Source organism: Hordeum vulgare, chromosome 5H (genome assembly GCF_904849725.1).
Source record: "Hordeum vulgare subsp. vulgare chromosome 5H, MorexV3_pseudomolecules_assembly, whole genome shotgun sequence".
NCBI lineage: Eukaryota > Viridiplantae > Streptophyta > Magnoliopsida > Poales > Poaceae > Hordeum > Hordeum vulgare.
In genome coordinates, this window is record NC_058522.1 from 527,760,695 (window position 1) to 527,831,865 (window position 71,171).

The window sequence follows — 71,171 nt, forward strand, 5'->3', positions numbered from 1 at the left end:
TCCATGTTGATCATATCAACTATATGATTCATGCTCGACCTTTCGGTCTCTTGTGTTCCGAGGCCATGTTTCTACATGCTAGACTCGTCAAGTTTAACATGAGTGTTCCACGCATACAACTGCTTTGCACTTGTTGTATGTTAACATTGAGTCTATCACACCCGATCATCATGTGGTGTCTCGAAACGACGAACTATCACAACGGTGCACAGTCGGGGAGAACACAAGTTTATCTTAAAATTTTAGTGAGGGATTACCTTATAATGCTACCGTCGTCCTAAGCAAAATAAGGTGCATAAAAGGATTAACATCACATGCAAATCAAAAGTGACATGATATGACCATGAACTTGTGCTTCTTGATCTCCATCACCAAAGCACCAACATGATCTCCATCGTCACCGACGCCACACCATGATCTCCATCATTGTGCTGCCATCGAGGTTGTCGTGCCAACTATGATGTTACTACTGAAGCTACTACTAGCGATAAAGTAAAGCATCACCAAGTGAAAAAAAATTAAAGACAACCTTATGGATCCCGCCGGTTGTTGTAACATCGACGTGCAAGTCGATATTTAACTATTACAACATGATCATCTCATACATCCAATATATCATATCATGTCTTTGGCCATATCACATCACATGCATACCCTGCAAAAGCAAGTTGGACGTCCTCTAATTTGTTGTTGCATGTTTTACCTGGCTGCTATGGGTATCTAATATGATCGCATCTTACTTACGCAAAGCCACAACGGTGATATGCAAATTGCTATTTAACCTTCTCCAAGGACTGCCTCGGTTAAATCCGTTCAACTAAAGTTGAAGAAATAGACAACCGCCAGTCATCTTTATGCAACAAGTTGCATGTTAGTCGATAAAACCGGTCTCTTGTAAGCGCACGAGTAATGTTGGTCTGGGCCGCTTCAATCCAACAATACCACCGAATCAAGAAAAGACTAAGGAGGGCAGCAAATTGAACATCAACGCCCACAAACTCTTTTGTGTTATACTCGAGATATCATCTACGCATGAACCTGGCTCATGATGCCACTATAGGGGAACGTTGCAAGGGAAACAAAAACAATTCCTACGCACACGAAAGACCTATCATGGTGATGATCATCTACGAGAGGGGAGATCGGATCCACATACCCTTGTAGATCGCTAAGCGGGAAGCGTTAAGAAACGTGGTTGATGTAGTCGAACGTCTTCGCGATACGATCATGATCCGTCCCACGAACTCCGTCCCGATTTAGTATCAAACGGATGACACATCCACGTTCAACACACGTACAGCTTGGTGAAGATCTCCGCCTTCTTGATCCAGCAATAGGGGCGAAGAGGTAGCTGAATTCTTCGGCAGCTCGACGGCGTGATGGTGATGTGGTGGAGCTTACTCCAGTAGGGCTTCGTCGTGCTGGACGAATCTAGCTATGGAGTGTCGAAGTTATCGAGGGGAGGAGGGATGCACTTTGGTTTGAGTGCCAAAAGCCTCCCTCCCCTCCACTATATATAGGAGAGAGGGAGGGGGCGACGCCCTAGGGAAACCCAAGGGTTTCGGCCGGTGCAAGAGGGAGGAGGGAGGAGTCCTCCTCCAATTCCACTTGGAAGGAGGAGTCCTTCCTTCCCCAATTCGGATTGGCTCCTCTCCTTGCCTATTCTTCCACTTCGGCCGACCTAGGCCTTCTTGGGCTGGCCACCAGCCCACTAGGGGCTGGTGCGCCACCCTTGGGCCCCTTTTGGTCTTCTTCCGGGTGAGTGGCCCCTCCCGGTAGAACTCCGGAACCCATTCGTCATCCCCGGTACTTTACCGCTAATGCTCTAAAACCTTCCGAAAGCCAAATGGATACTTCCTATATATCAATATTCGTCTCTAGACCATTCCAGAAACCCTCGTGACATAAGGGATCTCATCCGAGACTCCGAACAACATTAGGTTACCAACATTAGTAATTCAACTATACCGAAAACATCACTGAACCTTAAGTGTGCAGACCCCGCGGGTTCGAGAACTATGTAGACATGACCGAGACCACCGAACCTTAAGTGTGCAGACCCTCCAGTCAATATCCAATAGCGGGATCTGGATGCCCATATTGGATCCTACATATTATACGAAGATCTTATCGGTTGAATCTCTATGTCAAGGATTCACACAATCCCGTATATCATTCCTTTGTCCTTCGGTGTGTTACTTGCCCGAGATTCAATCGTCGGTATCCCCATACCTATTTCAATCTCGTCACCAGAAAGTCTCTTAACTCGTTCCATAATACAAGATTCCGTGGCTAATCTTTAGTTACATTGCTTGCAAGGCTTGTTTGTGATGTTGTATTACCGAGTGGGTCCCGAGATACCTCTCCGTCACACGAAGTGACAAATCCTAGTCTTGATCCATGCCAATTCAACGGACACTGTTGGGGAACGTCGCATGGGAAACAAAAAATTTCCTACGCGCACGAAGACCTATCATGGTGATGTCCATCTACGGGAGGGGATGAGTGATCTACGTACCCTTGTAGACCGTACAGCAGAAGCGTTAGTGAACGCGGTTGATGTAGTGGAACGTGCTCACATCCCTCGATCCGCCCCGCGAACAATCCCGCGATCAGTCCCACGATCTAGTACCGAACGGACGGCACCTTCGCGTTCAGCACACGTACAGCTCGATGATGATCTCGGCCTTCTTGATCCAGCAAGAGAGACGGAGAGGTAGAAGAGTTCTCCGGCAGCGTGACGGCGCTTCGGAGGTTGGTGATGACCTTGTCTCAGCAGGGCTCCGCCCGAGCTCCGCAGAAACGCGATCTAGAGGAAAAACCGTGGAGGTATGTGGTCGGGCTGCCGTGGAAAAGTCGTCTCAAATCAGCCCTAAAACCCCACTATATATAGGAGGGAGGGAGGGGAGGAGGCAGCCTCAAAACCTAAAGGTTTGGCCGAAATTGGAGGTGGAGGAGTCCTACTCCAATCCTACTTGGAGTAGGATTCCACCTTCCCACTTGGAAACTCTTTCCACCTTCCCATTCTGGAGCTCCTTGTGGCGTCCTGGATCTCATCCGGGACTCCGAACAACATTCGGTAACCAACCATATAACTCAAATACGCATAAAACAACGTCGAACCTTAAGTGTGCAGACCCTGCGGGTTCGAGAACTATGTAGACATGACCCGAGAGACTCCTCGGTCAATATCCAATAGCGGGACCTGGATGCCCATATTGGATCCTACATATTCTACGAAGATCTTATCGTTTGAACCTCAGTGCCAAGGATTCAAATAATCCCGTATGTCATTCCCTTTGTCCTTCGGTATGTTACTTGCCCGAGATTCGATCGTCAGTATCCGCATACCTATTTCAATCTCGTTTACCGGCAAGTCTCTTTACTCGTTCCGTAATACAAGATCCCGTAACTTACACTAAGTCACATTGCTTGCAAGGCTTGTGTGTGATGTTGTATTACCGAGTGGGCCCCGAGATACCTCTCCGTCATACGGAGTGACAAATCCCAGTCTCGATCCATACTAACTCAACGAACACCTTCGGAGATACCTGTAGAGCATCTTTATAGTCACCCAGTTACGTTGCGACGTTTGATACACACAAAGCATTCCTCCGGTGTCCGTGAGTTATATGATCTCATGGTTATAGGAACAAATACTTGACACGCAGAAAAACAGTAGCAACAAAATGACACGATCAACATGCTACGCCTATTAGTTTGGGTCTAGTCCATCACATGATTCTCCTAATGATGTGATCCCGTTATCAAGTGACAACACTTGCCTATGGCCAGGAAACCTTGACCATCTTTGATCAACGAGCTAGTCAACTAGAGGCTTACTAGGGACAGTGTTTTGTCTATGTATCCACACAAGTATTGTGTTTCCAATCAATACAATTATAGCATGGATAATAAATGATTATCATGAACAAAGAAATATAATAATAACTAATTTATTATTGCCTCTAGGGCATATTTCCAACAGTCTCCCACTTGCACTAGAGTCAATAATCTAGTTCACATCACCATGTGATTCCAACGAATCCAACACCCATATAGTTCTGGGGTCTGATCACCTCTTGCTCGTGAGAGAGGTTTTAGTCAACGGTTCTGAAACTTTCAGATCTGTGTGTTCTTTACAAATCTTTATGTCATCTTATAGATGCTGCTACTATGTGCTATTCGGAAATACTCCAAATATCTACTCTACTATACGAATCTGTTTCACTACTCATAGTTATTCGGATTAGTGTCAAAGCTTGCATCGACGTAACTCTTTACGACGAACTCTTTAACCACCTCCATAATCGAGAAAAATTCCTCAGTCCATTAGTTACTAAGGATAAATTTTGACCGATGATCAGTGATTCAATCCTGGATCACTCTGCGTACCTCTTAACAGACTTGCTGTAAGGCACACATCAGGTGCGGTACTCAGCATGGCATACTTTAGAGTCTACGGCTAAGGCATAGAAGACGACCTTCGTCCATTTTCTTTATTCTGCCGTGGTCGGGTTTTGAGTCTTACTCAAATTCACACCTTACAACGCAACCAAGAACTCCTTCTTTGCTGATCTATTTTGAACTCCTTCAAAAACTTGTCAAGGCATGCATCTTGTTGAAACTTCCATTAAGCGCTTTCGATCTATCTCCATAGATCTTTGATGCTCAACGTTCAAGTAGCTCAATCCAGGTATTCCTTTGAAAACTCCTTTCAAACAACCTTGTATGCTTTACAGAAATTCTACATTACTTCTGATCCACAATATGTCAACCACATATACTAATCAGAAATTCTATAGTGCTCCCAATCACTTCTTTGGAAATACAAGTTTCTCATAAACCTTGTACAAACCCAAAATCTTTGATCATCTCATCAAAGTGTATATTCCAACTCAGAGATGCTTGCACCAGTCCATTGAAGGATCACTGGAACTTGCATACTTGCTAGTATCTTTAGGATCGACAAAACCTCCTGGTTGTATCACATACAATGTTTCCTCAAGGAAACCGTCGAGGAAACAATGTTTTGACATCCTATGTGCAATATTTCATAAATAATGCAGCAACTACTAACATAATTCTAAAAAACTTTTAGCATCGCTACGAGTGAGAAAGTCTCATCATAGTCAACTGTTTGATCTTGTCGGAAACATCTTTGCGACAAGTCGAGCTTTTCTTAATAGTGACTTGTCACCATCATCGTCTGTCTTCCTTTCAAAGATCCATCTTTACTCAATAGTCATCTGACCATCAAGTAGTTCTTCCAAAGTCTACACTTTGTTTTCATACATGGATCCTCTCTCGGATTTCATGGCTTCCAGCCATTTGTCGGAATCTGGGCCCACCATTGCTTTCTCCATAACTCATAGGTTCACTGTTGCTCAACAACATGACCTCCAAGACAGGGTTACCGTACCACTCTGTAGTAGTACGCGACCTTGCCAACCTACGAGGCTTGTAGTAACTTGATCTGATGCTCGATGATCACCATCATCAGCTTTCACTTCAATTGGTGTAGGCGCCACAGGAACAACTTCCTGCGCCCTACTACACACTGGTCGAAGTGATGGTTCAGTAACCTCATCAAGTTCTACCACCCTCCCACTCAATTCTTTCGAGAGAAACCTTTCCTCGAGAAAGGATCTGTTTCTAGAAACAAACACTTTGCTTTCGGATCGGAGATAGGAGATGTACCCAACTGTTTTGGATATCCTATGAAGATGCATTTATCCGCTTTGGATTTGAGCTTATCAGACTGAAACTTTTTCACATAAGTGTCGAAACCCCAAACTTTCAAGAAACGACAGTTTAGATTTCTCTAAACCTCAGTCTATACTGTGTCATCTCAATGGAAATACGTGGTGCCCTATTTAAAGTTCATGCGGTTGTCTCTAATGCTTAACCCCTAAACGATAGTGGTAATTCGATAAGAGACATCATAGCATGCACCATACCAAATAGTGTGTGGCTATGACGTTTAGACACATCATCACACTATGATGTTCTAGGTGGCATGAACTGCGAAACAATTTCCACATTGTCTTAACTGCGTACCAAAACTCGTAACTCAGATATTCATTTCTATGATCATATCATAGACAGTTTATCCTCTTGTTACGACGAACTTCATTCCGAAACAGAATTGAACTTTTCAATATTTCAGACTTGTGATTCATTAAGCAAATACTCTAGTATCTACTCAAATCGTCATTGAAGTAAGAACATAATGATATCCACTGCGTGCCTCAGCACCCATTGGACTGCATACATCAAAATGTATCACTTCCAACAAGTTACTATCTTATTTCATCTCAATGAAAACAAGGCCTTGCTCATGTGGTATGATTTGCATGTCACTAGTGATTCAAAATCAAGTGAGTATAAAGATCCATCAGCATGGAGCCTCTTCATGCAATTTATACCAACATGACTCAAGCGGCAGTGCCACAAGTAAGTGGTACTATCATCATTACCTCGTATCTTTTGGCACCAATATCATGAACATGTGTAACACTACGATCGAGATTCAATAAACCATTGAAGGTGATTATTCAAGAAAATAGAGTAACCATTATTCTCTTTAAATGAATAATCATATTGCAATAAACATGATCCAATCATGTTCATGCTTAACGCAAGCACCAAATAACAATTATTTAGGTTTAACACCAATCCCGATGGTAGAGGGAGCGTGCGACGTTTGATCATATCAACCTTGGAAACACTTCCAACACGTATCGTCACCTCGCCTTTAGCTAGTCTCCGTTTATTCCGTAGCTTACATTTCGTGTTACTAATCACTTAGCAACCGAACCGGTATCCAATACCCACATGCTACTAGGAGTACTAGTAAAGTACACATCAACATCATGTATATCAAATACACTTCTTTCGACTTTTGCCAGCCTTCTTATCTACCAAGTATCTAGAGTTGCTCCGCCTCAGTGACTGTTCCCCTCATTACAGAAGCACTTAGTCTCGGGTTTGGGTTTAATCTTGGGTCTCTTCATTAGTGCAGCAACTGTTTTGCCGTTTCACGAAGTATCCCTACTAGCCCTTGCCCTTCTTGAAACTTAGTGGTTTTACAAACCATCAACTATTGATGCTCCTTCTTGATTTCTACTTTCACAGTGTCAAACATCGCGGATCGCTCAAGGATCATTGTATGTATCCTTGATATGTTATAGTTCATCACGAAGCTCTCACAGCTTGGTGGCAGTGACTTTGGAGAACTATCACTATCTCATCTGGAAGATTAACTCCCACTTGATTCAAGCGATTGTCGTACTCAGACAATCTGAGCACACGCTCAACGATTGAGCTTTTCTCCTTTACTTTGTGGACAAAGAATCTTGTCGGAGGTCTCGTACCTCTCAACAAGAGCACGAGCATGAAATCACAATTTCATCTCTTTAGAACATCACTTATGTTCCGTGACGTTTCAAAACGTCTTCGGTGCCTTGCTTCTAAGCCATTAAGTATTTTGCACTGAACTATCGTGTAGTCATCAGAAAACGTGTATGTCGGATGTTCACAGCATCCACAGACGACGCTCGAGGTGCAGCACACCGAGTGGTGCATTAAGGACATAAGCCTTCTGCGCAGCAACGAGGACAATCCTCTTCAAAGTTTGCTACTATCAACTTTCAACTAAATTTTCTCTAGGAACATATAAAAACAGTAGAGCTATAGCGCAAGCTACATCGTAATTCGCAAAGACCATTAGACTATGTTCATGACAATTAGTTCAATTAATCATATTACTTAAGAACTCCCACTCAAAAAGTACATCTCTCTAGTCATTTGAGTGGTACATGATCCAAATCCACTATCTCAAGTCTGATCATCACGTGAGTCGAGAATAGTTTCAGTGGTAAGCATCTCTATGCTAATCATATCAACTATACGATTCATGCTCGACCTTTCGGTCTCATGTGTTCCGAGGCCATGTCTGCACATGCTAGGCTCGTCAAGCTTAACCCGAGTGTTCTGCGTGTGCAACTGTTTTGCACCCGTTGTATGTGAACGTTGAGTCTATCACACCCGATCATCACGTGGTGTCTCGAAACGAAGAACTGTCGCAACGGTGCACAGTCGGGGAGAACCCAATTTCGTCTTGAAATTTTAGTGAGAGATCACCTCATAATGCTACCGTCGTTCTAAGCAAGATAAGGTGCATAAAGGATTAACATCACATGCAATTCATAAGTGACATGATATGGCCATCATCCTGTGCTTCTTGATCTCCATCACCAAAGCACCGGCACGATCTTCTTGTCACCGGCGTCACACCATGATCTCCATCATCATGATCTCCATAAACGTGTCGCCATCGGGGTTGTCGTGCTACTCATGCAATTACTACTAAAGCTACGTCCTAGCAATATAGTAAACGCATCTGCAAGCACAAACGTTAGTTTAAAGACAACCCTATGGCTCCTGCCGGTTGCCGTACCATCGATGTGCAAGTCGATATTAACTATTACAACATGATCATCTCATACATCCAATATATCACATCACATCGTTGGCCATATCACATCACAAGCATACCCTGCAAAAACAAGTTAGACGTCCTCTAATTTTGTTGTTGCATGTTTTACGTGGTGACCATGGGTATCTAGTAGGATCGCATCTTACTTACGCAAACACCACAACGGAGATACATGAATTGCTATTTAACCTTATACAAGGACCTCCTCGGTCAAATCCGATTCAACTAAAGTTGGAGAAACCGACACTTGCCAGTCATCTTTGAGCAAGGGGGTTACTCGTAGCGATGAAACCAGTCTCTCGTAAGTGTACGAGTAATGTCGGTCCAAGCCGCTTCAATCCAACAATACTGAGGAATCAAGACAAGACTAAGGAGGGCAGCAAAACATACATCACCGCGCACAAAAACTTTTGTGTTCTTCTCGAGAAGACATCAACGCATGAACCTAGCTCATGATGCCACTGTTGGGGAACGTCGCATGGGAAACAAAAAATTTCCTACGCGCACGAAGACCTATCATGGTGATGTCCATCTACGAGAGGGGATGAGTGATCTACGTACCCTTGTAGACCGTACAGCAGAAGCGTTAGTGAACGCGGTTGATGTAGTGGAACGTCCTCACGTCCCTCGATCCGCCCCGCGAACAATCCCGCGATCAGTCCCACGATCTAGTACCGAACGGACGACACCTCCGCGTTCAGCACACGTACAGCTCGACGATGATCTCGGCCTTCTTGATCCAGCAAGAGAGACGAAGAGGTAGAAGAGTTCTCCGGCAGCGTGACGGCGCTCCGGAGGTTGGTGATGACCTTGTCTCAGCAGGGCTCCGCCCGAGCTCCGCAGAAACGCGATCTAGAGGAAAAACCGTGGAGGTATGTGGTCGGGCTGCCGTGGAAAAGTCGTCTCAAATCAGCCCTAAAACCCCACTATATATAGGAGGGAGGGAGGGGAGGAGGCAGCCTCAAAACCTAAAGGTTTGGCCGAAATTGGAGGTGGAGGAGTCCTACTCCAATCCTACTTGGAGTAGGATTCCACCTTCCCACTTGGAAACTCTTTCCACCTTGTGTTTTTTCCTTCTCAAACCTTATGGGCCTTAGTGGGAACTTATTCCAGCCCACTAGGGGCTGGTTTATCTCTTTCCATAGCCCATGAGACCCCTTGGGGCGTGACACCCCTCCCGATGGTCCCCGGCACCCCTCCCGGCACTCCCGGTACACTACCGATGAGCCCGAAACTTTTCCGGTGACCAAAACAGGACTTCCTATATATCAATCTTTACCTCCGGACCATTCTGGAGCTCCTTGTGGCGTCCTGGATCTCATCCGGGACTCCGAACAACATTCGGTAACCAACCATATAACTCAAATACGCATAAAACAACGTCGAACCTTAAGTGTGCAGACCCTGCGGGTTCGAGAACTATGTAGACATGACCCGAGAGACTCCTCGGTCAATATCCAATAGCGGGACCTGGATGCCCATATTAGATCCTACATATTCTACGAAGATCTTATCGTTTGAACCTCAGTGCCAAGGATTCAGATAATCCCGTATGTCATTCCCTTTGTCCTTCGGTATGTTACTTGCCCGAGATTCGATCGTCAGTATCCGCATACCTATTTCAATCTCGTTTACCGGCAAGTCTCTTTACTCGTCCCGTAATACAAGATCCCGTAACTTACACTAACTCACATTGCTTGCAAGGCTTCTGTGTGATGTTGTATTACCGAGTGGGCCCCGAGATACCTCTCCGTCATACGGAGTGACAAATCCCAGTCTCGATCCATACTAACTCAACGAACACCTTCGGAAATACCTGTAGAGCATCTTTATAGTCACCCAGTTATGTTGCGATGTTTGATACACACAAAGCATTCCTCCGGTGTCCGTGAGTTATATGATCTCATGGTTATAGGAACAAATACTTGACACGCAGAAAAACAGTAGCAACAAAATGACACGATCAACATGCTACGTCTATTAGTTTGGGTCTAGTCCATCACATGATTCTCCTAATGATGTGATCCCGTTATCAAGTGACAACACTTGCCTATGGCCAGGAAACCTTGACCATCTTTGATCAACGAGCTAGTCAACTAGAGGCTTACTAGGGACAGTGTTTTGTCTATGTATCCACACAAGTATTGTGTTTCCAATCAATACAATTATAGCATGGATAATAAACGATTATCATGAACAAAGAAATATAATAATAACTAATTTATTATTGCCTCTAGGGCATATTTCCAACAGACACACCTTTGGAGATACCTGTAGAGCACCTTTATAGTCACTCAGTAACGTTGCGACGTTTGATACACACAAGGCATTCCTTTGTTGTGAGTGAGTTACATGATGTCATGGTCATAGGAATGTATACTTGACACACAAAAAACAATAGCAATAAAATAACACGATCACATGCTACGTTTATAGTTTGGGTCTTGTCCATCACATCATTCTCCTAATGATATGATCCCATTATCAAGCGACAACACTTGTCTATGGCTAGGAAACCTTTAACCATCTTTGATCAACGAGCTAGTCAACTAGAGGCTTACTAGGGACAGTATTTTGTCTATGTATCCACACATGTATTTATGTTTCCATTCAATACAATTATAGCACGGATAATAAACGATTATCTTGAAACAGGAAATCTAATAATAACTATTTTATTATTGTCTTTAGGACATATTTTCAACACACCTATCGGAACTACGCTAAACATCGCCGTGTCAACCTTTGAATTTGATCTTCCTTTCCCCACCCTCTACTTACATTTACATGTCATTACTTTCTGCTACTATACTCTTACATATGCATGTGAATGGTGTACTTGACTAGTCACAAATTGCTAAAACTAGCCCACAACTAAAATTAGAAAAGCTAAGTTTTTATTTGGTCAAGTAATCTAATTCCCCCTCTAGACATATTTCGGATCCTACACGGTGCGTCCAACGAAAACCAGACCCAAATTTGTGTGCGTGAAATAAAAATAAAAATAATAAACACGTGACCACATAAAAACGTAATTAAAACATAATTAAACATAAAGTGGCCGGTCAATCGCAGGCCAAAGTTCACTTAAATATAATGAAACACTAATTGAAACAAAAAAGTTTCACGTCCACACGCTACCCTAGCCACCCACCCTACCCCTTCCTTTGCCATCTTCATCGCTGACGGTGAGGCCGAGAGGCGGCCCAACCCACCTAGATGACGCTTCGTAGGCTGTCAGGACAGCCGACCTCCTCCGTATTTACTGCGGCGGCAACAGTGTGGCAAGCCGGACATGCTCCTCCTCCTGCTTCTTGAGGCACAACGCCTCGTCTTCCCATTCCCACAACATCCGTCGCTGGCCCTCCGCCTCCTCCTCGGCCAGCCAACACTGCCTTCATTGCTCGAGGTGGGCCGCCTCCTCCTCCGACGTGGGATCAAAGTGGACAGGTGGGACGCCCACCCACTCGCAAACCACGCCCACCCACTCGTATTTCTCCTCCGGCCAAGATGGCACAGGCGACGAGCACTTTCACGACAGCGTGGGCTCCTCCTTGGGCTCGACGATGGGCGGCGACGACGGGGGAGGCTTTGGGACGAAGAGCGGGGCGTGGACGGAGTCCCCCGCAGCCGACAAGGTGAGGGCGCGGTTCATGCCGTCCCACTTGGCGTCCTCCTCGATCCGGCTGGCCTCTAGCGCGTGCTGAAGGGCCAGCTTGAGAGTGGCTTAGCACACCTCCTCGTCCTGCTCCTTCGGCAGAACCTCGGGCACAAGGAGGGTCAAAGTGGTCGACGTGGACGCCCAGGCGGCTCTCCTCCTCGTGCTCTAGCACGAACCAGTGCTCCTAGTTGATGGAGTCTAGCGCGTAGGCACGAAAGCCCTCTGCTCCGGCGTGAAGTTCTCGCGGGGCCAGCGAACCTCCTCCGCATGCACCCGCGCCGATCGGGGCACTGCAGGAATGGGGATCCGTTGTAGATCCAGATGCTAACCATGGGGTAGGTTGGATCTGGATAATGTAGCGGCTGGCGGTACTGCGAGAGCCATCGCACCTGGTGGACTGGTATGTACAACCGTTCCCGCGGAGCAGGCAGCGACGACAGCTGCGGCGAGCGCCCGCAGGGAAAGCTCGCGCCGGCGTTGAGCTTGCCTTCCCCTTCCCCTTTCCCATTGAAGAAGCCCATGGCTAGCTAGGGTCTCTCGTCGCCGGCGAGGGAGCACGTGTGGCCAGATGTGGATGGATGTTTGGAAGTGAATGAGGCCGGCCCCGCCGCACGCATCCATTAAAAAGGACGACGACACAAACCTTTCATCCATTGTCAGGCGGGCCCTGAGGTGGTTGAGCAGTCGACAGGTGGACCCGAGAAGGACGCGGAGAGGACACGGGCGTGTTTGGTTCGTGTCCGCGAAGGTGTCCGGTTCGTGAGGACGCATATTCGACCTAAATTTAATTCTGAAATGGATCAATGCGAATATATGGTGGACATCATTTTTGCGTGAGTCGATCAGTTGGAATCGCTCTAACAAACCCCGATCCAGGATGACGATCCTTTCTTTATAGTAGAAGGCAGTTTAGGGCGACATCATTTTTGCATGAGTCGATCAGTTGGAATCGCTCTAACAAACCCCGATCCAGGATGACGATCCTTTTTTTTATAGTAGAAGGCAGTTTAGGGCGATCATGACTTGAAGCATCGTCCACCACACAGTTTAGGGAAAGGCGACGGGGAACTCCGCGGACGATCTGAGCCGCAAGCGTACCCATCCACCGGCCAGAGACGGGTTGCCGGCAGATCGCAGCTGGCGTCACGGCCCCGACAAGCTAGCCATTCTTGAATGAATTATTCCCGATCAAGTGGCGCCACCCAATATTATAGCCGAGTCCGTAGGTCATCGCTGCACCAGTTTATCGCCCGGAACAGTCTAAATTGCTTTACCAGGAGTAGCGTCGGGAATGGACAAGCTGCTATAGATGGAAAGGGGCCGTCAGCTCTTCTTGCGAGGAAGACGAGCCCAACCGCCCCAACGGGGGTGACGTCGTACGCGGCTTTCCACTCTCGGTTTCCCGACGCCTCTCTTCGCTCGCCCGCCCGACGCCGAGCGCCGGCAGTCCGGCACCGGCGGATCGAGCTGGCGGTTGGTTAGTTGCGCATCGCTGTTGCTGGCTTCTCGTCTACCGTTTGGCGCGGGGAGGAGTGTGGGGGAGGGATACTATCGCTGTCCCACTCCCACCCGGGCTCTGCCCCCCTCCTGTTCCCTTCTCCCTCTCACTGCGTGTGCGTGTGGTGTGCTTATCCGCGGCGGGCGAATCCAATCCCCCACTCCCCCCCGTCCTTCTCCACAAAAGGCGCAGCTTTCCCCCCGCCCCCTCATGATTCCCGCCGATTCCACCTCCGCCCATTTGCCCCTCCGCGTCGCAGAATCCCCCGCGCCACCGCCGCTGGCCGTCGCGCGGTAGGGCCGTAGGAGCGAGGAGCGCAGAGCAGCGAGGGGGTGGCGGCGGGATGTCGTCGTCGCGGTCCAACAGCCGGTCGGCCTGCTCGCGGGGGAGCTCGGCGCGGTCCAGGCACAGCGAGCGGGTGGTGGCGCAGACGCCCGTGGACGCGCAGCTGCACGCCGAGTTCGAGAGCTCGCACCGCCACTTCGACTACTCCTCCTCGGTAAGCGCGCTCAACCGCTCCGGCGCCAGCACCAGCTCCGCCGTCTCCGCCTTTCTCCAGAACATGCAGCGGGGCCGCTACATCCAGCCCTTCGGCTGCCTGCTCGCCATCCACCCGGAGTCCTTCGCGCTGCTCGCCTACAGCGAGAACGCCGCCGAGATGCTCGACCTCACGCCGCACGCCGTGCCCACCATCGACCAGCGCGACGCGCTCGCCGTCGGCGCCGACGTGCGCACGCTCTTCCGCTCCCAGAGCGCCGTCGCGCTGCACAAGGCCGCCGTCTTCGGGGAGGTCAACCTGCTCAACCCAATCCTCGTCCACGCCAGGACCTCCGGGAAGCCCTTCTACGCCATCTTGCACCGCATCGACGTTGGCCTCGTCATCGATCTCGAGCCGGTCAACCCCGCGGACGTGCCCGTCACCGCCGCCGGCGCGCTCAAGTCGTACAAGCTCGCCGCCAAGGCCATCTCCAGGCTGCAGTCCCTGCCCAGTGGCAACCTCTCCCTGCTCTGCGATGTGCTGGTCCGGGAGGTAAGCGAGCTCACCGGCTATGACAGGGTGATGGCATACAAGTTCCATGAGGATGAGCATGGTGAGGTCATTGCCGAGTGCAGGAGGTCTGATTTGGAGCCGTATCTTGGCCTGCACTACCCGGCAACTGACATCCCACAAGCATCCAGGTTTCTGTTCATGAAGAATAAAGTGCGGATGATATGTGATTGTGCTGCTTCACCTGTGAAGCTCATTCAGGATGGCAACCTGTCACAGCCTATCAGCCTCTGTGGCTCAACCATGAGGGCACCCCATGGCTGCCATGCCCAGTACATGGCCAACATGGGCTCCATCGCGTCGCTAGTGATGTCGGTCACTGTAAACGAGGATGACGATGAGGATGGAGACACTGGGAGTGACCAGCAGCCCAAAGGCAGGAAGCTCTGGGGGCTGGTGGTTTGCCATCACACGAGCCCGAGGTTCGTCCCTTTCCCGCTCAGGTATGCTTGCGAATTCCTCTTGCAAGTGTTCGGCATACAGCTCAACAAGGAGGTGGAACTTGCTTCTCAGGCAAAGGAGAGGCACATCCTCCGCACGCAGACCCTTCTCTGTGATATGCTCCTCCGGGATGCTCCTGTTGGGATATTTACCCAGTCGCCAAATGTAATGGATCTAGTGAAGTGCGATGGTGCGGCATTGTGTTACCAAAACCAGATTATGGTGCTGGGATCAGCACCCTCTGAAGGAGAGATAAAGAAGATTGCCGCGTGGCTGCTGGAGTGCCATGATGGCTCTACTGGACTAAGTACGGACAGCTTACTGGAAGCAGGCTATCCGGGCGCGTCTGCTCTGGGTGAGGTTGTCTGTGGCATGGCAGCAATAAAGATCTCTTCAAAAGGTTTTATCTTCTGGTTCCGATCGCACACGGCAAAGGAGATCAAGTGGAGTGGAGCTAAGCATGAACCAGGTGATGCAGATGACAATGGCAGGAGGATGCATCCACGTTCTTCGTTCAGGGCCTTTTTGGAGGTAGTTAAATGGAGAAGTGTTCCTTGGGAGGATGTTGAGATGGACGCAATCCATTCTCTCCAGTTAATATTGCGTGGCTCCCTGCAAGATGAAGATGCTAACGACAACAATGTAAGGTCAATTGTTGAAGCTCCATCCGATGACGTCAGGAAGATACAGGGGCTACTTGAATTAAGAATTGTGACAAACGAGATGGTGCGCCTAATTGAGACAGCAACTGCTCCTATATTGGCTGTCGACATCGTTGGTAGCATAAATGGATGGAATGGCAAAGTTGCAGAAATTACCGGATTACCCACCACGGAAGCCATAGGGATGCTTCTGGTAGATCTCGTGGAGGGTGATTCTGTTGAAGTGATTAAGCAAATGTTGAACTCAGCTATGCAAGGTTGTCACTATGTCTTGAATCTGGTCCTTTTATGTTTTCCAGCTTAGCTATAATATGGACATCATTTTTTGGTGACACACCTGTGTTTCATTTCTCCTTTTGTATTTCAGGAACCGAAGAGCAAAATTTTGAAATCAAGCTTAAAACATTCCATCAACAGGAAAGTAATGGCCCTGTAGTCTTGATGGTTAACGCCTGTTGTAGTCGTGACCTTTCAGACAAAGTTGTTGGGGTTTGTTTCGTAGCACAAGATTTGACAGGGCACAAGATGGTTATGGATAAGTATACGCAGATACAGGGCGACTATGTTGCAATAGTAAAGAACCCCAATGAGCTCATACCCCCTATATTTATGATCAATGATCTTGGTTCTTGCTTAGAATGGAATGAAGCTATGCAAAAGATTACTGGTATAAAGAGGGAAGATGCAATAGATAAGTTGCTGATCGGGGAGGTTTTCACTCTTCATGATTATGGATGTAGGGTAAAGGATCAAGCTACTATAACCAAACTTAGCATACTGATGAACACAGTGATCTCCGGTCAAGAACCCGAGAAGCTTGCTTTTGGTTTCTTCAGCACAGATGGCAAGTACATGGAATCACTGCTGACAGCAAACAAGAGGACAGATGCTGAGGGTAAGATCACCGGCGCTCTTTGCTTTTTGCATGTGCCCAGCCCGGAGCTTCAGCATGCTCTTCAGGTGCAGAAAATGTCTGAACAAGCTGCTGCACGCAGCTTTAAGGAATTGACATATATTCGTCAAGAATTGAAGAACCCACTCAATGGCATGCAATTTACCCGTAAGTTGTTGGAACCGTCTGACTTGACAGAGGAGCAGAGGCAACTTTTTGCATCAAATGTTCTCTGTCAAGAACAGTTGAAAAAGATTTTACATGACAATGATCTAGAAGGCATCGAACAGTGGTAAGTGCTGTTTTTCAGCATCGCGTAAAAGCTCATAGGGTGTATATTCTTCGATTATTCTTGAGATCATGTTTTCACTAACCCCAGTATTTTTGTCTGTATTGATGCAGAACTGAAACTACTACCATCTCATGCTTTTTCTTTCTTCTCAATTGCATTTAATCTGTGGGGTACACATGCTATGCGCTACTGGTTCCAAATCCTTAGACATGAAAACTTCCACCATTAACGCAATACTAACAGTGCTAGAAAATCAATGCACACAACACTCTAGCATTTCCATGTACTTTTACATATATAGAAAAATGAATAGATTAAATATTACTTACTATTTATTTATTTATACAGCTACATGGAGATGAACACTGTGGAATTCAACCTTGAAGAAGCTTTGAATACGGTCCTAATGCAAGGCATGTCTCTGAGCAAGGAAAAACAAATTTCTCTTGATCGTGATTGGCCAGTAGAAGTATCATCAATGTACCTATATGGGGATAACTTAAGGCTTCAGCAAGTCCTAGCAGACTACTTGGCATGCACACTTCAATTTACTCGGCCAGCTGAAGGGCCTATTGTACTCCAGGTCATTCCCAAGAAGGAACACATTGGTTCTGGCATGCAGATTGCTCATCTAGAATTCAGGTTAGCCCCACACCCCCCCTTCTCTCTCTCCGCGCATGCCACAAACTGAACTAATAGTACTATATATAGTACATCAGAAGAACACATAGGGAACCTGAGACACTTATTTTACGTGTAAATTATACTCCCTCCGTCCCAAAATAACTAAATAAGTGTCTCAATTTTGTACTAGCTCTATTACAAAATTGTACTCAGCTTGAGACACTTATTTTGGGACGGAGGGAGTACTATAGTGGGCAGCTTGTAGGTCACAGGAGTGAAAAGAGGTTGCCCTTTTTTTTTTCTTGATAGCTGGGTGATTTAGATTGCAGGATGAGTTTTCTGGGATGCAATTCCACTTAACTGAAAGCAATCTGAAAACGGTTTGCTAGGTAGCCCGAATCACCTTGAAAATAACAGCTGTATTTAACCCATGGATCCTATGCAGAGTTGTCCACCCAGCGCCAGGCGTCCCGGAGGCGCTGATACAGGAGATGTTCCGTCACGGCCCAGGGGTATCCCGAGAAGGCCTCGGCCTGCACATAAGCCAGAAGCTCGTGAAGACGATGAGCGGCACGGTACAGTACCTCCGGGAAGCAGAGAGCTCCTCGTTCATCGTTCTGGTGGAGTTCCCGGTGGCACAGCTCAACAGCAAGAGGTCGAAGCCTTCGACGAGCAAGTGGTCGAAGCCTTCGACGAGCAAGAGCAACTTCTGAATCCAACCAGGGTCATTGGTTGGGTTGCTAGAAGAGCTTAGCTGATGTATGTATCATATGTGTAGCTGGGAACATGGATTGTTCCCATGTTGATGGTTGAGGAGGAGCTTAGCTAGCTGAGCTGTTAGGTTTTTAGTGTAATTTTAATACGCAACTCTTCGAGTGAGTGAGCGATGAATAAGATTAAAATGTGCGCTTGTGTTTTCTGATCGATTCTCAGGTGGTTGCAGATTCATACGTTCAGCCTGATTTGAGACTTTCATGCTCTTCTCTCTTCACAGATCCTGCAGAGTGCGCTGAGCATGCTACGCTTGCGAAAGAAAAGAAAAGACATGCGTTTTAAACGGGCCTTGTAGCAGAGGAAGCTTTCAGAAAGCCCATTAGGCACTAGCCGTTACTGGACCAGTCGTGACGGCGCTCTCCTAGCGACTGACCATGGCGGGGAGGGGGAAGAGGAGGCGCGCGACGGTGCTCGACGACGACGAGCGGCGGGGGCGGCGGAGGCTGGAGGAGTCGGCCCTGCTCCTCCACAAGATCAAAGGTGCAGATCCCCTCCCCTCTCCTCTATCGACTGTAAACCCTCGTAATCCCCTTCGAGTTTGGGGTACCAATCGGAGCTAACACGGGTTTTCGCGGCCGCGCGCGTGGGCTGTCGGAGCAGGGCTGGTGGGCTGGGTGGTCGCGGAGCTCAGCGCCGGCCGATCCCCTTCCCTGGCGCTCCACCGCTACCAGAACTACTGCGCCTCCGCCGCCGCCGCCGCGTCCCCGTCCACCTGGTTTGGCTGCCCCCCTCTCTCTCGCCTTCAAATCTCTGCCGACCAAATCCGTCAGATTCTTACCGGTGCGCGGGCGGGCGTGCAGCGCCTGCAGCTACGACGCCCCCGTCGGCACGGACGTCCTCTCCCTCCTCCGCAAGGAATTCCACGCCTCCCGCCTCAGTACGGATTCGCGTACCCCAGGCTTACTCGATTCTCATCAATCTCTCCTTGTTTCTGATCATGCTAATCAGTTTGGGATGCGTCGTTGATGTGCAGATGTGCTTCTCAGGGTCCTGCTCGTGGTGCAGCAGCTCCTGCAGGAGAACAAGCACTGCTCCAAGAGGGACATCTACTACATGTACCCCTCCATGTTTGTAGGTCTGTGCTTGTCTGCTGCTGCCATGTCCGATCCACCTCTGTGTAGCGTGAGTTTCAGGTGTTCTGCCTTTTCGCTGTGTGTTTGACAATTAGAGGTCTCACTGCAGAACAAGCAATTGTTGACCGTGCGATCAACGATATCTGCATACTCTTCAAGTGCAGCCGGCATAATCTCAACGTGGTATGTGCTGGATTATTTGCTTAATCTGTCTCTTGTGATGCACTATTCCTTGAGGTCCCCATTTCTTCATGAATTGTCAGGAGATGTTTTCATGAGTTCTCTCAGTGATTTCTTCTGCATTTATTTCATCGCCTTTTTTGCTTATCTTTCAATAACCATCTTCAATTTCTGCTCACCTGGCTGCTTGCAGGTTCCTGTGGCAAAAGGGTATGGATTTTTATTGAGTTGTGAGTATTTGATTTTGATAGCATTTTTATCCTTCCATCTTGTTCCATGCCGTCACTTAACTAATCAGCATTTCTGTTCCTCCATCCTCCTTACCACTTGTCTTGCTTTACTTAAAACATGATCTAGGTGTAAACAGTGGGATGCTGCTCTTTTGGCAGAGATTTAAAGCATCATAATCTCCTATGTCCATACAATGGTCTTAGTTATTTCTGAATATTTTCCCGCTGTGTACTCGTCATGTCTTTATTGTTCCAGTTTGGTGATGGGCTGGATAAGATTTGTGGAGGGTGAAAAGAAAGTGTACTGTATAACAAACGTCAATACTGTAAGCTTCTATGATTCCATCTAATCACACAGTACGATCTGTTTCTAGTATGCATTAATTTGGCTAGCCTTTTCCTTCTTCAATTGCAGGCTTTCCCCATTCCAGTTAGCATCGAAGCAATCAAAGGTTGTTTAACAATTTGAAAATTCATAATAATCTTTGCCATTCATAGTTTATTATTATTTCATATCTGTTTCCTTAGGAAATTCAGTTTTATAAATTGTGATGTACACAATTAGCTTATATCTCTTAGCAAGTCAATGTTCAGTTTAAATTTGTATAGATAGTGATTGATGTATTACAAAGTGGGATTTTGACAAACCACCAAATTTTGGACACCATGTGAAAGAGTAATGAGGATTCATATTTATTTTTTGTCTCAAACAAATATGGAGAGGAGTATCCTTGTTATTCCACAAACTATATGGCATAGGTTTGCTATCTTCCTATATGTACACTATATTTCTTTCATATTCTCAATTACAATGCAGTAAACTTAAGCTGTCTTGGTTTTTTCTTGCAGATGTTGTTAGTGTTGCTCACTACATACTTGTTGTTGAGAAGGAGGCAGGTGTGATGATTAAAGCCCCCCTATCTGCATGTGATACTTCTATTCTTTGCAGTCTTCCTACAGTTTGCTTCTGTATGCCATTTGCAGTGTTCCAGCGTTTGGCCAATGACAAGTTCTGCAAAAAGAATCGCTGCATTGTTATTACAGTAACTGCTAACGCTGGATCTAGTGTTATAGTGACATTATTTCTCGCATGGCTTTTATCTTGTTTGATGATTTTCTTCTGTTTTTGTTGATGTTGTTGTTGTTGTTGTTGTTGATGATGATTTTCTTCTGTTTGCTCAGGGAAGAGGCTACCCAGATATTCCAACAAGAAGGCATGTGCTCTTTCATATCTTTGTTTCTCTTGTATATTATAACTGAATTGCTATTCTAAATGTATATTCCTTGTACTGTTGCAGATTCTTACGCTACCTTGTCGAACAGCTGCGCTTGCCCGCTTATTGCTTAGTGGACTCAGATCCTTATGGTTTTGATATTCTGGCCACCTATAAATTTGGTTCCATGGTAGGGCAAAAAAACTATCTAATATCTAGTTATTTGTTATTATTAACATTCATGGTCATGCTGGCTTTGCTCTTATGCATATTTGCATTTTATTGAAGCCCTAATAGCATCAAAGTGTAAATCAATCAGTACAATTTCAAAAAAGGAAATGGTAGGCCAAATGAAATGTCATTTTGTACATACATTCGGAATTTCAGTCCCGTTTTTGTTGGTATGTTTGAGTATTAACTGACCAGCTCTTCTTACTCCCTTGTACAACTCTATTCTTTTTAAGCAAATGGCATACGATGCAAATGTTCTGCGTGTGCCTGAGATACGTTGGCTCGGGGTCTTCACATCCGACTTTGAGGAGTATTGTCTTCCAGACTGCTGTCAACTTCCATTGTCATCTGAAGGTCACTAAATTGGAGGGATATAAATTTCATTTCTACCCCTTTTCTCGGAACTTGATTTGTTGTTGAATATCAAATGCCATGTATCCTGTTCCAGATACAAGGAAGCTTGAAGGAATTCTCACCAGATGTTACTTACACAGGGAAGCCCCAGAATGGAGGTAAAGGAACAGGAAGTTGTACTTCCTATTGCTCTTATATTATTCCAAGAACTTCATGATTGTGATGTGGGTTGCAAGAATAGTTCAAGTACAACTAGAATTACATAGATGTCTTCATAATATATTCCTTACAAAATGCCAATGCAACAGTTAAACTCAGTGATCCAAGTGAAATCTTCTTCCAAGCACAATGAATCCTATTATTTAGCCCCTGTACTCCAAGCACTTCAGGGATATGATGTGGGTTGCAAATAATAATAGTTCAAGTCCAACTACTAGAATTTGTTATTTGATATTTTTTGTTCAACTAGTACTGTAGTTAAATAGAGCTTTTCATCTTTTGTTCTTAGAAAATGCTAAATGGAACAACCAAACTCACTGATATGAGTGAAATCTTCTTCTGATATGAGTGAAATCTTCTTCCAGTACAATTATCAGTTCTATGCTTTTATCCCCTGTACGTAATCTGTAACTGCTTTCAGCATCAGTTCCTTAGCTTCAAAAACTCCATATCTGCGTCACCTTGTCGACTCTAACAGTAGTAGGTGCTCCATTGTTTGAAAATATCTATGACTGCATTCACTTGGCCAGTTATAATGGCAATGGGTTTGTGTTTAAAATTAGAATCATTTGCATTGTTAAGACTCGGTTCTTTTCCCTGACCATTTTTCTTCCTAAGATACTCATGATTTTATCATCCTTGGCAGGTTGAAGTTGGAAGAGATGCTGGAAAAGGGTGTCAAGTTTGAGATTGAAGCATTGTCATCAAGTTCCATTTCTTTCCTGTCGCAAGAGTACATCCCCCAAAAGATCAAACTGGGTAGGTATATATAGTATTGCATATACCTGTATCTATACAGAATTGTGCTTAGCTAAGAGTCTTGTTTTGTTTTGGTTACAACACTTGTAGTTGCTTGTCTGATCATACATCAAAACAATCCCCTTGGTATTCACAACAAGATTTTGGCTGCAATTATTGCATACCTTTCGACACTGCATGGTTAATCATGACTGCTACTTGGATTAGTTCTGATTTATTATGTTCATGTGTAAAGCGAAACCTGTTAGAAGTGAATGCCTGAATAGAAACTCTGGGTGTTCACTTAGTTCTCCCAGGTCATCATCTCATGGAAGCAAACTCCTATTTGCCTGAGACCTCATTAGATAGATTGCCGCTTGCCTTGCAATTCTGGACCCAGGAGCAACAAATCCAAGAAAAAAATACATCTACACAGGCTACCATATTGGAAGCTGGAAATATTTCATGACTGGAAAGCAATAGCTTAACAAATTTCATTTACACAGGTACACAAGCTTATCAAAGCATCACCAAATACCTCTTTCTTACACATGTCCGGGTGCATATGAGCAGATCCATTGTGTTAAATACATGTAGGAGCTCAACAAGGTCGTATCTTTTGACACTTTACAAGATTACAGAACTAATTAACAGCATTAACCGACCATTCAACTATAGTATTTAAGCTGTAGAATTAAGTACAAGCCCATATGTTCATCACTGACCGGATTGTGCCTGAGTAAGGTCATAGGTGGAGAGTGTGCCGGACTGGTCAACATCGAGTTTCTCAAACTCCTCCAGGAAACAAGATATGTCTTCTTGGCTGATCTTCCCCAGTTCTTTGAGCTTGTACACGACAAATTCAGCAGCACTGCACATATCAAGTTCACAAATCAACATGGATGCTCATTACCTGCAAAATCTTAAGGGATATGATGGAGGGGAAGAATACTAAAAATGCATTATGTGCTTACCCCACTTTTCGATCATTATCCAGATCAGCTGCTTCAAGATCCATGTTTGTTATTCTCCGTGTGAGAACCCATTTGGCCAGCATTTTCTGCCGTCGCTCGGTGTAGATCTCAGCAAGGTACATGAAGAACAGCGCCAGGATTATGGTGCTCGTAATTATCCAAAATACCGCGAAAGTGCGCCCCAATTTGGACGAGAAGCTTTTATCCCCATAGCCCAGGGTAGTTATTGTGGCACAGACACAATAAAAGGAATCGACAAGGCTCAGCTTTTCAACCTTCCAGAGAAAAACAGTCCCTACAACAATGGTTGTCATAAGAAGCAGGGCAGCCGTGTAGAATTTGTACTTTGTCTTGTTTGTCTCAATTTGCCTGAGCATTTTGGCCTCGCTACACTTCATGTTCATGTGCAGTGCCTTGAAGAACAGGACCTCCTGCTTCTCCACGAGATAATCCGCCGACTTGCTCACAAAGAGAGCAATAATCGCCATGCCTGTGAAGACGAACACACAAGCGAGCAGCTTTGCCGTGTCGCTGTTAGGGACAAGGTCTCCGTAACCAACCGATGTCATCGTGACAATGCAGAAGTACAGGGCGTCAAGCACCCTGTTGGTTCTCTTGCCAGATAACTGATCCATGACAAGATAAAAGACGACGACGCCCGCTAGCAGGTAGAGAAATAGGAGGAGCCCTGCTAGTCTAAAGCTCGGCCGTATCACGCTGAGCAACTCCTTGGCTGGAGGCGACGAGCCGTTTTCTTCTGGTTTCTGATCGGTCTCTGATCTGGGAGCCGACCTGCTTCTTCGGAACCGTTTAGCTCCTTCTAACGGCTTCCTTTGGAGCACGTCGGCGTTGTGGTTATCAGGTACCAATGCTCGTTGAATACTGTTGTCAGACATTGGTTTAGGTTGCGAATTGCCGTCAGAATCAAAAACCTATTATTCAGAGAATGTCACACGTTACAGATAAGCGAGAAGGAAGTTTAGAAGCTCATCAAATATCAGGTAAAAATTAAGGCAAGACGGTGGATATGCACTGAATTGCATGGACAACTGAGAGACATTTTTTTTCCTATCACCATCATTCTAAGCATTGAATTTTTTAACTGCAGGTCAAAGAGAGGCAGACAAAGTAAGAACATCTTAGCAGACTATGTACAAATCGACCCTTAAAAACGCGTATAAGGGGCATTGTTGACCATTTTTACGGTACGAAATTGTCCCGGACAGAACAGACCCTGTAAATGGAACTGTATTCCACTATAGTTTTTCTTTTTCTTTTTTCCTTACGTCCCGGCGAGCCGTCTCCTGCCACGGCGTGCCTCGCCCGCCTCGCCTCCGTCTCATCTTGGCGCCGCCCGTTCCTGGTCATGCATGCAGTGAAGGAGGCCTGCGTCGTCTGCCCCCGATTGAGCTCGGCACTGCCCGCCGCCGCGCGTACGTTTCCCCGTCGTGGCCGTGCGAGCTCCCCCACCCTGCTCCGCCCTTCTTCGGTGCCGCCCACCCTGATTCAGGCCGCCGGTAGCCTGCTTCATCCTGCCCGTGGACGGCCGCGTCTTGGCAGTGAAGGTCGAGCTGGCCGTAATTCGGATCGACGGCGACAAATTTCGGCGTGCGGCGGCTTCTTTTGACATGCAGTGACGGATTCCGGTGAGTTTCAGATAGATTCCGGCCAGTTCCGCGGCGACGCGTTTGCTCCGACGAGGTTTGACCAGTTTACGGGTTGAACTGTATACTGCTTTCAAAAGTGCACATATAAGGTTTTCACCGATGGATTTAGCGTGGCCTTTAAAAAGTTTACAGGTCGAACAAGTTTTACGGGGTCTGATCCACGCCGTTTTTCCGATCGAAACTGTAAACATTTCATTTTTTTACGGGTTTAACCAGTTTATGGGGTCTGCTAGAAGGCCAATACTTACTAGTAGATGTTATCTTGAATTCCTGATGTTGACTTTCTGGGCCTTTAGGCACAGAATTCTCCTCTTATCCAGTATAAAAATAAGGGCCGATTCCTATTTACCTATTCTGTCGCTTTCTCTCTGGACAAAGTCGCACTGCTACTGGCTCAGATCGGATCTCTACAGCTAGCTTAATCTGCAACCCAAGGAACTGAGAAGCTAAGTGCTGGAAAGTTAACCTTGATGAGAGACGAAAAGGGGAAGCGAGACGAGCAGGGGAAGCATTTCCCACTCTGCTATACAACAGTAGCATCTACTCGTGTTGAAGCTACATACAGAATCAAAGCCATTCGCACGAAGCAAGCAGAGCACAGTTCAGAAGGCAGAGAGATTATCATCCCTTACCTCCCTCCGGCCGACGGAAGCTGGGCGACGCTTTGGGGTGTCGAGGCGCCTTTCTTACTCCTTTTCTTCTTCTTCTTCTTCCCTCGAGCTCTACTGCTTTGCTCAGCTGATCGATCTCCTCCCGCTCCGCGTTGGCTCGCTTTTTGTCGACCCGAGCTGCGACCTGAGGCCTGGGCTGAGAGGCACGGAGATGGGGACGCACGCACGCGCCACGACGGCCGCGCCGGATCTCTCTACGTGTTGGCGCCGCGTGGGTTGAGCTGTAGAGGTCCCGCCGCTTTGACGTGGCCGGCCCCACCGTGCCGGCGCAAGTTGGAACCCTTCGCCTCGCCGTTTTGTTGACCTTCCTGACCCGGAGGGGGCGCGGCGCGAACCGATCTGGCGGGTCCAGGTCGGTTGGCCGCAGGCAAAATTCAGCAGGACTGCTGCTCCGTTTCTCAGATCAAGATCCAACTGAGATCGGATCCGAGCTCGGCATGTTTAGCTGAACGAAATGCAACCGTGCAAGGAGGTGGGGTGCGGGCGTCCAGCGAATCGGGATAAGAAAGGGCCTACATGTCACTCTCTCCCCTCGTGCCTCGTGCCCTTCATGAAAGCTCCACCCACCGGCCACCGCCCCCATCACTCTCTGGTATCGTTGCTCATTCAAGAACGATGTTTCTAGCTTGCTTTGCGACGCGGTAGGAACATTTAATAAAGATGTCAATCAGCCAATGGGTTGGTTTTTGCACGGGTTGACCAATCCCATTGTTAGATTCTGGAGGCCTCTCAGGGCGCTTGCAATTTCGGCCGTCGGATTGCGTTTTCAAACGAATTCGGTCCGTCGGATCTTCCTGGCCATAATGTGTGTGCTCTTCTCTAATTACTAGCAAAATGACCCGTGCGTTGCAACGGAAGAAAAAAAACATAATCTTCAATGATGATGACCACATTATGTTCACACATAATCGCTTGATTTCGAAATTTTGTGCACAAATGCAAGAAAATGTTTCTTCTTTTAAATTTATTCACAAGTTGAAGCAATCTTTGCATTTTCAAAAAAAATATATATATCATGGTTGTCAAAAATCTTGGTAACTCAAAGAATTATTCTTAATTTCAAGATTTTTTTTTAGAAACACATACAATAATAATTCGATCCATCCAACAATTAATTCTTCAAAAATCACACGGGTATATTTTCACAAAGACTTAGAAGCATTAATGTTTAACTACATACATTAGATCTTTCATGAACAATTTTACAAATATGAGAACAATTTTAAAATTAAGAACTTTTTTTACAATTTACAAACATTTACTAAAAATTGTGAATATTTTTTATATTTCAAACGGGTTTAAATATTTTCTTTTGAATTGGCGACCAATTCTAGAAAAGACGAACATAAGTTTTTATGTTGCAGGATTTTACTTTAAATTCACAAACATTTTTGAAACGCATGAAGTTTTGCTGAATAAACAAACATTTTTATAAGTCAGTAATATATTTATTAAATTCATGACATTGTTTTTGAATTTGCAAAATTTTTTATAAAAATCCGGCGCCTTTTTTGAATCCACAAACATTTTATGTTTTCGTCAACATTTAATTCGAAATTCCTATTTTTTAATATGCAAATGCTTTTGTAATTCTAAATTATTTAAATTAGAAGTAAACAAAAATGGAACGGACAAAATTAAATAAAAAAGAAACTATCAAAACAGGCATTAGCTATTTTTAAATGCATTAACATATTTTGAATTAGAAAGCATTTTGTTAAATGCTTTTAATAATTTTTAATACATGGAATTTGATTTGAAATCATGGACTTTTCTTATTGTATAAACATTTTTTCAAACTTGCAAACATTTTATTGTATATGCGAGCATTTTTTATAAAGACTCCGAGCAGTTTTTGAAGTCACAAACATTTTATTTTTTAAAATATGTTGATTTAAAATTTTAAGTTTATTAAAAGTTTAAAGGTTATTTGAAGTTCTAAATTATTTAAAATAGAAAAATAAAATGGAACTGAAGATAAATAAATAATTGGAACTAAAAAAACTGATGCCTGTGCATGGGCCGGCCAATACGGTGTGCTGGATATTCTCTCGGGGTGCAGAGCGGAGGTTTTTACATGGGCCGGCCCAGTCTGAGATTTTTCGTTTTGTGAAACGTTTTCTATTACATACCGGTGACATGGTGGGTAATTTATGCAAACTTTATGGGCAATTTTCATGACGTACCACATAAGCAATAGGTGCTTTATTAATATCTCTAATCTCTAACTAGACCATGATGGCGCGTGTTGCCGCGCCCGTCCATTTGGTAAATGGTAGAAATTTAGTGAAATAAATTAAGACGTGAAACATGGAAATCAAATTTTCATCACGAACAATGATGCACTAAAGGTCATGCCAAGATGAAAAATATGAAAATAATCTATTGGTGTAGTGGGCTTACAATATGTGTTCGTGGCCATGCAAATGTATGAAATAAAGAGTACATGTCGAGGGCTACACTTGGCATCACAAATTCAAATACAAGGAATGATATCCAGAAGGTACCTTTATAGCACATCAATAACACACCATCCTCTATTTTTGTACGTCCGTGTGTGTTCCTTCCATCAAGCAGTTGAAGAAAATTATGTGCGGAAATTGTGCTACCGCAAGAAAAATAATTGTAATGCTCGGTGCACATATTCTGCAATAACTTGGCTTGTGCTAAGCAATTAGTTAACTATTCATGTCCCTTTCTATACCGAACCACCGTCTATCTATCATGCCATCATTTTTGTTTGTCGTCATAAACGATATGGATTCATATGAAACAATAGATATAGTCTAATAAATTGCACTTGAAACCAGTTACCTCTTGCCTGATGTCCTCGTGACCACCATAATAATTTCTTAAATCACCCTTCAGCCTTCCATTCATTTGAAGCTACAAAAAGAACACACTGGAAGAAAAAAATACTAAGAGATGATCAAGGTAAACACACACATAATGGGATCCAACCATGGAAAAAATGGTGCGGGATTCAATAAAGAAGAAAAAAGAGGAGGATCCATTGCTCCAGCCCGATCTCATGAATGAGAAGATCATGAAGACAGGAAGCCTCAAAGAAATAGGAGGTGCAAGGATCATGCTCGTCATTAATTTGCCCATAATCCCAGTGTTTATTCTGTCATCAGTCAACATAAACAATGAAATAATTTTGGAAAAAATCACATTTTTTATGTAGAAGCAGCAATTAGATTATTAACAATTGATAAATATGGTATTGCATTTAACTGAATGTAAAATGGAGTACCGGGCTAATCTTGCAAAGACACACCCCTGCAGTAGTAAAGTTTCATCTGCTGCGCCTTCGGTGAGAGATTCTAATGTCTGTATCAAGGGTTCAGAGAAAGGTAGTCAGCCATGAGAAAATCAAACACGAACTAATCAATCTTACAACTTGTCATGACGTCCATGTAGTTCTCAGTAGGAAGAAGGTCACACCAACGAGGATCAGGTGTGCTTGTTCGTCGGCCCCATCATGCTTTTCTCCACCATCTGTTTGCTTTCTATCTCTCTAACCAATCGATCAAGAACCATCGTGATAGATTGGAGATCGGAGTGAAAATATTATACTTGTTCTTGATTCAGTCACAGCATACTTTGTCGAGTACGTGAGGTCCATCCACAAAATCATTTAGGAGAGCACAAACACAACACCCAGAATTCAAAACCGAGAGAGATCAGGTGAGGAGTAGAGGAGGAAATCCGCGAACTTACGAAGTGGCCCAGGAACGGTGGCGGCAGCTCCATCCCAATCGTCCATGTTGCTACACGAGGAGGCTGGGGCGAAGGGGGTCGTCGTGGGGTTCCGATTGTTTGTGCCGCCGTCGCCGTAGATGGGGAGAATAGGGGAGTTGCTCTAGAACCGTCGCCTTCGCACCTGCACGGAATCGCACAAACGCTCGTCATCCGTCGGTGCTTAATGGGCTGGTCGCTTGGGCCTAATCAACGAGGATACTGCGTTTCGGCCACGAGAGTAGCCTCCCCTTAGGACAGCCAGCCCACGAAACACAAACATGACACACAGATCAGACCGAACGGCTAGAAATGGTTTGATCAGAAAAATTAACGGTCCAAACATCTCATGGCGTGAGAAGATAGGGATTAGGCTCAGTTTTACTGTCCTAAATTTGTTAACCCCAGTTCACTTTGGGTCCATAAGGTGTGTGTTCTTCTCCAATCCATACTCTTGATGCTTCGTGTGATTACTTTTGCAGCAGTTTCAGTTTGTTGTAATGAGATTGCTCATATTCTGTTGAACTCAAACTCTGTAGGGCTCCCAACATTTTGAAGACATATTATCTACTCCCTCCGTTTCTAAATATAAGACCTTTTAGAGATTATATTATAAACTACATATGGATGTACATAGACATATTTTAGAGTATAGATTCACTCATTTTGCTTTGTATATAGTCTTCTAGTGAAATACCTAAAATGTCTTATATTTTGGAACGGAGGGAGTAGTTATTTTACTAGCTTGGTCTCAGCTAAGGAACTGTTGGAGCTTCCTTGCCACTTGAGAAGAGCTTGCATTGCATATGCTGGCAAGCTCGCTCCTTTGTAGTGGTATATTCCTCGAATGAGAGACTATGATGTAAGTCTCTGTGTGTGTGTGCGCGCGCGCGCCTGAATAGAAACTCTGGGTGTTCACTTAGTTCTCCCAGGTCATCATCTCATGGAAGCAAACTCCTATTTGCCTGAGACCTCATTAGATAGATTGCCGTTTGCCTTGCAATTCTGGACCCAGGAGCAACAAATCCAAGAAAAAAATACATCTACACAGGCTACCATATTGGAAGCTGGAAATATTTCATGACTGGAAAACAATAGCTTAACAAACTTCATTTACACAGGTACACAAGCTTATCAAAGCATCACCAAATACCTCTTTCTTACACATGTCCAGGTGCATATGAGCAGATCCATTGTGTTAAATACATGTAGGAGCTCAACAAGGTCATATCTTTTGACACTTTACAAGATTACAGAACTAATTAACAGCATTAACCGACCATTCAACTATAGTATTTAAGCTGTAGAATTAAGTACAAGCCCATATGTTCATCACCGACCGGATTGTGCATGAGTAAGGTCATAGGTGGAGAGCGTGCCGGACTGGTCAACGTCGAGTTTCTCAAACTCCTCTAGAAAAGAAGATATGTCTTCTTGGCTGATCTTCCCCAGTTCTTTGAGCTTGTACACGACAAATTCAGCAGCACTGCACATATCAAAGTTCACAAATCAACACCGATGCTCATTACCTGCAAAATCTTAAGGGATATGATGGCGAGGAAGAATACTAAAAATGCTTTATGCGCTTACCCCACTTTTCGATCATTATCCAGATCAGCTGCTTCAAGATCCATGTTTGTTATTCTCCGTGTGAGAACCCATTTGGCCAGCATTTTCTGCCGTCGCTCGGTGTAGATCTCAGCAAGGTACATGAAGAACAGCGCCAGGATTATGGTGCTCGTAATTATCCAAAATACCGCGAAAGTGCGCCCCAATTTGGACGAGAAGCTTTTATCCCCATAGCCCAGGGCAGTTATTGTGGCACAGACACAATAAAAGGAATCAACAAGGCTCAGCTTCTCAACCTTCCAGAGAAAAACAGTCCCCACAACAATGGTTGTCACAAGAAGTAGGGCAGCAGTGTAGAATTTGTACTTTGTCTTGTTTGTCTCAATTTGCCTGAGCATTTTGGCCTCGCTAAACTTCATGTTCATGTGCAGTGCCTTGAAGAACAGCACCTCCTGCTTCTCGACGAGATAATCTGCCGACTTGCTCACAAAGAGAGCAATAAACGCCATGCCGGTGAAGACGAAAACACAGGCGAGGAGCTTCGCCGTGTCACTGTGAGGGACAAGGTCTCCATAACCAACCGATGTCATCGTGACAATACAGAAGTAGAGTGCGTCAAGCACCCTGTTGGTTCTCTTGCCAGATAACTGATCCATGACAAGGTAAAAGACGACGACGCCCGCTAGCAGGTAGAGAAATAGGAGGAGCCCTGCTAGTCTAAAGCTCGGTCGTATCACGCTGAACAACTCCTTGTCTGGAAGCGGCGAGCCATTTTCTTCTGGTTTCTGATCGGCCTCTGATCTGGGAGCCGACCTGCTTCTTCGGAACCGTTTAGCTCCTTCTGACGGCTTCCTTTGGAGCACGTCGGCGTTGTGGTTATCAGGTAGCAATGCTCGTTGAATACTGTTGTCAGACATTGGTTTAGGTTGCGAATTGCCGTCACAATCAAAAACCTATTATTCAGAGAATGTCACACGTTACAGTATTGGTGTTACAGATAAGCGAGAAAGAAGTTTAGAAGCTCATTAAATATCAGGTAAAAATTAAGGCAAGACGGTGGATATGCACTGAATTGCATGGACAATTGAGAGACAATTTTTTTCCTATCACCATCATTCTAAGCATTGAATTTTTAACTGCAGGTCAAAGAGAGGCAGACAAAGTAACTTGGGTCAAAAATAAGGGCCAATTCTTACTAGATGTTATCCTGAATTCCTGATTTTGACTTTGTGGGCCTTTAGGCACAGAATTCTCCTCTTATCTAGTATCAAAATAAGGACCGATTCCTATTACACTTACATATTCTGTCGCTTTCTCTCTGGACAAAGTCGCACTGCTACTGTTTCAGATCGGATCTCTACAGCTAGCTTAATCTGCAACCCAAGGGATCATGAAACTGACAAGCAAAGTGCTGGAAAGTTAACCTTGATCAGAGACGAAAAGGGGAAGCGAGACGAGCAGGGGAAGCATTTCCCACTCTGCTATATAACAGCAGCATCTACTCGCAATGAACAGAGCACAGTTCAGAAGGCAGAGAGATTATCCTCCCTTACCTCCCTCCGGCCGACGGAAGCTGGGCGACGCTTTGGGGTGTCCAGGCGCCTTTCTTACTCCTCCTCTTCTTCTTCTTCCCTCGAGCTCTCCTGCTTTGCTCAGCTGATCTCCTCCCGCTCCGCGTTTGCTCGCTTTTTGTCGACCCGAGCTGAGACCTGAGGCCTGGGCTGAGAGGCACGGAGATGGGGACGCACGCACGCGCCACGCCGGCCGAGCCGGATCTCTACGTGTTGGCGTCGCGTGGGTTGAGCTGTGGAGGCTTTGACGTGGCCGGCCCCACCGTGCCGGTGCAAGTTGGAACCCTTCGCCTCGCCGGTTTGTTGACCTTCCTGACCCGGAGGGGGCGCGGCGCGAACCGATCTGGCGGGTCCAGGTCGGTTGGCAGCAGGCAAAATTCAGCAGGGCTGCTGCTTCGTTTCTCCGATCAAGATCCAACTGAGATCAGATCCGAGCTCGCCATGTTAGGCCAACTCCACCGTGCGATCCCATCCTGTTCGCGCGCATTCGTTACAGATTAAGCAGACGGTCCAACACACGGGAGCAAACGAACTTTTGTCCGTTTTATGTCCGCTTTCGATCCATCCCCGACCCAACTTTGCGTCGATTTTGGGCGAAACGAACAACGCGCGGACGGACGGGACGCGCGCTTGTCCGTCCCTGGCCCGCGTGTCGGTGACACAAAGGAAAACCCACCCATGTCCCCTTTGGCGCCATTCCCCCCAAACCCTCCCATGTCCCGCCGTCCCCCTCTCTCCCACGTCCATGGCCGTCGTCCGATCGGCCGTGGCCGTTCTTTTTTGGAGGTTGGCATGGGTGTCGCCCGCTAGGCCGCTGGCTGTGTGTCGGCGAGAAACAGATTCATTTAGAAGGCTGGTTGTGTTGCCGCCCGCTGGCTGTGCTGCCAACGAACAAAACTATTCACTTTGTAGGCTGGCTGTGTTGCCGGATGCTGGCTTTGTTGCCGACGAGGATGTGTAGGCCGCTGGCTGTGTTGCCGGCGTGAACTAGGGCCGCTGGCGTGAACTAGGCCGCTGGTATTTGAAGCGTTGTTCTTTTGGAGGCGGACAAGATGGGGCCAAAGGATGCGGTGGCCGTGCGCTGAGCGCACGGCCACCGCATCCCCGGACACGACCCCATTGCCCTACCCATACGGACAGAATCCGGGCAAAACAGACGTCCGTTTGGTGTCGCGCGGTGGAGTTGGCCTTAGCTGAATGAAATGCAATTGTGCAAGGAGGTGTGGTGCGGGCGTCCAACGAATCGGGATAAGAAAGGGCCTACATGTCACTCTCTCCCCTCGTGCCTCGTGCCTTGCCTGAAAGCTCCACCAACCCGCCACCGCCCCCATCACTCTCGTGTCATTGCCCATTCATGAACGATGTCCCTAGCTTGCTTTGCGACGCGGTAGGAGCATTTAGGCCAACTCCACCGGGCGACCCCATCTTGTCCGGGTGCGTCCGTTTGGGGTAGAACGGACGAATAGCGCGGCCCAACGCACGAACCCAAACGAACAAATGTCCGGATTTCGTCTGTTTTCGACCCATCCCCGGCCCAAACTTGCGCCGAGTTTGGGGGAAACGGACATCGCGCGGACGCGCTCGCCGCACGCCCTTGTCCGCCCGTGGCCCGCGTGTCGGGGACACAAGTATTCCCATTCCCTCTCCCGCCCCGCCCGTGGCCCAACGCCTCCACCCCCTCTCCCGCCTCGCCCCGCCGACGGCGCCGCCGCTATTCTCCGGCCACCTCAGCCCCCGGCCGTCCATAGCAAACCACGTCTCGACATGGCCGCCACCACGCCCGCGCTTTCGCCGTAGTTTATAGGCGTCGATCGGAGGAGGTTTGGCCGTCGTCGTTGTAGCCGGCGGCAGAGTGGATACGACCGCATGCGACGTACCACGGCGGCCACGACAGCTTCCGACGCATGCTCCAGAGCGGCCAGTAGCCTGCCGCCAACCACCCCTGCATCGAGGTGATCATCGCGACCTCTTTGCCACCACGACCGCAAGGTGTTTGACACTTTGCCCGCAAAGGTATGGACAGTGGTGATGAGTTTTTCTTCCACCACTTCATTTATTCATCGGACGATTCGTCGTTGGATGATGAAGATCTTGTGGTGGCTGCAGTGGTGGTTCACGACCACATTCAACGATAGCTTCCTCGGTACAGGGGGTCACTCCCTGGCCGTGTTCCCAACCTGAACCGTAACAGGGAGAGAGGCCAGGCCCTGCTCTATGCCGATTACTTTGCGAACACACCGCTCTTCAAGCCGGATAAATTCCGTCGCCGTTTTTGTATGGAAAGGCATGTGTTCAATCGTATCTGAGAGGGAGTGGTTGCTCATGACCCATACTTCGAGTGCAAGACGGATGCCCTTGGCAAGCTAAGATTCTCCTCTTACCAAAAATGCACCGCGGCCATCCGCATGCTTGCATATGTAATTCCAGATGATCTGGTGGATGAGTATGTGCGTATGAGTGAGACAACATGTCTGATGTCAATGTACAAGTTCTGCCAGGCTGTGATCGAGGTGTTTGGCCCTGAGTACTTGAGGCAGCCAACTGTCGCTGATACAGAGAGATTGTTGGCGACCAACGCAACCAGAGGCTTTCTAGGCATGCTTGACATCATAGATTGTATGCACTCGGAGTGGAAGAATTGTCCATTTGCTTGGCAGGGCCAGTACAAGGGGCATGTCAAAGCGTGCACTGTCATATTAGAAGCGGTGTCTTCGTAGGATCTTTGGATATGACATTCTTTCTTCGGCATGGCAGGTTCTCACAATGATATCAACGTGCTGCAGCGTTCTCCAGTCTTCGCAAGGCTTGCAGAAGGCCACTGCCCACCTGTCTGTTGGAAATATTCCCTAGAGGCAATAATAAATTAGTTATTATTATATTTCTTAGTTCATGATAATCGTTTATTATCCATGCTATAATTGTGTTGATTGGAAACACAATACTTGTGTGGATACATAGACAAAACACTGTCCCTAGTAAGCCTCTAGTTGACTAGCTCGTTGATCAAAGATGGTCAAGGTTTCCTGGCCATAGGCAAGTGTTGTCACTTGATAACGGGATCACATCATTAGGAGAATCATGTGATGGACTAGACCCAAACTAATAGAGGTAGCATGTTGATCGTGTCATTTTGTTGCTACTATTTTCTGAGTGTCAAGTATTTGTTCCTATGACCATGAGATCATATAACTCACGGACACCGGAGGAATGCTTTGTGTGTATCAAACGTCGCAACGTAACTGGGTGACTATAAAGATGCTCTACAGGTATCTCCGAAGGTGTTCGTTGAGTTAGTATGGATCGAGACTGGGATTTGTCACTCCGTGTGACGGAGAGGTATCTCGGGGCCCACTCGGTAATACAACATCACACACAAGCCTTGCAAGCAATGTGACTTAGTGTAAGTTACGTGATCTTGTATTACGGAACGAGTAAAGAGACTTGCCGGTAAACGAGATTGAAATAGGTATACGGATACTGACGATCGAATCTCGGGCAAGTAACATACCGAAGGACAAAGGGAATGACATACGGGATTATATGAATCCTTGGCACCGAGGTTCAAACGGTAAGATCTTCGTAGAATATGTAGGATCCAATATGGGCATCCAGGTCCCTCTATTGGATATTGATCGAGGAGTCTCTCAGGTCATGTCTACATAGTTCTCGAACCCGCAGGGTCTGCACACTTAAGGTTCGACGTTGTTTTATGCGTATTTGAGTTATATGGTTGGTTACCGAATGTTGTTCGGAGTCCCGGATGAGATCACGGACGTCACGAGGGTTTCCGGAATGGTCCGGAAACAAAGATTGATATATAGGATGACCTCATTTGATTACCAGAAGGTTTTCGGAGTTACCGGGAATGTACCGGGAATGACGAATGGGTTCCGGAAGTCCACCGGGGGGGGCAACCCACCCCGGGGAAGCCCATAGGCATTGGGGGTGGTGCACCAGCCCTTAGTGGGCTGGTGGGACAGCCCAAGAGAGCCCTATGCGCCATAGGAAGAAAAATCAAAGAGAAAAGAAAAAAAAAAGAGGAGGTGGGAAAAAGGGGAAGGACTCCTCCTTCCAAACCTAGTTGACCCAAGGGAAGGCTCCCCCCTCCTCCCCCTATATATATGGAGGTTTTAGGGCTGATTTGACACAACTTTGCCACGGCAGCCCGACCACATATCTCCACGGTTTTACCTCTAGATCGCGTTTCTGCGGAGCTCGGGCGGAGCCCTGCTGAGATAAGATTACCACCAACCTCCGGAGCGCCGTCACGCTGCCGGAGAACTCATCTACCTCTCCGTCTCTCTTGCTGGATCAAGAAGGCCGAGATCATCGTCGAGCTGTACGTGTGCTGAACGCGGAGGTGCCGTCCGTTCGGCACTAGATCGTGGGACTGATCGCGGGACGGTTCGCGGGGCGGATTGAGGGACGTGAGGACGTTCCACTACATCAACCGCGTTCACTAACGCTTCTGTTGTACGGTCTACAAGGGTACGTAGATCACACATCCCCTCTCGTAGATGGACATCACCATGATAGGTCTTCGTGCGCGTAGGAATTTTTTTGTTTCCCATGCGACGTTCCCCAACAGTGGCATCATGAGCTAGGTTCATGCGTAGATGTCTTCTCGAGTAGAACACAAAAGTTTTTGTAGGCGGTGATGTGCGTTTTGCTGCCCTCCTTAGTCTTTTCTTGATTCCGCGGTATTGTTGGATCGAAGCGGCTCGGACCGACATTACTCGTACGCTTACGAGAGACTGGTTTCATCGCTACGAGTAACTCCGTTGCTCAAAGATGACTGGCGGGTGTCAGTTTCTCCAACTTTAGTTGAATCGGATTTGACCGAGGAGGTCCTTGTATGAGGTTAAATAGCAACTCATATATCTCCATTGTGGTGTTTGCGTAAGTAAGATGCGATCCTACTAGATACCCATGGTCACCACGTAAAACATGCAACAACAAAATTAGAGGACGTCTAACTTGTTTTTGCAGGGTATGCTTGTGATGTGATATGGCCAACGATGTGATGTGATATTTTGGATGTATGAGATGATCATGTTGTAATAGATAATATCGACTTGCACGTCGATGGTACGGCAACCGGCAGGAGCCATAGGGTTGTCTTTATACTAACGTTTGTGCTTGCAGATGCGTTTACTATTTTGCTAGGATGTAGCTTTAATAGTAATAGCATGAGTAGCACGACAACCCCGATGGCGACACGTTGATGGAGATCATGATGATGGAGATCATGGTGTGACGCCGGTGACAAGTAGATCGTGCCGGTGCTTTGGTGATGGAGATCAAGAAGCACATGATGATGGCCATATCATGTCACTTATGAATTGCATGTGATGTTAATCCTTTATGCACCTTATCTTGCTTAGAACGACGGTAGCATTATGAGGTGATCTCTCACTAAAATTTCAAGACGAAATTGTGTTCTCCCCGACTGTGCACCGTTGCGACAGTTCTTCGTTTCGAGACACCACGTGATGATCGGGTGTGATAGACTCAACGTTCACATACAACGGGTGCAAAACAGTTGCACACGCAAAACACTCGGGTTAAGCTTGACGAGCCTAGCATGTGCAGACATGGCCTCGGAACACATGAGACCGGAAGGTCGAGCATGAATCGTATAGTTGATATGATTAACATAGAGATGCTTACCACTGAAACTATTCTCGACTCACGTGATGATCGGACTTGAGATAGTGGATTTGGATCATGTACCACTCAAATGACTAGAGAGATGTACTTTTTGAGTGGGAGTTATTAAGTAATATGATTAATTGAACTAATTGTCATGAACATAGTCTAATGGTCTTTGCGAATTACGATGTAGCTTGCGCTATAGCTCTACTATTTTTATATGTTCCTAGAGAAAGTTTAGTTGAAAATTGATAGTAGCAAACTTTGCAGACTGAGTCTGTAAAACCGAGGATTGTCCTCGTTGCTGCATAGAAGGCTTATGTCCTTAATGCACCACTCAGTGTGCTGCACCTCGAGCGTCGTCTGTGGAGGCTGTGAACATCCGACATACATGTTTCTGATGACTACACGATAGTTCAGTGCAAAATACTTAATGGCTTAGAAGCAAGGCGCCAAAAACGTTTTGAAACGTCACGGAACATAAGTGATGTTCTAAAGAGATGAAATTGTGATTTCATGCTTGTGCCCTTGTTAAGAGGTACGAGACCTCCGACAAGATTCTTTGTCCACAAAGTACAGGAGAAAAGCTCAATCATTGAGCGTGTGCTCAGATTGTCTGAGTACGACAATCGCTTGAATCAAGTGGGAGTTAATCTTCCAGATGAGATAGTGATGGTTCTCCAAAGTCACTGCCACCAAGCTGTGAGAGCTTCGTGATGAACTATAACATATCAAGGATAGATACTATGATCTTTGAGTGATTCGCGATGTTTGACACTGCGAAAGTAGAAATCAAGAAGGAGCATCAATAGTTGATGGTTAGTAAAACCACTAAGTTTCGAGAAAGGCAAGGGCTAGAAGGGATACTTCGTGAAACGGCAAAACAGTTGCTGCACTAATGAAGAGACCCAAGATTAAACCCAAACCTGAGACTAAGTGCTTCTGTAATAAGGGGAACAGTCACTGAGGCGGAGCAACTCTAGATACTTGGTAGATAAGAAGGCTGACAAAAGTCGAAAGAAGTATATTTGATATACATGATGTTGATGTGTACTTTACTAGAACTCCTAGTAGCATGAGGGTATTGGATACCGGTTCGGTTGCTAAGTGATTAGTAACACGAAATGAAAGCTACGACATAAATGGAGACTAGCTAAAAGCGAGGTGACGATACGTGTTGGAAGTGTTTCCAAGGTTGATATGATCAAACGTCGCACGCTCCCTCTACCATCGGGATTGGTGTTAAAGCTAAATAATTGTTATTTGGTGCTTGCGTTAAGCATGAACATGATTGGATCGTGTTTATTGCAATACGATTATTCATTTAAAGAGAATAATGGTTACTCTATTTTCTTGAATAATCACCTTCAATGGTTTATTGAATCTCGATCGTAGTGTTACACATGTTCATGACATTGGTGCCAAAAGATACGAGGTAATGATGATAGTACCACTTACTTGTGGCACTGCCGCTTGAGTCATGTTGGTATAAATTGCATGAAGAGGTTCCATGCTGATGGATCTTTATACTCACTTGATTTTGAATCACTAGTGACATGCAAATCATACCACATGAGCAAGGCCTTGTTTTCATTGAGATGAAATAAGATAGTAACTTGTTGGAAGTAATACATTTTGATGTATGCAGTCCAATGGGTGCTGAAGCACGCAGTGGATATCATTATGTTCTTACTTCAATGACGATTTGAGTAGATACTAGAGTATTTACTTAATGAATCATAAGTCTGAAATATTGAAAAGTTCAATTCTGTTTCGGAGTGAAGTTCATCGTAACAAGAGGATAAACTGTCTACGATATGATCATAGAAATGAATATCTGAGTTACGAGTTTTGGTACACAGTTAAGACAATGTGGAAATTGTTTCGCAGTTCATGCCACCTAGAACATCATAGTGTGATGGTGTGTCTGAACGTCATAGCCACACACTATTTGGTACGGTGCATGCTATGATGTCTCTTATCGAATTACCACTATTGTTTATGGGTTATGCATTAGAGACAACCGCATTCACTTTAAATAGGGCACCGCGTATTTCCGTTGAGATGACACAGTATAGACTGAGGTTTAGAGAAATCTAAACTGTCATTTCTTGAAAGTTTGGGGTTTCGACACTTATGTGAAAAAAAGGTTTTACTCTGATAAGCTCGAACCCAAAGCGGATAAATGCATCTTCATAGGATATCCAAAACAGTTGGGTACATCTCCTATCTCAGATCCGAAAGCAAAGTGTTTGTTTCTAGAAACGGATCCTTTCTCGAGGAAAGGTTTCTCTCGAAAGAATTGAGTGGGAGGGTGGTAGAACTTGATGAGGTTATTGAACCATCACTTCAACCAGTGTGTAGCAGGGCGCAAGAAGTTGTTCCTGTGGTGCCTACACCAATTGAAGTGAAAGCTGATGATGGTGATCATCGAGCATCGGATCAAGTTACTACAAGCCCCGTAGGTTGACAAGGTCGCGTACTACTATAGAGTGGTACGGTAACCCTGTCTTGGAGGTCATGTTGTTGAGCAACAGTGAACCAACGAGTTATGAAGAAAGCAATGGTGGGCCCGGATTCCGACAAATGGCTGGAGGCCATGAAATCTGAGAGAGGATCCATGTATGAAAACAAAGTGTAGACTTTGGAAGAACTACTTGATGGTCATAGGACTATTGAGTAAAGATGGATCTTTAAAAGGAAGACATACGATGATGGTGATAAGTCACTATTAAGAAAAGCTCGACTTGTTGCAAAGATGTTTCCGACAAGATCAAACAGTTGACTATGATGAGACTTTCTCACTCGTAGCGATGCTAAAAGTCTGTTAGAATTATGTTAGTTGTTGATGCATTATTTATGAAATATTGCACGTAGGATGTCAAAACATTGTTTTCTCGACGGTTTCCTTGAGCAAACATTGTATGTGATACAACCAGAAGGTTTTGTCGATCCTAAAGATACTAGCAAGTATGCAAGCTCCAGTGATCCTTCAATGGACTGGTGCAAGCATCTCAGAGTTGGAATATACACTTTGATGAGATGATCAAAGATTTTGGGTTTGTACAAGGTTTATGAGAAACTTGTATTTCCAAAGAAGTGAGTGGGAGCACTATAGAATTTCTGATAAGTATATGTGGTAGACATATTGTTGATCAGAAGTAATGTAGAATTTCTGTAAAGCATATAAGGTTGTTTGAAAGGAGTTTTCAAAGGAATACCTGGATTGCGCTACTTGAACGTTGAACATCAAAGATCTATGGAGATAGATCAAAAGCGCTTAATGAAAGTTTCAATAATATGCATGCCTTGACAAGTTTTTGAAGGAGTTCAAAATAGATCAGCAAAGAAGGAGTTCTTGGTTGCGTTGTAAGGTGTAAATTTGAGTAAGACTCAAAGCCCGACCACGGCAGAATAAAGAGAATAGACGAAGGTCGTCTTCTATGCCTTAGCCGTAGAATCTAAAGTATGCCATGTTGTGTACCGCACCTGATGTGTGCCTTGACTCAAAGTCTGTTGAGAGGTACAGAGAGTGATCCAGGATTGAATCACTAGCAGCGGTCAAAATTTATCCTTAGTAACTAATGGACTAAGGAATTTTTCTCGATTATGGAGATGGTTAAAGAGTTCGTCGTAAAGGGTTACGTTGATGCAAGCTTTGACACTAATCCGAATAACTATGAGTAGTGAAACGGATTCGTAGAGTAGAGTAGATATTTGGAGCATTTTCGAATAGCACGTAATAGCAGCATCTATAAGATGACATAAAGATTTGTAAAGAACGCACGAATCTGAAAGTTTCAGAACCATTGACTAAAACCTCTCTCACGAGCAAGACGTGATCAGACCCCATAACTATATGGGTGTTGGATTCGTAGGAATCACATGGTGATGTGAACTAGATTATTGACTCTAGTGCAAGTGGGAGACTGTTGGAAATATGCCCTAGAGGCAATAATAAATTAGTTATTATTATATTTCTTAGTTCATGATAATCGTTTATTATCCATGCTATAATTGTATTGATTGGAAACACAATACTTGTGTGGATACATAGACAAAACACTGTCCCTAGTAAGCCTCTAGTTGACTAGCTCGTTGATCAAAGATGGTCAAGGTTTCCTGGCCATAAGCAAGTGTTGTCACTTGATAACGGGATCACATCATTAGGAGAATCATGTGATGGACTAGACCCAAACTAATAGAGGTAGCATGTTGATCGTGTCATTTTGTTGCTACTATTTTCTGCGTGTCAAGTATTTGTTCCTATGACCATGAGATCATATAACTCACGGACACCGGAGGAATGCTTTGTGTGTATCAAACGTCGCAACGTAACTAGGTGACTATAAGGATGCTCTACAGGTATCTCCGAAGGAGTTCGTTGAGTTAGTATGGATCGAGACTGGGATTTGTCACTCCGTGTGACGGAGAGGTATCTCGGGGCCCACTCGGTAATACAACATCACACACAAGCCTTGCAAGCAATGTGACTTAGTGTAAGTTACGGGATCTTGTATTACGGAACGAGTAAAGAGACTTGCCGGTAAACGAGATTGAAATAGGTATACGGATACTGACGATCGAATCTCGGGCAAGTAACATACAGAAGGACAAAGGGAATGACATACGGGATTATATGAATCCTTGGCTCTGAGGTTCAAACGATAAGATCTTCGTAGAATATGTAGGATCCAATATGGGAATCCAGGTCCCGCTATTGGATATTGACCGAGGAGTCTCTCAGGTCATGTCTACATAGTTCTCGAACCCGCAGGGTCTGCACACTTAAGGTTCGACGTTGTTTTATGCGTATTTGAGTTATATGGTTGGTTACCAAATGTTGTTCGGAGTCCCGGATGAGATCACGGACGTCACGAGGGTTTCCGGAATGGTTCGGAAACGAAGATTGATATATAGGATGACCTCATTTGATTACCGGAAGGTTTTCGGAGTTACCGGGAATGACGAATGGGTTCCGGGAGTTCACCGGGGGGCAACCCACCCCGGGGAAGCCCATAGGCATTGGGGGTGGCGCACCAACCCTTAGTGGGCTGGTGGGATAGCCCAAGAGAGCCCTATGCGCCATAGGAAGAAAAATCAAAGAGAAAAAAAAGAGGAGGTGGGAAAAAGGGGAAGGACTCCTCCTTCCAAACCTAGTTGGACTCGGTTTGGAAGGGGAGGGTTTCCCCCTTAGGTTCGGCCGACCCCCTTGGGAGTCCTTGGACCCCAAGGCAAGGCTCCCCCCTCCTCCCCATATATATACGGAGGTTTTAGGGCTGATTTGACACAACTTTGCCACGGCAGCCCGACCACATATCTCCATGGTGTTACCTCTAGATCGCGTTTCTGCGGAGCTCGGGCGGAGCCCTGCTGAGATAAGATCACCACCAACCTCTGGAGCGCCGTCACGCTGCCGGAGAACTCATATACCTCTCCGTCTCTCTTGCTGGATCAAGAAGGCCGAGATCATCGTCGAGCTGTACGTGTGTTGAACGCGGAGGTGCCGTCCGTTCGGCACTAGATCGTGGGACTGATCGCGGGACGGTTCGCGGGGCGGATCGAGGGACGTGAGGACGTTCCACTACATCAACCGCATTCACTAACGCTTCTGCTGTACGGTCTACAAGGGTACGTAGATCACACATCCCCTCTCGTAGATGGACATCACCATGATAGGTCTTTGTGCGCGTAGGAAATTTTTTGTTTCCCATGCGACGTTCCCCAACACTGTCAACTTTGAGATCAACGGCCACCAGTACAACAAGGGATACTATCTAGCTGATGGTATATATCCTTAGTGGTCAACTTTTGTGAAGACAATCTAGAACCCCCAAGATGAGAAGAGAAAGAGATTTGCCCAAATGCAAGAGAGTGCTAGAAAGGATGTGGAACGTGCTTTTGGTGTGCTTCAATCCCGACGGGGTATCGTTCGAAACCCTGCACTGTCATGGGATGAAAGGAAGCTTTGGGAGGTGATGACTGCTTGTGTGATCATGCACAACATGATCGTCGAGGACGAGGATGATGACACTATCTTGGACCAAGGATTCAATTATCAAGGTGAAAATGTTGAGCCCATGCACCAAGAACCGGCCACGTTCCAACAATTTGTCCAGTTTCATCGTGAGTTGCGTGATTGGCACACTCATTTGGATCTTCAAAATGACTTGGTTGAGCACATGTGGGATCATATTGGCAATCAATAGATGTATTGGTTAATTTTATGTTCATTCAAGACAATTTCGATTTGGTTGTAAAACTATTTTATTTAGAGACAATTTCGATTGGGTTGATGTGCAAACTTGTTTTGATACGAAAATATGGGCATTTTAGGCCCTGGCGGACAGGATAGGACAACGGATGCGGCCGCGCGCTGGGCGCACGGCCAGCGCATCCCAGGACAGGCCCGGACACGACCCCATTGCCCCGCCCAAACATACAGAATCATGGCAAAACGAACGTCCGTTTGGGGTCGCACGGTGGAGTTAGCCTTAATAAAGATGCCAATCAGCCAATGGGTTGGGGTTTGCACGGGTTGACCAATCCCATTGTTAGATTCAGGCACAAAATTGAGGCCTCTCGGGGCGCTTGCAATTTCGGCCGTCGGATTGCGTTTCCAAACGAATTCGGTTCGTCGGATCTTGAGATGAATTGATCCTGGCCGTCGGATCGTCTCTGATGTGACTAGCAATGAATAATGTCTTTCCTTATACACTCATGTTGTCTCTGTGTATTAGAATGACTCGCGGGCCCTGGGCGGGTGGGCTCTAGCCGTTAGTGCGTGTGGTGGGTGGTGCTCTCGGTGCTTGTCCTTCTCTGCGTGTTGGCCGTGCCATCGCGTGTTATTTTCGATGCTTGCCGAGGATAGTTTTGACATTCCACGTCTTGCCCCTTGCGTGGCACTCCGTTTGTGGCTGACTCTTGAGGGTAAAGGTGAGGAGATCGGTTGGCTGAGACCAAATTGTAGCCTCGCTCTTTCGTTGTCCTCCGTTTTCCTTCCTTCTTCCTCCCGTCCCAAACCAGCAGCCGCCCCCACCCTGTCGATGAAGATGGCCACTTGTGAGCTCCACCCTCTCTCCATAGGAGCCAACCGCTGTCGTTTCACCTTCTCGAGAAGATCAGGTGAAGGCCATATCCGCCACACCACAGAACGGTGCTTCCGCTGACACGCTCCTCTGTCGTTCCCGAGCCCGGTGACAAAGGAGATGCACTATCATCCCCTCCCCGCACGATGGTGTACGTAGGAGGTGGATATCTCCGCCGAGGTTGGCGTGCCTCCCTCCAGATTTGTGCTACTGATGGCGATGGCAACCGGTAAGCAGCACACACCTACCACGCCAACCCCCACCACCATGCTCCTCCGAAGGTATGCCCACTTTGTGATGCCTACTTATTATTCCTGCTGATGCTAATCCTCTTTCTCATGTAAGGCTCTACCAGATCCGCTGTTGCTCGTGTTGTTGCTCTTTGTGTTGTTGCTTCTGTCTTGGGGCGTTTGCAATGTTGTGCCTCGCGGTAGTCAGGCATATCCTGCCAGCGCTTGGAGGTGGATGTACTTAGACAGAACAAAGCATGAATGTCGGCAACCTCGCATCGTCTACATATCCCCAGTTATATGCCTTTCTCTAATTTGTTAACAACCCCAGTTCACTTTGGGTCCTTAACGTGTGTGTTCTTCTCCAATCCATACTCTTGATGCTTCATGTGATTACTTTTGCGGCAGTTCCAGTTTGTTGCAATGAGATGGCTCATATTCTGTTGAACTCAAACTCTGTAGGCCTCCCAACATTTTGAAGACACATTATCCAGTTATTTTACTATCTTGGTCTCAGCTAAGGAACTGTTGGAGCTTCCTTGCCACTTGAGAAGAGCTTGCATTGCATATGATGGCAAGCTCGCTCCTTTATAGTGGTATCAAATGAGAGACTATGATGTAAGTCTGTGTGTGTGTGTGTGTTGCGATCCCTTTTCTACAACTAGACATGCAGGTCAGTGTTTGTGTTTGTGTGCAGAATCTCGGGAGGGACAAAAGCAGGGCCGACCCTGAGAGGGGGGGGGGGGGCGAGCGGGGCGGCTGCCCCGGGCCCCAGGAACCGAGGGGGCCCCGCCCAGGTATGTGAGAGAACCCGTACCCTAACCATCGGAGTCGCCATTAGAACAGTACAAACAGTTATGTGTCTCAACCAAGAAGAAAGAGTAACGAAGTTGTGGCTGGGCCTTGGGCCTTGTTCTTTTCTGTAAGGGAAGATGCGGCATGCCTGTTGTTGGTTAAGTGGTGGTGGGCCTTAGTAGAGAACGCCCCGTTTCAGTAGGAATTGATGTCGTTAGTGACAAATGCTTTGTGTACGTTGCCCTTTGCTATGGTGGAAAATCAGCGCTGCATTAGGCTCAACCCTAGCAAACAAATACTAAAAATAAAATAAGAACAAGAAAACTAAACATGGTGGCAAAGACCAAAGAACCACAAGTGACACACATGGCCAATGGAAGGTTGGTGATGCTGGAGCGCACGGCGACAATAGCGAATCATGAATTACATGGTCGGTATTCTTGTTTTCCATGCATTGTACTACTCATGTTGATAGTTAATTGTGTGTTAATTGTTTTCCATGCATTGAAAGTATTCTTGTTTTCATCACCTATATTTAGTGATCATCTACATTTTCTCAGTATCCTACTTTGGTATTAGAATGTGTATGTGGAGAGTGAATTTTTGGAACGTGCGTGCATTGGAAGACTTTATTTTGAATATTTTAAAAGTCACGTTTGAAATTTCAAAAATCCCAAAAATAAATCTACATGATTATATGGATTGGTATTCCTCGTGTGTAAAGTTTGGTCATGAAATAAGTAAACATGTGAGCCATACAAAAATTACAAAATGATGATTTCAAAATACATGCATTGTTCATCTTTTTGAAATCATGATTTTGTCATATGTGTGTAACTCACATGGTTACTTATCTTACCATCAGAATTTGCACTTGTGTAACATACATCCGTATGAACATTTGGAGTAATTTTTGAATTTTTTGACATTGTTTAAAATATAGGTCTCCAATGCACCTGTCCACCAAAGTGACTTTTTGGTATATGTGAGGCTAACTTGCATGACAAGTCGAGTGGAAACCATACTGCACTTGTCGGCAACAATAATATGATTTCATAGAAGTAATCTTTTGAATTAATTTTCTTTGCGACGACTGAATTCTATTGTTGTTGGTATGATACCATCAACCTTGACACTGTTCCTTTGAATATTAAAGAAAAATAAGGACCTTATATTCTAATTTCGCCCCGGCCGCCCAAAAACTCAGGACCGGACCTGGACAAAAGAGAAGCTCAGGAGGGGCAAAAGAGGGGGTCGTTGGGAGATGACCAAAGGGCAAGGACGGGGAAGTGCATCACAACACCACTGCCCTGTTTCTCTTTTTGTCGCTGACTCGGCTTAGGGTGCTCATTTGTACCCATGTTGGAGGGTATGTTTGTCTTCTTTCCTATAATTTCCTTTATTGTAATTACCATTTGGGAGTAGGCTACGAAGTACTTGGCCTAGGTGTTTGAATTTATAGGGACAGACATGTTATTTGTTGCCTTGGTTATATTGATATATATGAGGAATTTCATTGTGTGTATGCGTACATTTCTTTTGTTATGGATTTTATTTGCTCGGCAAAGTGCAAAACAACGAAAAACATCATGTATAGCTATTTCAAATGCAAGATTAGGAGGTGCTCCTCTTTGCTTTTCATTTCCGCACTTTGATTTTGACTTGCTAATATATGGGCTTTTCTAAAATGGACATTCATAGATCTAGGAAAGAAGAGAAGAACAGGAAATCTGAAAACTATCAAAGAGGCTCCGAATGATGAATATTTTGAGATGTCGACACACATGGTAAAACATGTTTTGGTACGTTAGTGCTAAGCATGCTTATTTTTAAACCTGAAACAATCTTTATATTGGCGGGCTCTCTAAATCATTAATTTGAATTTCACTAATTCCTTTCAATTATGAGCTTTGATTCAATGTCCTGCATTTTAGAAAGCTCAAGCTTGAATTGCTCTGTTTCTGGATTCAAACCTTCTTGAGTTCTGCGATCACAAATATCTTACCCACAGATAAAGAAACCTGGATATTCTTACACATAAAAGGTGTTTTCTTACATGTAGGTGCCTTCTTTTAATCTGTGCATGAGCCATGTTACATGTAGTTAGGTAATTTAGTTAATACATTCTTAAATATAAGTTGTTTGTGTTCTTTTGATTTTGTTTGGTTATGATGAGAAAAAGAAGAACTACTTCTATGATGGCAATATGGTCCAAAGTAGTGATTTCCCATTCACACCTCAAACTCTACATCTTTAATCTATCTCATATTGCTGAAATTGTGTTTTTGTTTTGTTTTGTTTATGCCGGGTTGACTATGATGTGCTCATCATTGACTCCACCACCGCTGATTTTGAGGATGGTACCTCCAAGAATGACCAAACTCGTGAGCACGTCGTCCTTGCATTCACTCCAATTGATTATCTTCTATTTAATAAGGTATACGTGCTAGTATTAAACTTTGAAACACTGATTCTCATGGGTGGCCATAAGGTTTATGTACTCTTTTGCTATCCACTTGATCAGAGAGGTTTAGAATAATTTAGTACATTGACATTCCCATGTTCATTAGTACAACAACCTTTTTTATAATTAGATGGAGCCACTGAAATTCTATAAGTGAACATGTTCTATATTAGATTGAGTGTGATATAACCAAATGTATTTTGCCACCCCTTCAATTGCATGCTTATTTTGCCGCCTCTTTGATACTCCCTTCGTTCCTAAATATAAGTCTTTTAAGCGATTTCACTAGTGGACTACATACGGAGCAAAATGAATGAATCTACACTCTAAAGTATGTCTATATACATCCGTATGTAGTTCTCTAGTGGAATCTCTAAAAAGACTTATATTATGGAACGGAGGGAGTACATAGCTTATCTCAAAAAGAGTTTTATCTATTCATGAGCAAACATTACTGTTTATGAGCATGTGTTTATGCGAATTTTTCTCTGGGCAGGTGTGACAGCCCGGTGCCGACGTTTCAGAAGATTCCCCTTTTCTTTCCGTTGCCGTCGTGTGGGTATTTTCATTTGTCGCATCATCATCGCATCATGCGCATCATCAGCATTGCATCGGCATCCCGTTGCCGCTAGTTTTTCAAAACTTGCATCCGTTAGTAGTTGCCGGTTCTCGACGTTGCCCGTTCTGAGTCCGACCGCACACGCACGCGCCCGCGGCATCGTCGTAACCCTGTTTTAAAAGTGTGCGTAAAACTTTCTCTGATCGAGGTGAAACTTGGCACGCGGTCGTGATTAGTTATAGCTAGGCCGCCTGTCAAATTTCGTCGCGATCGGAGTTCGTCTGGTACCCGAACGGTCGTCCGTAGCGGCACCGTCTTCGGTCTACCGCGGACGTCTGTCGATGTTTTTAAATCGTTGTCGCGCCGCCCGTTCTCCCTCTCTTCTCTGGATATCCCCTCTACACGGTCGCGTACCCATACCCGCGTTCGGAATCGTCCGAATCCGACCGCACGGTTGGATCCGGAACGAAATTCTGCTAAACCTAGCCCCCCATTGTCTATAAATAGACAACCTCCCCTTTCATTTTTAGTCTCCCCTAACCCTGCCTCAAAAACCGCGCCCATAAAACCCTAGTCGCGCAGCCTCTCTCCTCCCTCCAGCCGCCGGGCCCGCGAAGCCCATCTGGGGCCCGCCCAAGCCCGGATCCAGCGCGCCCCCATCCGGCTCCCTCCTCCTCCCGATCTGCTCCTCCCGCGCCTCCCATGGCCGCCGTGCCCTCCGGTCGCCGCCTCGTGCCGCCGCCCTTGGCCGAGCCGTGCTGCCGGAGCCGCGACAGCCAGCGATCGGTTCCCGCGCCACCCCGCAGCTCGCTCGGGCCCCCGTTGCGCCGCCGCCGGCCGCCGCAACTCTTCCCGCCGGCAGCCGCGCCGCCTCTTGCTGCTAGCAGCTCGCGCAGCCACCTCCTAGCCCTGCCAGCGCCGCCAGCCTCCGGCCGCGCAGCCCCTGTCGCGCTCCGCCAGGCTGCCCCCTCGGTTCCCGCGTCGAATCCGGCTAGCCCGAGGACGACGAGGTTCTTCCTTCTCCAGCCGCTGCGAGCTCCGTCGGCGGCCGATCCAGACCGGGATCCCGTCCCGTGAGCGTCCCAGCCGACCCAGCAACCAGCTCGGCCTCCCCCTCCGCGACCGACCCAGGTGCGCCCCAGATCCGAGCCGGCCCACCTCCTCGCCTCGGCCAGGGCGGCCCCGAGGCCCAGGTGAGACTACTCCCTCGCCCCCAGCGCACCGTAGGCGTTTTACGCCCAGTTCGACCCGATGGGCTTTTAGATTATTTTCTTTTTCCGGTTTAGTTGTATTCAGGAATTAGCTAAATATATAAACGTTCGTAACTTTTGTTTGGTAAGTCGGTTTGAGGCGTGTAGCATATGGATTTCGCGTAGTTTTGCGCGTAGAAGACGATTATCCAACTTGCATAATTATTTGACGTAGTTTTAAGTGCCAAACGCCTAGTTTAACGTGCTGTCCTATATTGTTTCGTTCCGTATTTATTTTTCTTGCGGTCCGGATTGCTCGAGTACCTTAGAAAAAATGCGCATGTTCTAGGGACTATTTTCCCATGTATTTTAGAGTGGTCATTTGTATTTTTGCGTGTATGGATTGCCGGTAGTTTATTTATCCGTATCTAGGTTATTTATCTCGCATTTATGTGTGGCTATATTTTGTGTTGCAACCCCACATATTTTATATGTTTCCGGGGTAGAAAAATCCATTGGATTTTTCTGTGCAATTAGTTTTAGCTTTCGAGTTAGTTAGTTCGCGTGATATTTTGCCGTGATGCCCTTTTGTTTATTAAGTAGGATTTATTCCATGCGTCGTGTGACAGAGTTGTCAACTAGGAAAGTTGTTCTTGGGTGTTTAGACTAGCCCCGGGTATTTTTGTTCACAATAGAAATGCATGTTTAGGAGTGTTTGCTTGCTCTCAAGTTGCTAGAAATAGTGTTGATTTGGAGGTGCTGAAATATTTCTAAGTCGGGAATCAGTTATTATTTTGTTGCTGTTTTGTTGCTTCTATCTTGTGATCCGTAGCTCTTTTGAGGTTGGTCCAATGGAGTTAGTTGTACCCATTGTGTTTCTCTAGCATGCTGCAAATTGTCATGCCATATGGAGTCCTTTAGCTATAGGTTTTGCTGCTGTCAATATTGCTTCAGATGAAAAACTGCACTTTCATGAGGTGTAATTTTCACAAAGTCTGAAATAGTGAGTGGGATGCCTTTTTGTGACTTCTTTCCCTAGTGATCCATGATGCCATGCTAGTTGTTGTTAGTTGTTTGAAGTAGTGCTTCTTGCCCTCTTCCGTGCCATTCCTTGCGTGAGCATATCGGAGTTGTGTAGCCGTAGTTGTGGGGCGTAGAAAATGCTATGTGGCTGATTTTGGCAGATTGTAGTGATTTCTTGATTTGCTCGTATCTTTTGAACCGTAGCTCCGTTTTGATAGTGACCTACATGAAACTTGCTTAGAATCTCGTGTAGTTTCATTTTATCTTGCTGGTTGTATGTTTTGAAGTGCTCGTGACCGTCGTTGCACACATATTGCATTCATGCCATCATATCTTGCGGTGCTTGTATCTTTTGATCCGTAGCTCCGTTGGAGATGTTCTTTATGTGTAGATTGCTTTAAATGACGCGTAGAACCACGAGAACCTATTTGTTTTGCTATTTAACAACTAATTAAATGTGTTAACTTTGATCTGGACAGAATTGTAAATTAACATGTGAGGTCGTCTCGGAGATGTTATATGTCATTTCCGACCTCACTTAAAATGTCTAGATAGGTAGTTTAATTCCCGCTTCACCTCTTGCATGTTTGACGACACTAATATTGCCGTGTAGATAACCGGGAGTGAACTATATAATTCATATGTGGAGTTTCGTCAATATGCAACTCGTTGCATATTGAACCTCACTTAATGTGTAGTGTTTGATTGTGTGAATTGTGATGCCGTGACTTGCATGTATTCAACTACTCATGCATCATATGTGTTGTGCATCGTGTGGTGAATTCCGTGTGTTGATTTGTGTTTCCGGTTTGCTTCGTCTCGATAGAGTTCCGCAGCGTGCCGGATTGTGAGGACCCGTTCGACTACGTCGGTTCGTCTGCTTCACGGAGGCATTCTTCTTCCAAGCGGGATCTCAGGCAAGATGACCATTTCCTCAGATACCATTACTGTCATTGCCATGCTAGTTATTTCGATGCTATCGTTATGTCTCGTTGCCTACCACCTGTTAAATATCAGCCTCTCAACAATGCCATGAAACCTTCAACCTGTTCAACCTAGCAAACCACTGTTTGGCTATGTTACTGCTTGCTTAACCATGTTGTTAGCGTTGCTAGTTGCAGGTGCATTGCTTCCATGTGAAAGCATGGGTTCCTTGTTATATCACCATATTAAATAATATTTAATTTAATGCACCTATATACTTGGTAAAAGGTGGAAGGCTCGGCCTTTCTAGCCTGGTGTTTTGTTCCACCTTTGCCCCCTTAGTTTTCGGCTACCGGTGTTATGTTCCATAAATGAGCGCTCCTAACACGATCGGGGTTGTTATGGGGACCCCCTTGATAATTCGTTTTAGATTAAAGCCGGTCTAGCAGGGCCCAACTTTGGTACTACATTTGCCTAATAACTAATGAACTGCATAGGGAGTAATTAACCCAAGGAAATTTAATCAACCCCCCGGGCCAGTGCTCCGCATGAGTGTTGGTCCACCCACCTAGCAGTCGACGGTGCCACCACGGGGCAACTCGAGGTTTGGTTCCCGTCCACTTTGCATAGACGGTGTGTCCTGAGAACGAGATACGCGGCTCCTATCGGGTTCGTCGACACACCGGGTGGCCTTGCTGGATTAGATTTACCTTTGACGAGATATCTTGTGCATCGGGATTCCGGTGATGCTTTGGGTAATCTCAGAGTTGAGGTTTTCCACTAGGGAATCCGACGGGATCGCGAGCTTCGTGATTGAGGATTTCTATGCGGCTTGTGGTAATTTGTGATGGACTAGTTGGAGCATCCCTGCAGGGTTAAATCTTTTCGGAAAGCCGTGCCCGCGGTTATGTGGCAACGTGGAAGCTTTGTTTAACACTGGTTCTAGATAACTTGAAGTTAACTTAATTAAAATATGCCAACCGTATGCGTAACCGTGACTGTCTCTTTCGTGAGTTCCTTCTCCGATCGAGGACACGGTGGGGTTATGTCTGACATAGGTAGGTGTTCAGGATCATTCATTTGATCATCAGTAGGTCACGTCCGTTATGCGTAGATCATTCCCCCTCTTATTTCTTGTACTCGTAAGTTTAGCTACTAAATTTATGCTTAGCCGCTGCTGCAACCTCACCACTTAACCATGCCTCATCCATTAAGCTTTGCTAGTCTTGATACCTTTGGAAATGAGATTGCTGAGTCCCCTGTGGCTCACAGATTACTACAACACCAGTTGCAGGTATAGGTAAAGGTTACTTGACGCGAGCGCGTTGATTGTTCATTTGGAGTTGCTTCTTCTTCTTCTTCTTCTTCTTCTTCTTCTTCTTCTTCATCGATCTAGGATGGGTTCCAGGCCGGCAGCCTGGGATAGCAAGGATGGACGTCGTTCTTATTTTTCTCTTTTGTTTTCGTCCGTAGTCGGACCCTGCTCTTACTCTTGATGATTATGTAATGTACTGATGTGACTCTAATGGAGCTTGTGACGAGTGTAAGCCAATTCTATATATATTTCTTTTCTTTTCAGTACATGTACTTGCAACGATATCCATTCTTGCGACACGACGAGATGCGCTTCTATCCCTGACGAGGCCCTCGTGCCAAATTGAGGATAGGGTCGCATCTTGGACGTGACAGCAGGTTTGCTTTCTACTTCTGGACGATTGGTTGGTCGCAAACAATTTATGCAGGAACACTAACTCTTGTGTCTGGGTTTTGGCTGGTTTCTTCTTGAGGATAGCTAGGACGACCATTTGAAATTTTGGACTATGCTCAGCGAGGTGTCGTTATTTGAGCGGATACAATGGCCTTGCTCCATATGATAGGTAGTTCTTCTTTGCTTTCATTGGCTACATGTACTTCTGTAGCCCGCTGATTCCTGCACAACTCCTTCATAATTTGTTTTATATGTGTGCATGTAGAAAAATTAATGGGTATTGCTGAGGAAGCGAGCTACCGGTGTAAGTTTGAGGAAGAGAAGAAAAAAACAAGTGAGTTTGATTGGTAAGTTCGTAAGCAGAAAAATGTGGGTTGCGGTGTTTGCGCCTCTGAATTTTCTCATTATTATTTTCAGAAAGGCATGTTAGTGGAAGAGTTAAGATGTTTGGAATTTTACAGAGCGAGACAAATAAATTTACTAATCCAGTATCAAATCTGAGATTTGTAAGTTGCAACAATGATGTTATTAGTAAGACTAAAATATAGTTCAAGATCAAGTTGTGTGTTCTCTTACCAATCTCATTGACCTTTGTTGCACCACTGAGTGTAATCAGAGTATAATTGTATTGTTGCTTCACGGTGCTTTCCATCAAGATATATGGTATATGCTCATCCTATGCAATTTAATTGTTAACTACTCCCTCCATAAATTAATATAAAAACGTTTAGATCACTATTTTAATCATCTAAACACTTTTATATTAATTTGCATAGGGAGTAAGAGAGCGAATATTCAATTTGGCTCTAGGGAGCATATGCTCCTGCATGTTAAAAATGGATTTTACAAATGTATTTTTTTTTTGAAAAAAATAGATGTGTTCGTGGTCACACTCAAATGACACATGTAAATTTACAGGTGAAAAACGTAAGTATTTTGGCATGTGCAAAAAGAACAAGTCAAACGTCAAATGTTACCTTCAAATGTTACACTTAATTTTGTTTTTTTCACCAACGAAGCACCGCTATCCCATATAGCATGAAAATTGGCAAGCACACTTGCCACACTAATATGAACAACTACAAAAAAATTCAGATTTTTTGAAACTTATTTACTATTTATTTTGATTTACTGTTCATTAGGGAGCATATGCTCCCCAAAGCCAAAAAAGAGAAAAAAGAGAGGCGATTTCCTATGTATGGTGGTAGCTACGCACCCTTTAGTATAAGTGCTTTTTTTGATATACGAAGTGTCGATTTCAATGGAATTGGCACAAATGCATTTTTGTTGTAGATGAATGACTTTTTCACTTTTATTTATCTTTTTTGTTACCTTTTTAACACAAGTGTCTTTTTGTTGTGTAGAAAGGACGTTTTTCACTTCTCTCGTTCTTTTTTTCTTACCCTTTTGGCATAATTACATGTTTGCTTGACTAGATGGTCCAAAACAATGATATTTTTGCTATAGAGTTATTTTTCATATTTCAAAATAATTTATTAAATTAATTAGAGATAAAAATTGGGGCCATTTGTAGCTACCATCATGGGTAGTAAATTATTTTTCTACTTTAAAAAATCATCCCACCTTTATATTTGTGCACAACATCACTTATCATGTTGTTTCTCGTACGACGTTGTGAAAGAATTCATATGATTTTTTGGGGTCGTCAAGTGTTTGTATGGGGGTGATTTATTTTCTTCCGTTGCAACGCACGGGCATGTATGCTACTCCCTCCGTTCTTAAATAGAAGTCTTTTAAGTGATTTTACTAGGTGTCTACATACGAAGTAAAATAATTGAATATACACTCTAAATATGTCTATATACATTCGTATATAGTTCACTAGTGAAATCTCTAGAAAAACTTACATTTAGGAACGGAGGAAGTAGTATGTATCTTTACCTACTAATAAAGCAAATATTGCTTCTGCCGTACGTCATTCAAATTGTCCCTAAAGTTGACTAAAATTACCCACCAATGTCACCTATAAGTCATAAAAAAACGTTTCAAACAGGAAAACTCAGGACTGGGCCGGCCCATCTAGGCACCTCCTATATTACGTTCTGGGCGTTGGAAAAAGATGCAGCACACCTGTTTGGACCGGCCCATGAGTGGGCGCGTGTTTTTTAGTTTTGTTTTTTGATTTTTCTTTTCAGTTCCATTTTATTTTCTACTTTAAATAATTTAGAACTTCAAATAGCTTTTCTCCATTTTAAGAAACACAGAATTTCGAAATAAAATATTCAAAATAACTTTTTTTTTGAGAATTTAAAAACTACTGGAGAGTTTTGAAAAATGTTTGCATATACAAAAAAAGGTTTAAATTTTGAGAAAATGTCCATAAAATAAAAAAAGTCAATAATTTTAAACAAAAGTCCGTGTAAAAATGTTAAAAATAGTTCGTGCCTCTGGTTTTAGTCTCGTTTTTTATTTTCATTTTTCTGTTCCATTTTTGAATTTAAATAATTTAGAACATTGAAAAAGTTTTGCAATTTATAAAACTGAGAGTTTTGAAAAATCATAAAATGTTTGAAGAAAACATAAAACGTTTGTGAATTCAAAAAATGCTCGGGATTTTTCTAAAAGTGTTTGCATATTCAGAAAAATGTTCATAATTTTGAGAACAATGTTCGTGAAAACAATAAAAGTCCATGTTTTTGAAAAAAAAATTACGTATATTTTTGAGTGCAATTGAAAAAATGTTTGCTAATTTAAAAAATGTTCATACATTTCAAGGAATGTCCTAAAATTTTAAAGACATAATATAGTCAGCATCATTGAGGATTATAATTGTTTTTCTCGCGTTGCAACGCACGAGCTCTTTTGCTATTATATATAATATAATAAAGCGCCGATCGCTTCGGTCATCCGTCGTGCCACTTCTACAAAAAAAGCCTACGGTGTTTCCTGAGATCAAGCCACAGTCCGGATTTAAGTCAGAAAACGAATCGTTTTTTGAATTTTTCAGAAAACCCTTGATGTTTCAGGTAATCAACCCGCAGTCCGAATTTAAGTTAAAAAACGAATAGTTTTTTGCATTATTCAGAAAACCCCCTGATGTTTCTGGTAATCAACCTGCCCTCCGTATTTTAATAAAAAAAACCCTAACTTTTCAGTTAATTAATCTAAATTTTATCTAAAACAAAATTATCCATATCTTTTAAACCGTAACTCCGATTTTAACATGTTATATATGAAATTTGATTTAAAAAATATGTAGAATCTAAATAGGATGTTATTTTTATCTGTTGAATACTTCTTAAATATTATTTTTGGTGCAAACTTAATCTGTAGTGTACGGTCCTTTTTTCTCTTTTTCCGGCGACGATACGAATTGCAATAAACATCCATTAAATTAAAACCAAATTGAGAGGAAAGAAAACATCGTTAACCACACATGCACAACTTTGAAAAACCTCATGGGAAGAAACAACATATTTCTCATCTTATTCCGAGTGACTGTACATTTAAACACGTTTTCGTTGTGTGAGCACTAACGCCATCGTCGGCAACACAAATGTGATGCCATGTGAAAATATATTATGTTCAGAGCGTGTGTTATTTTCTCTTCCGTTGCAACGCACGGGCTCTTTTGCTAGTATATATTAAAGGGACTATTGTTTCTCCACTATTTTTGGTCTAGCCTGGATTTTGTACGTTGAGTCACAAATTTCGTACATCACGTTGTTCCTGAGTTGTCTTTTTTATTCTGAAAAAGCCAAAAAGTGGGGCCTAACCCAGGACCTTTCAGTTTTGGGCTAATCGTGTTAGCCATTGGACCAAGACGTGCTTGGCGACTTGAGAGTTTCCAAATGAATGGTAAACCCTTTTCACTATACGTTGAACTTTTTTAGATTAACATAAATAAATTATTGCATGACTTTTATCAGAAATAACCTCAAATAAATACGTATATGCAATGCTTGTGATAATATTCAAGGTAGTCATGTCCTCATCACTTCCCACATTGTCTCCAGCCCAATCCGCATCTGTGTACCCAATGAGATCAAACTTGACATCCTTGGGGTGCCATAGACCCAACTTTGAGGTGTGAACAATGTATCTAAGAATATGCTTAACCGCCTTATGATGACTTTTCCTAGGGTAAGCTTTAAATCTTGCACAGATGCCTACACTTAACATGATGTCCAGTCTAGATGCACAAAGATAAAGCAAAGAACCAATTATAGAGTGATAAAGAGATGGGTCTAATGGGATATTGTTTGTATCTTTGTTAAGGGCAAATTTGGTTGGCATGGGCTACTTGCATGGAATGGCGTCAGTCATTCCAAACTTTGCAAGAATGTCCTTGAGATACTTGGTTTGAGACAAGAAAATTCCTTCTTGACAATGTTGAATTTGAAAACCAAGTAAGAAACTCAAGTCCGCATTAAGTGACATCTCAAAGGTCTTGGTCATGGAATCAACAAACTTCTTGCATAAATGGATGTTAGGAGAACCAAAAATGATATCATCTACGTAAATTTGGCATAAGATCAAATCACCCTTTTCCCTCTTTGTGAAAAGAGTCGGGTCGATCACCCCTCTCACAGAACCATCATCGAGTAGAAACTTATTAAGGTGATCATACCAAGCACGAGGTGCTTGTTTGAGGCCATACAAAGCCTTGTGAAGTTTGTACACATAGTCTTTGTGATAGGGGTCAATGAAAACGGGTGGTTGTGATACATATACTTCTTCTTGTAAATGACCGTTGAGAAAAGAACTCTTCACATCCATTTGATGTAAAGTAAAACCATTGAAAGAAGCATGAACAAGTAACATGCGAATTGATTCAAGACAGGCAACAGGGACAAAGGTCTCATCAAAGTCCAAACCTTCAACTTATGAGAACCCTTGAGCCACTAACCTTGCCTTGTTTCTGATGATTACACCATTCTCATCTTGTTTGTTCTTGAATATCCATTTTGTTCCAATGACATTGTGCTCCTTGGTTCGTCTTTTGACTAGAGACCATACTTTGTTGTGCTCGAAGTTGTTCAACTCTTCTTGAATCGCAACAAGCCATTCGTTGTCTGTCAATGCATCCTGTGCCTTGAGTGGCACAACACTAGAGACAAACTAAAAATGAGCACAAAAGTTTGTCAATTGTTTACGAGTAACTCTACCTTCCGATATCCCGGTAAGAATTTGATCAACATCAACACGACCAGCCACACGATGAATGATGGAGGTTAAGGTTTCACGAGGTTCAACTTTGTTCCCATCATCAGCATATTCAACATAAGGATCTGTAATGTGTGGTGGAAGATCTTATTCATGCATCATTTGTTGAGGTTCATCATCATTTAAGGTTCGTCGTCATCGACATGTGCATGTTCTTGTTCTTGTACGTGATGATGAATTTGTTCTTGTTCTTGTACTTGATGGTGGACATCTTCTTGTTCTTGGATTATGGACTCCTCTTGAGGGATGAGATCTTGTGGTGGTGTAGGTGTAGTGGTTGGTTGAGCATGAGTGGTGCTTGTGTCCTCATCTTCACCTTCACAAGGAACATGTTCCATTGGAAGGAGAGCACCTACACCCATGGTTAAAATGTCTTGAGAAGGATCTTCATCACCTGCATCACTTAGATCAACTTGCTCCCCATGGGAGCCATTAAATTCATCAAACACCACGTCACAAGTTTCTACAATGCATCCGGTGAATTTGTCGTAGACCCTATAGGCATGGGAGTTTGATCGATAACCAACAAATATTCCTTCAGATGTTTTAGATTGAAATTTTCCTAACCATTCGCTCTTGTTGAGAATGAACCATTTGCAACCAAATACCCGAAAATAATTGACATTTGTCTTGTTTACGGTTATGAGCTCATATGGTATCTTCTCCAAGATCTTATGAAGGAAGAGACGGTTTGATGCATGGCATGCGGTGTTCACGGTTTTTTTCCAAAAGCTATGAGGTGATTTGTACTCATCCAGCATGGACCTTGCCATCTCCACAAGTGTGTCGTTATTCCTCTCGGCTACCCCCATTTTGTTGTGGGGTATATGGCGTGGAGTATTGATGCTCAATTCCTTCATCACTAATAAGCTCTTCCAAGGTGTAGTTATTGAATTCAGATCCATTGTCACTTCTTATTGCTAAGATTTCTTTGTCAAACTTGTGTCGAGCTTTCTTGGCAAAATCAATGAAGGCGATCTTTGTCTCGTTCTTGGATTTGAGAAAGAACACCCATGTGTATCTTGAGTAATCATCAACAATGACAAACCTATACTTCTTTCCACCAAGACTATCCCATGAAGGAGGCTCAAATAGATCCACATGAAGGAGCTCTAAAGGTCTTGAAGTTGACACTATATTCTTGGGGTATGCTTTGTTTGATGTTACTTCCCGGCTATGCATGCACTACACACACAATCTTTCTCAAAAGATATATTTGTTAGTCCAAGGATGTGTTCACCCTTTAAGAGATCTTGAAAATTTCTAATGCCGACATGGGCTAGCTAACGATGTCATAGCCATCCCTTGTCGGCCTTGGCCATGAGGAAAGTTTCATGGAATGTGCTCTCTTTCGAGAAATCAACCGTGTAAAGGTTACCATCCAACTCCACCACAAAGGCAACTTCAAGAGTATCTCTCTTAAATACTTTTACATCCGTTAGTCCAAATATTGTATCATAACCAACAGAAGCCAATTGAGGAACGGAAAGCAAGTGATATTTTATGGGATTGGACAAGCATGTCATTTGCAAGTGACATGTCATTGGTGATAGCCACCTTACCCAACCCAAGTACCTGTCCTTTAGACCCTCCACCAAAGACAATGCTTATAAATGGTCGAATAGCTTCCATGAAGTCCATGAGCAATGTGCCATCTCCGGTCATATGATTGGTGCATTCGCTATCAATCACCCCTTTCACTCCACCGGATAAGGCATCCTACACACATTTCAAGTCTTGGTTAGAGGCACCCGTTTTACAATGGAACCTCTCAAGTTAGTAGCAAGGGTCTTAGGAAACTAAATTGCGTAGAAACGAAAGGCATTCCTAGGGCCAACAAATTGTGCATAAACATCTCAATCTTTTGCCTTACGAAGCACATATGATGGAGGCATACATTCTTTTGGCTTGTTAGGAGTAGGCTTGCCCCTTGTGACCTTCCTACTCGTAACCTTCCCGACGTTACCCATTCCTTTATCCGTGTGCCCTTCTCGCACAAATATCTCCTTGAGGGGAGTCGTGGACTTGTGTGTCGCCATTTTATTTTTGCTTGTGCTTCGATCAAATCCAATCCCTTCCTTAGACACTACCTCCTTGTGTTGACTCAACACTTGATTGAGGTTCTTTTGTCCTTGGGCACATGACATGAGCCATTTTTCAATTTCAGCCTTTAGCAACCGGTTCTCCTCAAGTACGCTAGCTAGGTTACCACTAGGGTTAGTATCATAAGCATAAACATTTATAATAGGAGAGGAATAAACTTTGCCAAGAGTGTTAAGATAGGTAAGCTTGAGTTCATCAAACTTCTTCGTAAGAATGTTGTGCTCTTCTTCATTTGTCTTGAGGGACAAGTGTAAGAGCTCCCAATCCTTAGAAAGAGTAGCATGGGAGTGTTCAAGCTTACACTTGTCATTTATTAACATATTATAAGCACTTTTAGTCGTTTTCAAAGAGGTAAGTTCTTTAGTGTATTTATCAATGTTTGTACATATTTTTAAACATGATTCATCATTACATGCTTCCTCATATAGGACTTTCTGCTCAAGGATTTCACATTTCTCCTTTTCCTCAGTAACAAGGGTTTCAGGTTCCTTAATGGAGGTGGTGTGCATACTCACCATCTCCATAAGCATACGAAACATAATGGGCTTCTTTCCTTTGAGAAAGCACATGACTTTCTTCATTTTGGCAAACATAGCATCACTTATTTCAGATTCATGATCATGATCCTCTACATCAAGATATTTGTCACTAGATGTGGTAGGGGTAAACAGAGGAGGGTTAGGTCGTGGAGTTACCTTCATCTTGTCCGGAGATGCTTGATCCTCATCGACTTCTACCACACCCTTTGTCATGATACATTTGTGTGTGTTACCCTTGTAGTCTTTCATGTAGTTGTATGTGACAACATCATCACTTTTGTTGACCAGTCTCAATGTGGTTTGAGTGTCTTGGGCTACACCTGCAACACCCCAACATCATCGGGTTCGAATTCGTCTTGAGCAACCATTGCCTTCCCATCTATCTTCTTGAACTTGGAGTTTAATGGGTTGGGCAACTTTTTATTTACAGAAGTCTTCGGAAATCTTGGTTTGTCTTCTCTCTTCTCATAGGGACACTCATTTGAGAAGTGGTTGGTTTCTTCACAACCGTAGCAAGTCCTTATTTTCTTATTTTGGAAACTTCCCTTTAATTTTCCTACACTAAACTTCTTCACAAAGAGGGCCATATCTTCATATGAGAGCCCGTCATCTGAGTCAACCTCATAACCTTCTTCCTCATCTTCCTCTTCTTCTTCACTAACATCATCGTCCCTTACATGATTGGCCTTCAAGACAAGATTTGAATTGGGTGATGAGGAGCCATGCATGGCAAGATGTCTTGTAGCACTGGCATTTGATTCTTCAAATAATTGGAAGGTTGAAATGACATCATCGGGATACATGTCCTTAAAACCATGCTCGCTTCTTATGTTCCATACCATTTGATGGTGATATGGAGCAAGGGCATTTAGAAATTTATCCACAAGAAAACCGTTTGGTCAAGTTGAATCCATCTTGACTCTTGTCACAATCATATGATTCAATATAGGCACCAAGTGTCATCAGTCTCTCAAGATGAAGCTTGGGGTTCTCAACTTTCTCCATGCAAAAATATTGTAATGCCCCTTTCCAATCTCATATTATGCAAGACGAAGAGAAGACGTCCCCGTCTTGGTCATCACAATGCTATCCCATAGTTCCTTTGCATTTGAGAGGTGAATGTAGGGCCTTTTCTGCTTGTTAGACATGTCCTTTCTTATGAGCATGATTGCAGTGTCAGTGACGTGCTTGTCATATACTTCACCCGGTGTGAGATTCTTGGGGTTCACGGGGTTGTGACCTTTCTCCAAGATCCCCAGGATATCATTGTTCGCAAACCTAAGATGATCCTGCATACCAACTCTGCACAAACAAAAATCGACAGTGTCATCAAGTAAAGGAGGGTTTCCCCCAGCATTATACATAGGTTTATCCACTCTAGGTTTTGCATATAACCATGGAACACCGTTGTTGTCACCAACTTGAGGTTGTTGGCCCAAATTGGGGAGAGATGTATTAGATTGCTTTATCACACCCACTGGGTTCTCAAGTGGTGGAGTTCTTGCAACTAATGCATCCAACATCATTTTTACCAAGATCTCAATAGAAGTATCATGCTCCTCTTTCTGCTAGCAAGGGCCCATTCAAGATCCTCAGAAGTGAAGGATCTCCTTTCATCCGAAGATGATGACCCTTTCTCAAGTGGAAGTGCAATGAGGGTGTTCCCATCCTTATCCATCCCACTCAAGTGCGGTTAAGCCACGCGATTAGATCATGAGGATCTAATGCCAATTGAAAGGACCGAGATGGACCTACAGGGGGTGAATAGGTAAAATTACAAATTTTAGTTGTTACTTAGCAATTATTAGGCAATAATGCGGAATACGAAATGTAGCCTAACAATCGCAAGGGTGACAAGGTGAGAACTATGATATACAAGTTAAGCACCTAAATAGATAAACAAGCCACAATATGAAAACAAGTTAAACACGCGAGGAGACAAGTAATAACCACAAATAAGGAGCTAGGGTTAGGAAAAAACGCAAGTATGAGAGACGAGGATGTATCCCGATGTTCACTTCCTTAAAGGGAAGCTACGTCGCCATTTAGAGAGGTGGATGTTACTGATGACCCACAAGTGTAGGGGGTCTATCGTAGTCCTTTATATAAGTAAGAGTGTCGAATCCAACAAGGAGCAGAAGTAAATGACAAACATTTTTCAGTAAGGTATTCTCTGCAAGCACTGAAACTATCGGTAACAGATAGTTTTGTGATAAGGTAATTCGTAACGGGTAGCAAGTAACAAATGTAACAATGGTGCAGCAAAGTGTACCAATCGTTTTTGTAGCAAAGGACAAGCCTGGACAAACTCTTATATAAAGCAAAGTGCTCCCGAGAACAGATGGGAATTTCTGTCAAGCTGGTTTTCATCATGCTCATATGATTCGCGTTCGTTACTTTGATAATTTGGTACGTGGGTAGAACGGTGCTTGGGTACTGCCCTTACGTGGAAAAACATCCCACTTATGATTAACCTCTCTCGCAAGGATCCGCGACTACGAAAGAAGAATTAAGATAAATCTAACCATAGCATGAAACATATGGATCCAAATCAGCCCCTTACGAAGCAACGCATAAACTAGGGTTTAAGCTTCTGTCACTCTAGCAACTGATACGTCCATTTTGCATCATGCTTTCATGTTGATATTTATTGCTTTTTGGTCTGTTATATTACTTGTGGTACCATATTTATGCCTTTTCTCTCTTATTTTGCAAGGTTTATTTGAAGAAGGAGAATCCAGGCAGCTAGAATTCGGGACTGGAAAAGGAGCAAATCCTAGTCCACTATTCTGCACATCTCCAAATGCCCTGAAAAGTTACGTGGATTTTTTCTGGATTATATAAAAAATACTGGGCGAAAGAACTACCGGAGGGTGGCTGCCACGGCGCCACAAGCCCTAACACCGCCACCCCCTGGTGGCGGAGTGGGGGCTTGTGGGCTCCCTGACGGCCCACTAGCCCCCCTCTTTTGCTATATGAAGCGTCCTCGTCCAGAACAAATCAAGGGGGAGCTTTTTCATGGTTTCGCCGCCGCCACAAGGCGGAACTTGAGCAGATCAAATCTAGAGCTCCGGCAGGACGATCCTGCCGGGGAAACTTCCCTCCCAGAGGGGGGAATCGTCACCATCGTCATCACCAACACTCCTCTCGTCGGAGGGGAGGCATCTTCATCAACATCTTCATCAGCACCATCTCCTCTCCAATCCCTAGTTCATCTCTTGTAACCAATCTTCGTCTCGCAACTCCGGTTGGTACTTGTAAGGTTGCTAGTAGTGTTGATTACTCTTTGTAGTTGATGCTAGTTGGATTACTTGGTGGAAGAGTTTACGTTCAGATCCTTGATGCTATTCATTACACCTCTGATCATGATTATGATTATGTTTTGTGAGTAGTTACTTTTGTTCCTGAGGACATGGGATAAGTCATGTTAATAATAGTCATGTGAATTTGATATTCGTTCGGTATTTTGATATGCTGTATGTTGTCTTTTTCTCTAGTGGTGTTATGTGAACGTCGACTACATAACACTTCACCATATTTGGTCCTAGAGGAAGGCATTGGGAAGTAGTAAGTAGATGATGGGTTGCTGGAGTGATAGAAGCTTAAACCCCAATCTATGCGTTGCTTCGTGAGGGGCTGATTTGGATCTACTAGTTTAATGCTATGGTTAGACTTTGTCTTAATTCTGCTTTTGTAGTTGCGGATGCTTGCGAGATAGGTTAATCATAAGTGGGATGCTTGTCCAAGTAAGGGCAGTACCCAAGCGCCGGTCCACCCACATATAAAACTATCAAAGTAACGAACGCGAATCATATGAGCATGATGAAACCAGCATGACATAAATTCCCGTGTGTCCTCGGGAGCGTTTTTCCTCCTATAAGACTTTGTTCAGGCTTGTCCCTTGCTACAAAAGGGATTGGGCCACTTGCTGCACCGTTTCTACTACTTGTTACTTGTTACTCTTTGCTTGCTACGTTTCACCTCGCTACACAATCACTTGTTGCTCTTTGCTTGCTACGTTTCAGTGCTTGCAGTTATTACCTTGCTAAAATCCGTTTATCAGATCCTTCTGCTCCTCGTTGGGTTCGACACTCTTACTTATCGAAAGGACTACGATTGATCCCCTATACTTGTGGGTCATCAAGACTCTTTTCTGGTGCTGTTGCCGGGGAGTGAAGCGCCTTTGGTAAGTGGAAATTGGTAAGGAAACATTTTTATACCGTGCTGAAATTTATTGTCACTTGTCACTATGGAAACTGTTCCTTTGAGGAGTTTTTTCGGGGTATCTTCACCATGAATGGAAGCACGAGGAGTTGCTCCTCAACCTGAGGTACCTACTGAAAATATCTTTTATGAAATTCCTTCGGGTATGCTTGAGAAACTGCTGGCTAATCCTTTCACACGAGATGGATCTTGACATCCAGACTTGCATCTAATCTATGTAGATGAAGTTTGTGGTTTTATTTAAGCTTGCAGGTTTTCCCGAGGATGAGGTAAAGAAGAAAGTCTTTCCTTTATCTTTGAAGGATAAGGCGTTGACATGGTATAGGCTATGTGATGATACTGGATCATGGGGCTACAATCGGTTGAAATTGGAATTTCATCAAAAGTTCTATCCTATGCATTTAGTACATCGTGATCGGAACTTTATTTATAAATTTTGGCCTCGTGACAGGGAAAGCATAGCTCAAGCTTGGGGGAGGCTTAAATCATTGCTATATTCATGGCCCAATCATGAACTCTCGAGATAAATCATCACTCAAAACTTTTATGCTCGGCTTTCTCATGAAGATCGTACCATGCTTGACACTTCTTGTGCCGGTTCTTTTATGAAGAAGGATATTGATCACAAGTGGAATTTATTGGAGAGAATCAAACACAACTCTAAAGATTGGGAGCTGGAGGAAGGTAAGGAGTCAGGTATGAATTTCCAGTTTGATTGCGTTAAATCTTTTGTTGAGACAAACACTTCTAGAGATTTTAGCGCTAAGTATGGACTTGACTCTGAGATAGTAGCTTCTCTATGTGAATCTTTTGCTGGTCATGTTGATCTTCCCAAAGAGAAGTGGTTTAAATATAATCCTCCTATAGAAAGCAACATAGCCAAAACCAATCTAGTTGAGGAGAAAGTCATTGCTTTTAGTGATCTTGTTGTTCCTTGTGCTTACACTGAGAAACCACCATACCCTGCTAGATAAAGGATTATTCTAAAGCTCCAACTGTGATACGTAGGGGTTTCATTAGACCACTTGCACCCCCTGAGGAAATTAGAGTTGAACCTAGTGTTGTTATTATCAAAGATCTCTTAGCCGAAGACATAGATGGGCATGTTATCAAATTCTGTGAGGACTCCGCTAGAATTGCTAAACCTCACGCGAAAGACAAACACTGACCTGTAGTTGGCCTGCCCGTTGTTTCTGTTAAGATAGGAGATCACTGTTACCATGGTTTATGTGATATGGGAGCTAGTGTTAGTGCAATACCTCGTTCTCTATATGATGAAATCAAAGATGAGATTGCACCTGCTGAGTTAGAACCCATTGATGTCACTATTACGCTAGCTAATAGAGACACTATCTGCCCTCTGGGAATTGTGAGAGACGTAGAAGTCCTGTGTGGTAAGACGAAGTATCCTACTGATTTCCTCGTCCTTGGTACTGCACAAGATAGCTTTTGTCCCATCATATTTGGTAGACCCTTTCTTAACACTGTCAATGCTCACATTGATTGCATTAAGCAGACTGTCATAGTAATTTTCGAGAGTGTGTCTCATGAATTTAAGTTCTCCAAGTTTGGAAGACAATCCCATGAAAGAGAGTCGTCTGGTAGGGATGAAATCATTGCTCTTGCCTCTATTGCCGTACCTCCTACGAATCCTTTAGAGCAATATCTGCTTGAGCATGAAAATGATATGCATATGGAGGAGAGAGATGAGATAGATAAAATTGTCTTAGAACAATATCCTATTCTCAAGAATAATCTGCCTGTTGAACTGCTTGGGGATCCTCCCCCACCAAAGGGTGATCCTGTGTTCGAGCTTAAACAGATGCCTGATACTCTTAAGTATGCCTATCTTGATGAGAAGGAGATATATCCTGTCATTATTAGTGCTCTCCTCCCAGAGCGCGAAGAGAAGAAGTTACTAAAAACTCCGAGGAAGCACCGCGCTGCTATTGGATATACTCTTGATGATCTTGAGGGTATTAGTCCTACTCTATGTCAGCACAAGATTAAAACTGATCCTGACTTTAAACCAGTTGCTGATCATCAAAAGATATTAAATCCTAAGATGAAAGAGGTCGTTAGAAAAGAAATATTAAAGCTTCTGGAAGCAGGAATCATTTATCCTGTTGCTCATAGTGATTGGGTAAGTCCAGTACATTGCGTACCTAAGAAGGGAGGTATCACCGTCGTTCCTAATGATAAGGATGAACTAATCCCACAAAGGATTATTACCGGCTATAGAATGGTGGTAGACTTCCGGAAACTGAACAAGGCAACCAGGAAAGATCATTATCCTTTGCCGTTTATCGACCAAATGCTAGAAAGGCTATCAAAGCACACTCACTTCTGCTTTCTAGACGGTTATTCAGGTTTCTCGCAGATACCTGGTGCACAATCTGATCAAGAGAAAACCACTTTCACCTGCCCTTTCGGTAGCTTTGCCTATAGACGTATGCCTTTTGGCTTATGTAATGCACCTGCTGGAATTCTGGACTAGAAAAGGAGCAAATCCTAGTCCACTATTCTGCACATCTCCAAATGCCGTGAAAAGTTACGTGGATTTTTTCTGGATTATATAAAAAATATTGGGCGAAAGAACTACCGGAGGGGGGCTACCAGGGTACCACAAGCCCTGACACCGCCACCCCCTGGTGGTGGAGTGGGGGCTTGTGGGCTCCCTGACGGCCCACTAGCCCCCCTCTTTTGCTATATGAAGTGTCCTGGTCCAGAAAAAAAATCAAGGGGGACCTTTTTCGTGGTTTCGCCGCCGCCACGAGGCGGAACTTGAGCAGATCCAATCTAGAGCTCCGGCAGGACGATCCTGCCAGGGAAACTTCCCTCCCGGAGGGGGGAATCGTCGCCATCGTCATCACCAACACTCCTCTTGTCGGAGGGGAGGCATCTTCATCAACATCTTCATCAGCACCATCTCCTCTCCAATCCCTAGTTCATCTCTTGTAACCAATCTTCGTCTCGCAACTCCGATTGGTACTTGTAAGGTTGCTAGTAGTGTTGATTACTCTTTGTAGTTGATGCTAGTTGGATTACTTGGTGGAAGAGTTTATGTTCAGATCCTTGATGCTACTCATTACACCTCTGATCATGATTATGATTATGTTTTGTGAGTAGTTACTTTTGTTCATGAGGACATGGGATAAGTCATGTTAATAATAGTCATGTGAATTTGATATTCGTTCGGTATTTTGATATGTTGTATGTTGTCTTTTCCTCTAGTGGTGTTATGTGAACGTCGACTACATAACACTTCACCATATTTGGGCCTAGAGGAAGGCATTGGGAAGTAGTAAGTAGATGATGGGTTGCTGGAGTGACAGAAGCTTAACCCCAGTCTATGCGTTGCTTCGTGAGGGGCTGATTTGGATCCACTAGTTTAATGCTATGGTTAGACTTTGTCTTAATTCTTCTTTTGTAGTTGCGGATGGTTGCGAGAGAGGTTAATCATAAGTGGGATGCTTGTCCAAGTAAGGGCAGTACCCAAGCGCCGGTCCACCCACATATCAAACTATCAAAGTAACGAACATGAATCATATGAGCATGATGAAACTAGCATGACAGAAATTCCCGTGTGTCCTCGGGAGCGTTTTTCCTCCTATAAGACTTTGTTCAGGCTTGTCCCTTGCTACAAAAGGGATTGGGCCACTTGTTGCACCGTTGCTACTACTTGTTACTTGTTACTCTTTGCTTGCTACGTTTCACCTTGCTACACAATCACGTGTTACCGCTACTTTCAGTGCTTGCAGTTATTACCTTGCTGAAACCCGTTTGTCAGAGCCTTCTGCTCCTCGTTGGGTTCGACACTCTTACTTATCGAAAGGACTACGATTGATCCCCTATACTTGTGGGTCATCAGCAACCCATCATCTACTTGTTACTTACCAATGCCTTCCCCTAGGCCCAAATAATGGTGAAATGTTATGTTGTCGACGTTCACATGACACCACTAGAGGAGAGACAACATACATCTCATCAAAATATGGAACGAATACCAAATTCACATGATTACTTATAGCAAGACTTATCCCATGTCCTTAGGAACAAACATAATTACTCACAAAGCATATTCATGTTTGTAATTAGAGGATTATTAATAATCATTAAGGATCTGAACATATGATCTTCCACCAAGTAAACCAACTAGCATCAACTACAAGGAGTAATCAACACTACTAGAAACCCCCAGGTACCAATCTAAGGTTTGAGACAAAGTTCGGATACAAGAGATGAACTAGGGTTTGGAGAGGAGATGGTGATGATGAAGATGTTGATGGAGATTGGCCCCCTCTTGATGAGAGGATCATTGGTGATGACGATGGCTTCAATTTCCCCCTCTGGGAGGGAAGTTTCCCGAGCAGAATAGCTTCGCCGGAGCTCAAGATTGGTTCTGCCGAAGTTGCACCTCGAGACAGCGGCGCTTCATCCCGAAAGTTCTAATATGATATTTTCCAAATCAAAACCCTACATATAGCAGAAGATGGGCACCGGAGGTCTGCCAGGGGGCTCACAAGCCCGCAGGGCGCGCCTAAGGGGGTAGGCCGTGTCCCCTGGCTTGTGGCCACCTGGTGGGTCCCCTGATGTATTTCTTTCGCCCAATATTTTTTATATATTACAAAAAATGCTCCATAAGTTTTCAGGACTTTTGG

At 44.5% G+C, this 71,171-nt stretch overlaps 5 protein-coding genes across 8 annotated transcripts; 2 read left to right on the forward strand and 3 right to left on the reverse strand.

Moving 5' to 3' along the window:
* Positions 1–13,761: 13,761 nt before the first annotated feature.
* On the forward strand, positions 13,762–18,537 carry LOC123452263 (phytochrome C). The gene is made up of 4 exons (XM_045128892.1): positions 13,762–16,067; positions 16,178–16,994; positions 17,343–17,636; positions 18,064–18,537. The coding sequence occupies exons 1-4, from the start codon at positions 14,003–14,005 to the stop codon at positions 18,329–18,331; spliced, it is 3,444 nt and encodes a 1,147-aa protein (XP_044984827.1). The 5' UTR covers positions 13,762–14,002; the 3' UTR covers positions 18,332–18,537.
* An 89-nt stretch (positions 18,538–18,626) lies between these two features.
* LOC123452264 (meiotic recombination protein SPO11-1) lies at positions 18,627–22,858 on the forward strand. Of its 3 annotated transcripts, none has more exons than XM_045128894.1 (16): positions 18,741–18,872; positions 18,993–19,107; positions 19,193–19,269; positions 19,366–19,467; positions 19,575–19,648; positions 19,839–19,855; positions 20,132–20,201; positions 20,291–20,327; positions 20,725–20,772; positions 20,860–20,918; positions 21,058–21,089; positions 21,174–21,279; positions 21,554–21,674; positions 21,769–21,832; positions 22,540–22,652; positions 22,743–22,858. In XM_045128894.1, the coding sequence occupies exons 1-16, from the start codon at positions 18,767–18,769 to the stop codon at positions 22,835–22,837; spliced, it is 1,236 nt and encodes a 411-aa protein (XP_044984829.1). In that variant the 5' UTR covers positions 18,741–18,766; the 3' UTR covers positions 22,838–22,858. The 3 variants fall into 3 exon arrangements, with proteins under 3 accessions (XP_044984831.1, XP_044984829.1, XP_044984830.1); XM_045128895.1 differs by having other exon boundaries at positions 18,752–18,872; positions 19,202–19,269; XM_045128896.1 differs by lacking the exons at positions 21,769–21,832; positions 22,540–22,652; positions 22,743–22,858 and adding an exon at positions 21,378–21,430 and having other exon boundaries at positions 18,627–18,872; positions 21,554–21,646.
* A 239-nt stretch (positions 22,859–23,097) lies between these two features.
* Positions 23,098–26,402, reverse strand: LOC123452265 (two pore potassium channel a-like). Its single transcript, XM_045128897.1, has 3 exons — positions 25,905–26,402; positions 23,606–24,537; positions 23,098–23,502 (listed from the first exon to the last, which is right to left on the reverse strand). The coding sequence occupies exons 2-3, from the start codon at positions 24,499–24,501 to the stop codon at positions 23,349–23,351; spliced, it is 1,050 nt and encodes a 349-aa protein (XP_044984832.1). The 5' UTR covers positions 24,502–24,537; positions 25,905–26,402; the 3' UTR covers positions 23,098–23,348.
* On the reverse strand, positions 24,714–25,898 carry LOC123452266. The gene has a single exon (XM_045128898.1). It carries the CDS (start codon positions 25,461–25,463, stop codon positions 24,945–24,947), a length of 519 nt encoding a protein of 172 aa, XP_044984833.1. The 5' UTR covers positions 25,464–25,898; the 3' UTR covers positions 24,714–24,944.
* A 4,340-nt stretch (positions 26,403–30,742) lies between the features above and the next one.
* LOC123452267 (two pore potassium channel a-like) lies at positions 30,743–33,059 on the reverse strand. Of its 2 annotated transcripts, none has more exons than XM_045128899.1 (3): positions 32,807–33,059; positions 31,275–32,206; positions 30,743–31,170 (listed from the first exon to the last, which is right to left on the reverse strand). In XM_045128899.1, exons 2-3 carry the CDS (start codon positions 32,168–32,170, stop codon positions 31,017–31,019), a joined length of 1,050 nt encoding a protein of 349 aa, XP_044984834.1. In that variant the 5' UTR covers positions 32,171–32,206; positions 32,807–33,059; the 3' UTR covers positions 30,743–31,016. The 2 variants fall into 2 exon arrangements, with proteins under 2 accessions (XP_044984834.1, XP_044984835.1); XM_045128900.1 differs by lacking the exon at positions 32,807–33,059 and adding an exon at positions 32,553–32,778.
* Between the last annotated feature and the right edge of the window lie 38,112 nt (positions 33,060–71,171).

Coding starts and splice junctions, on each gene's coding strand:
- LOC123452265 (XM_045128897.1), bottom strand. CDS start 24,501: ATGTCTGACAACAGTATTCAACGAGCATTGGTACCTGATAACCACAAC. Junction 23,503..23,605: donor GATAATGATCGAAAAGTGGG/GTAAGCACATAA, acceptor TGATATGTGCAG/TGCTGCTGAATTTGTCGTGT.
- LOC123452266 (XM_045128898.1), bottom strand. CDS start 25,463: ATGTTTACAGTTTCGATCGGAAAAACGGCGTGGATCAGACCCCGTAAA.
- LOC123452263 (XM_045128892.1), top strand. CDS start 14,003: ATGTCGTCGTCGCGGTCCAACAGCCGGTCGGCCTGCTCGCGGGGGAGC. Junction 16,068..16,177: donor GTTGAACTCAGCTATGCAAG/GTTGTCACTATG, acceptor TTTGTATTTCAG/GAACCGAAGAGCAAAATTTT. Junction 17,637..18,063: donor ATTGCTCATCTAGAATTCAG/GTTAGCCCCACA, acceptor GATCCTATGCAG/AGTTGTCCACCCAGCGCCAG.
- LOC123452267 (XM_045128899.1), bottom strand. CDS start 32,170: ATGTCTGACAACAGTATTCAACGAGCATTGCTACCTGATAACCACAAC. Junction 31,171..31,274: donor GATAATGATCGAAAAGTGGG/GTAAGCGCATAA, acceptor TGATATGTGCAG/TGCTGCTGAATTTGTCGTGT.
- LOC123452264 (XM_045128894.1), top strand. CDS start 18,767: ATGGCGGGGAGGGGGAAGAGGAGGCGCGCGACGGTGCTCGACGACGAC. Junction 21,280..21,553: donor CCTATAAATTTGGTTCCATG/GTAGGGCAAAAA, acceptor ATTCTTTTTAAG/CAAATGGCATACGATGCAAA. Junction 21,675..21,768: donor ACTTCCATTGTCATCTGAAG/GTCACTAAATTG, acceptor ATCCTGTTCCAG/ATACAAGGAAGCTTGAAGGA.